We start from the raw sequence: 72,089 nt of genomic DNA, 5'->3' as shown, positions 1-72,089 counted from the left end.
CATACTAAAATGAAACCTAATCTAAGTGCTTACGGTCCATCACGACCCGTTTAGGTAGCTTATGCTACCCTAACGCGTCGTTCGCGTAGAACGCGTTCGGAACGCCTAACATTGCGACCACACGGTATAACCTCGGAAGGTTATAGCTATGGTCACCAAATGTGTTTGGTCGGGTCCTAATGACCGACCAAATGGGTCGGGTTCGAAAGTATAAGCGATGGTTTAAATCGCTTACCTTACGACCCTATATAAGCACTAAACTAAACGTGACGAGCTAAGCATGTTAGAACATGCTTAACTAAGTTTAGAAACAGGTTTGGCATCAAAACAAACGGCTTTGATGCCCACGAGTAGTTTGGTTACAAAATACGCAAGAATGCGCATTTTGGCCGAAACTACGACTCGTCACTGAGCCTAGATAACGTGGTAATCAGTAGGTATGGTCACTATGGACCATAACCATCGTGATCACGCTCACGTTATGAAGTTCCATGAACTTCACATTGACCAAAAGCTGGTCAATGCAGAAAGTCAACAAAACGTTGACTTTCGGACTCGAAAAGCGAATAAAAGAGCGAAAGAAGACTTACGGTGGGTCCCCGAGTGCTAATCAAGACCAAGTAGCTCAGGTATGAAACAATGGTTTCAACTTAGAGCTCTAAGATCTGATTTTCTGAATTTTACACTAAAGGGGGGGGGGGTATTTATAGGAAAAGTGGAACCGTTAGGATCGTTTTATCGAATATCGTGCCTTGATCTCGTGCGTACATGTGTCCAAGTGGATAAGTTCAGTGAACTTGACCCTTGGCTCTTCGTTGGGTGAAAAGGCATCGCCCCTTGATCGAACGAAAGGCCAGATTCTGCATTAAATGCAAAATCTTCTGTCAGACATGTTCACGCGGCCCGCCTAAGGATTTGGCAAATCCTTACGCGCCCCGCCTAAGGTTCCCAGACCAGAATTTTCAATTTTGGTCCCTGCACTTCAGAAACACGTATTTTGGCCCATTTTTGGCACGTTTAAGCCCCGTTAACCTCATTTCAAGGCTCTAAGATGAAGTTAAAGTGTAGGGGACTTGAAATATGCTCAAAAATATTCCGGATGTCGGTTCGTTTGGCCGTACGATCGCGATGTTCGCTTAATTACGACGGAATGCGCATAAGCGCGAAAGATGATCCAAATGACGCGACGAATGGATTTTTCTCATGCCAAACACTAAGGCATAATATTATAATGCTTACATAAATTTTCGGATGTCCGGATGTATTCAGAACGTAGGTTATGCGCGAAAGTGCAAACTTGTGCACTTTTTGACACTTTTAGCCCCTGAATGATCAAAAAGTTTGTTTTAGCATACCAAACCCCTCAAAGCCTATTTCTAAGCTATGTAAAGGATATATATGGTATGTTTAACTTATGGACATGTTCCGGAATGTTCGTTACAGTTCAAATTGGCATACTTTCGCAGTTTGTCAAGTTTAGTCCCTGTAAGCGAATTAACTTGTTTTTGCCATACCAATGCCTTCAAAACTTATTTCTAAGTTATGTAAAGGTTATTTAAGGTATGTTAAGTGTATGATGGTCTCCCGGAGTATTTGTCGCATTAAACTGAGTACGTTTATGCACCAGTTTGCGTATAATTCTCTAGAAAGCGTTGTAGAGTATGAAATTGAACAAGAATTGATATGTGCAAAGCATACACATATTTATACAAATCCCAAGTATGAAATACAATATTTCCTTGGTTTGGCATTTGTTTGATGGTTGAAGTGACACAGGTGTCACAGTCTCCCCTACTTTAGGAAATTTCGTCCCGAAATTTAATTCTAGAGGAAACTCGTGAGGACAGCTGTGAAGGTTTCGCCTTATAATAGATCCATTGAACCCTTAGGAAAAACCCTGGGCCATGTTAGGATTCTTAGCGAATTTGTTAACCCTCAGAGTGAATTCCTTGAAATAGGAAAACATGAAATTTTGAACTACTGATTGACGAACGTTTCTTATGAAGGCTTATCATAGGAAAACTTGGTGTGTGTTTGAGATCAGAATTGGGGGAGTGTGAGAATAAATGACATTGGTCGAGGTCCGAGACTTCTCCCGTATCATTATTCTTGTCACTAGGTCTTAACACATGATGAAACTTCCTGTGGTTCCTGTGCACTGAATTCCATAATTATGTAGGCCTCCATAATTACGTAATTCCTTGCACAGTCCGCACAGTCCATTTCATAATCCGTAGGAAAAATTACTTGAATAAATATGAAGCGATTTGACTAGACCACCAAAGGATCCTTTTAATTCGATCAACGAACGATCTTTTAACTAGATCAACACATGATCTTCTTAACTAGACCGTCGTACGATCTCTTTAAATAGACCGCTTAAGGGATCATTTTTATATCATCACATGATATTTCTAATCAGATTTTCAAAATCAATCTGTTTAAGCAGACCTTTCAAGAGGTCCAATTATAGAATAATACTTTATAACCCGAGGGACTTAACTACACTGTTGAAATCCATTGAGGGTTTAAGATAGTATCTTTGGATATCCCATTATGAATCTCTCGTACGAAGATATGAAAGATTCTATGAGGATTTGGATGGATCACATACAACCACAAAACATGTAAGAAAATACATAAGCACAAATTTAGTTAACTTGATTCTTTATTTTGTTATCCTTAGGTATGGATATTAAGGCATACTAGGAATCCAACCTATGGATTTCATTTGGCACTTTAACGATTTATGAAGATCTATCTATAAAGATAGAGGGATTCTCAATAAGTGTTTGACTTTGTTTAAAAGAAACGAGATTTTAAGGTTCTTGGGGAGATCACAAGTGATCATAATATGACAGAACCATACGAGTAGTTTGTCTTTGGGTTGACATCATAAAGTTGCATCAAGCATTCACACAAACGCATAAATTTTGCAGAAATAAAAACAACAATTCTTTATTTATGTAACAACGGAATTGTCTTGAAGTGTCAAAAGATAGCAACTAAGGTAATACAAAACACTAATTGTTCACTGCTGCATCATTGTTCATGTTTGCCTCATTGATGTTGAACACTCGTCCACGCGCTGGAGGTATGTTAACAAGCCTTGGGCAATTGTTCCTGTAGTGGGTAAGGTCACCACAGTTATAACATGACCCTGGAGGGAACCGTGCTTGAACAGCAGCAGGGTTTGCAGCAGCTTGATTTGCATAACGACAAACATTGATCAAATGTCCCAACCGCCCACAGTGGGTACATTTGTGACACTGCTCTTGCTCTAGATGATGACGGTTGCATTTGTTGCACAACGGTGCAGTACCAACATAGTTTTGTCTTTTACGAGGTTGTGTTGGCTGGTTTGGTGCAACTTGTTTGTCTTGAGCAGTTACAGCGTAGCTTTGAGAGGCTTTGCGCTTTTTCTTCTTGGACACCTCAGCACTTTCTTCCTTTGGTTCCACATGAGCAGTCTTGTCAGATGGTCTTAGGTCGCCCTTCCGAAACAGCTTGCGCTTCCTGATTTGGGATTCAGTCAGAGTGGCAGCCAATTCAATGGCTTGTCTGACAGTAGTAGGGTTGCTGCCAGTAACGATGTCCTGAACTACGTCAGGAAGCCCATCAATGTATTTCTCAATCGCCTTATCCAGAGGCGTAACCATAGTAGGGCATAACAAGCTCAATTCCTCATAGCGATCAGTATAGGCTCGATGTTCCCCACTGTCTTGCTTTAAATCATCAAATTCCCTTTCTAGAGCCCTAAGCTCATGACGAGGACAGAACTCCTTCATCATAAGAGCCCTAAGCTCGGCCCAAGTCTGTGCTAATGCAACCTCTGCACCGCGGTCTCTCATAACCCCGTTCCACCATGTAAGAGCCCTCTTCTGAAACACACTCGAAGAAAACTCGACCTTGCGATTTTCAGGACACTGAACGTGACGGAAAGTATTCTCAATGCTCTCGAACCATTGAAGAAGCCCAGTTGCTCCCTCAGAACCATTGAACTTGAGCGGTTTAGCTGAGTTAAAAATCTTGAAATTGCATGGAGCATTGTTGTTGTTGATGGCTTGAGTTATTTGAGCATAAAGAATTGGGAAGGCAGCAGCCATTTGTTGCGCGATGATTTCCGCCAGTTCGGCATTCGCCATCTGATTGTCGCGTCGAGGAGGCATTCTAAAAGAGGAAACATGAGAGGAAACGAGTGAGAGAATTAGACGAAAAGAATGAGATGGAACAAATCTGATGAAAGCAAGGATAGTGGCCGTCTGTCTGTTACTACAAAGCAACACACGACCTGGTGATTAATCAAAGCAAATAGGTCAAAAATAATGTATCGCGAAGACATGCTCGCCTATAAGTGGACACTCACCCCAAGAGTTCCCAGGTAAGAGTGACTGGTCCGATTATGTGGATTTGTACGAACACTCTAGCCTTAGACAGAAAACTCAGGGTACAGGCACCCACCCTTCCAGTTTGCATGTGTTCACAATATTTAGACCAACTTTGACGAGAGTTTTGAAAATTCAAAGGGGTTCAAAACCTTATAACAGAGGGTTCAAAACCTAGTAATCAATCATCCTAGAACAGATGATTAGTTTTCAAAGCGGTTTTGGAAATTTATGTTCTTGTTGCGGTCGTCGCCTAAGGATAGGTGACGGTGTTGTTTTATGACTAAACGCAAGTAAACTCGCGTTAGGGTCCTAGGAAGGTTATAGACTAGGTCAAAGCATTACTAATAACCTAATTCCCTATAACCATGAGCTCTGATACCAACTTTTCTGTCACACCCCGACCACGTAGAACATACAAAACGTGGCGGAAACGTCGGGAAGTGTTGTAACAGAATCATTGTTCCATAACACATGGAAATTTAAATATTGTTTTATTGATTAAATGAACTCGTTGTTCTATTACAATCACATAAGTACAACTATGATCTTCCAAGTTTTAAAGTTGCTAAGGCACGAGTCCATCCTAAATGTAGCATGCATCAACAATCATCTCAAGACAGCTCCTGAAACATGTGTAAAAATAGGTACGTCAGCATAAAAATGCCTGTGAGATACATAGGTTTTGTGAAAACGGAGTTCATGACTTGAGTTTGAGAAAATGTTTAGTCATGAACCTCGTATTTTTGCTTTGTCTTGTAAATCATTTGAAAAACGATAGGATCAGATGATATGTACAAATAAGAGAATAATGTATGGTTAACTGAATAACCATGTAAAATGAGTTTGTATAAGTTAAGTTTGTTTGAAAAAAAACAATATTTTAATAAAACGTTTATGGTATATATAAAATATACCTTGGTTTTAAGAAAGTTGAATAAGTAATATATTAAAATATATTTCAGTTCCAATATTGTTAACCCAAGTGTACTAAATAACGCCACGATATGTAATGCAATGAAAACACTTATATATAAGAAGTACCAGCGGATTATCTACCATGTTTTCATCACATTACACTCGTTCTGTTATCTAAACACTAACCAAAACCAAATCGTTTGATAGATAGTATATTAAATATACTTTAGTTGTTCAAAATAATAGTTTTCAGTAGTATATTATAGGTATACCTTGGATTTATAAATAACACATTAAACTATGCTTTAGTTTTGTAAGTAACATATCAGAATATGCTTTGGGTGTGATAAATAACATATTAAACTATGTCTTGGTTTGTAAATAACATATCAAAATATGCTTTGGATGATTACAAAATATATGTTGGTTCTGTACAACACCACACATGAGAGTATATCAAACTATACTTTAAAGGTGCGATTTAAGAATTCATTCAGACCTGGTGCATCAAACTACACCTTTGAGACTATAAGGATACCACAAAGGAAATCCCTATTTGGATGGAGAAACAAATTGGTTTCAGACATTCCATGACAACAGGAATGGGGTGTCTAGTCCTATAGCACTATATCATACTACCAATCGGTCTGGTGAACAAAATAAGTACTATTCCAACAATTACTTTTGTAGTCCTTGAGAAATCAGTGTTTAAACCATAGATAGTCATTTAGTTTGTCAAAAGATAAATACTAACATGTATAATCAATTACACTTTGAAATCATGAAAATAACAGATAGGTACACATGCTTCACCCCAAAACAGTTTGGAAAACAGTAAAAGAGGGGTTCAATGTACTCACCTGAGATTGCTTTGGATTCCTTATATAATAACCGGATAATGCTAAAAATCACGGAATATCAACGGCACCTAATAGGTAGCTTATGTTAATATACCGGACCAAATCGGAAGGATCGGACAGTACGCGGGTTCGTAAACCAAACGAGTATGGAGACTCGTGTAATATGGCTTAGCAAAGCCTACATACTAAAATGAAACCTAATCTAAGTGCTTACGGTCCATCACGACCCGTTTAGGTAGCTTATGCTACCCTAACGCGTCGTTCGCGTAGAACGCGTTCGGAACGCCTAACATTGCGACCACACGGTATAACCTCGGAAGGTTATAGCTATGGTCACCAAATGTGTTTGGTCGGGTCCTAATGACCGACCAAATGGGTCGGGTTCGAAAGTATAAGCGATGGTTTAAATCGCTTACCTTACGACCCTATATAAGCACTAAACTAAACGTGACGAGCTAAGCATGTTAGAACATGCTTAACTAAGTTTAGAAACAGGTTTGGCATCAAAACAAACGGCTTTGATGCCCACGAGTAGTTTGGTTACAAAATACGCAAGAATGCGCATTTTGGCCGAAACTACGACTCGTCACTGAGCCTAGATAACGTGGTAATCAGTAGGTATGGTCACTATGGACCATAACCATCGTGATCACGCTCACGTTATGAAGTTCCATGAACTTCACATTGACCAAAAGCTGGTCAATGCAGAAAGTCAACAAAACGTTGACTTTCGGACTCGAAAAGCGAATAAAAGAGCGAAAGAAGACTTACGGTGGGTCCCCGAGTGCTAATCAAGACCAAGTAGCTCAGGTATGAAACAATGGTTTCAACTTAGAGCTCTAAGATCTGATTTTCTGAATTTTACACTAAAGGGGGGGGGTATTTATAGGAAAAGTGGAACCGTTAGGATCGTTTTATCGAATATCGTGCCTTGATCTCGTGCGTACATGTGTCCAAGTGGATAAGTTCAGTGAACTTGACCCTTGGCTCTTCGTTGGGTGAAAAGGCATCGCCCCTTGATCGAACGAAAGGCCAGATTCTGCATTAAATGCAAAATCTTCTGTCAGACATGTTCACGCGGCCCGCCTAAGGATTTGGCAAATCCTTACGCGCCCCGCCTAAGGTTCCCAGACCAGAATTTTCAATTTTGGTCCCTGCACTTCAGAAACACGTATTTTGGCCCATTTTTGGCACGTTTAAGCCCCGTTAACCTCATTTCAAGGCTCTAAGATGAAGTTAAAGTGTAGGGGACTTGAAATATGCTCAAAAATATTCCGGATGTCGGTTCGTTTGGCCGTACGATCGCGATGTTCGCTTAATTACGACGGAATGCGCATAAGCGCGAAAGATGATCCAAATGACGCGACGAATGGATTTTTCTCATGCCAAACACTAAGGCATAATATTATAATGCTTACATAAATTTTCGGATGTCCGGATGTATTCAGAACGTAGGTTATGCGCGAAAGTGCAAACTTGTGCACTTTTTGACACTTTTAGCCCCTGAATGATCAAAAAGTTTGTTTTAGCATACCAAACCCCTCAAAGCCTATTTCTAAGCTATGTAAAGGATATATATGGTATGTTTAACTTATGGACATGTTCCGGAATGTTCGTTACAGTTCAAATTGGCATACTTTCGCAGTTTGTCAAGTTTAGTCCCTGTAAGCGAATTAACTTGTTTTTGCCATACCAATGCCTTCAAAACTTATTTCTAAGTTATGTAAAGGTTATTTAAGGTATGTTAAGTGTATGATGGTCTCCCGGAGTATTTGTCGCATTAAACTGAGTACGTTTATGCACCAGTTTGCGTATAATTCTCTAGAAAGCGTTGTAGAGTATGAAATTGAACAAGAATTGATATGTGCAAAGCATACACATATTTATACAAATCCCAAGTATGAAATACAATATTTCCTTGGTTTGGCATTTGTTTGATGGTTGAAGTGACACAGGTGTCACAGATAACATGTTTAGGTTGTTTGTGAAACAAGATATGTGACACCTGTGTCACTGTGACCGTCAAACAAATACCAAACCAATGAAATTTTGTGTTTCATACTTGGGATTTCTGAAAATATGTGTATCATTTGCACATATCAATTCTTGTTCGATTTCGGGCTTTAAATCGCTTTCTGGAAGGTTATACGCGATCTGATGCGTAAATATAACCAGTTTAATGCAACAAACACTCCGGAATAGTGACATAGGCTTAACATACCTTAAATAACCTTTACATAACTTAGAAATAAGTTTTGGATGGTTTGGTATGACGAAATCAAGTTTATTCGCTTACAGGGACTAAATTCGACAAACTGTGAAAGTTTGCCGATTTGTACTGTAACGAACAATCCGGAACTTGATCATAAGTTAAACACACCCTAAATATCCTTTACATAGCTTAGAAATAGGCTTTGAGGGATTCGGTGTGCTAAAATAAACTTTATGCTCATTCAGGGACTAAAAGCGTCAAAAAGTGCATAAGTTTGCATTTTCGCGCATATCTTACGTTCTGAATACATCCGGACATGCAAAAATTTATGTAAGCATTAAAATATTTTATTTTAGTGTTTGGCATGATAAAATTTCATTCGTCGCTTAATTTGGATCGTTTTTGCGTTCGTTACGACTTCCGTCGTAATTAACCGAACAACGCAACCGTACGACCAAACGAGCCGACATCCGAGATATTTTTTAGCACATTTTAAGTTCCCTATACTTTAACTTCATTTTAGAGCTTTAAATGGGTTAACGGGGCTTAAACGTGTCAAAAATATGGTACCCTGCTCGTCGTTCATTGAGAGCAAGCTCTGACTATCAGTTCTCACTCAATCAAAGAGCTAAAACAAAGCATTCATTTCATTTCTTCATTTCATTTCTTCCTGTAACGCATTTGACTTTCCATCATATCGCTTTACATGGGAAAACTACGAAGAAAGCACTTGATTCTTGTTGACCCTTCAATAGAATGGAACTGAACACTAAAAAGGTGAGGAACTGGGGAACCATGCATTTAACATCTTCAAAATTCAACTTTACATGTTAAAAATCTTTTTTTTTTAATTTTTAGCGTTTTCCTTATAAATACATGTAGAAGCATTTTTAATAAAAAAAATTTCAAAAACAAAAAATAAATTTTTTTAAAAAACAATTAAAAAAGGTATTTTATTTTACAAAAATTGTTTTTTTTATTAGAATAAGTTCTACACATTTTTATAAGAAAAAGTGATGAAAAACATTTAAAAAAAATTGATTTTTAACGTGTTAAGTTGAAATTTAAAGGTATCTTCTTTTTACAAAAAATATTTTTTTATTGGAATAGCTTCTACACATTTTTATAAGGAAAAGCGTTGGAAAACATTTAAAAAAATTGATCTTTTAACATGTTAATTTGAATTTTTAAGATGTTAAATGCATGGTTCCCCGATTCCCCACTTTTTTAGTGTTACACAGTGAATTTCACTATATATATACACACATACGTACGAGCTATTAAGTCAAACCACGAGCTGAGCACCCACGGTTTGGTTGGAGCTCGGCTCGCTTCGAAAGCAAACTAGCTTTTTTTTCGAACGAGCCTAAAGCGGTGACCTTTTTGAGTTTTTGAACACCCTGGCCCGAACAATAGTACGAGGGTCATTCTTGTTGTGCGAACATTTTTTATCGTACAAGTTCTTGTGGAACTCTAGTCTACAAAAGGATAAACAAAATCCTCTCTGGGTATTATCAAACCCTTGTTCAAAAAATCAAAAATCTCAACAGAACAGAAGAATCATCATTCAAGATTTCATGTAAAATTCATTCAAATAATGCTCAGACACATACAATTTCTGGGTTCCTGTTCAGGGTTCTTCTTCCACAGATTAAAACACCATGGAAGCCATCAAGGTCTCTCCTTTATGTCATTCTCTGCAAGAACACCCCTTTTAACAACTTCTTGTTTTCGCCAATTTCGATCTTCTTCTATTCGTTCTGAATCAAACCCAGATGTAGCATCGTCTTCTTCTTCTGCCACTTTTAGACCAACTGTAAGTTTGTTCATTTATGAGATGGGATTTTGTTTTTGTTGTTAGGTCAACCATAAGTTGTTTATTTTTTTTTCTGAAATGTGTAAAGATGGGACTTTGGAGGCTAATGATTTGTTGTTGGATAATTTGTGTGATTATTAGATTGGTATATCATAGGGTGTATTGTGCTTTCATCATCTGAATGATGGTATTTTTATGAGTGTTTATTGCTTAATGGTTATAGTTAAGAGTTAGAAATTTTGGTCTTTTTCGGGGCTGTTTGGCAACATTTGAATGGTTAAGTGTTGAACCAATAAGAGGTCTGAACCATTAAGTGCTGAACCAGTAAGAGGTCTAAACCATTAAGAGCCAGCATAATGCTTAACCCTTTATAGACAAATTTCTTACCAATTCAGATTAGAGGTCTTAACCATTCAGACTCTATCATTCAGAGGCAAATGTCTGAACCATTCAGACATCTGCTCACGAAACAAACAATCTGAACCATTAAGTGCTGAACCACTAAGAGGTCTGAACCATTAAGAGGTAAACAAACAGCAAGTCGATTTGGGTCATGTTTATCTCTACGTAATCAAATGGGTCAAACGGGTCGAAAGTCATTCTAGGTGTGTTCAAATGCATAAAACCCCCCCAAAAGGTTAGTTTGTTTTTTGTAATAGTGTTATTTACGAAGTTCATATAATGGATAAAAATGTGTTTGCGGGTTGCCCAATCCCGTCATTTTTCCAGTTGCGACTCTAATCATGGTGGGATTCGTTTTTTCTGCATAAATTTGGTATCTTGATTTCTGTTATCAGATCTTGATAACCACTACATGGTTTGGAAAGCAAACATTTTACCATTCGAGAATCTTGCTTGTTCGATAATCCTTTAGGTGGCATTTGGTTTGAAGATCATGAATCACTATGGTTATGGGTCTGATAACATGACGGAATAGGAACGAGTATGGGTTTGGTAACGTAAAAACTTGGTTTCGTTTACGCGTTGGGTTTGTAGTGTCAACAAAATATGTCACTAGAACCAAATAAAAGAATGAGAGGATTGTAATCCATATACTCTTCTGCTATGAAATTACCAAATTGTCCTCAGATAATTACAAAATTTGTCATTAGCCAACAATACATTACATAGTGCAAATTCTGTTTTGTATGTAAAACAAATTATGAAATAATCACAATTTTCAGAGGAGTTTTTTTTTTTTTTTTGAACTATCAAAGAGAAAAAGTGATAAATAAATAAATACGGCTGTTTTTGCAGAAGGGAGCACATTTTACGGGAATGATTTATCTCTAATTGGTCAAACAGATGATATAAAAATAATTAATCTGGTTATCTGAAAAGTAAATTCAGTCAAATGAGTTAAAAGTCTCCCAAACTGTAGTTTTAATGCATAAAATTGGAGTACTATTTTTGAAATAATATAAGTTTTGTTACCTGACCCGCTTTGATGCAGGAAGTGTTTTGGGTCAACCTGCCCTGTTTTAACCCATGCAAAAACATCACCTGTCAATAGCACTCGTAGCGTAGCTTATAGGTGAAGGGTCGCTATAGACCCTGTAGCGATAAATAGCGTATTTTTTTGGATGATTAGTGATAGCGTATTTTTTACATAATTGGTGTGTTCATTATAGTTTTTACTTTTATACCCCTTTATCGCTAAACATGAAATTGCAGGCGCTACTTCATCGCTATCGCTATGTAGCATATAGGTAGTCTGTCACTATGGTCCACTATTCGCTATTGACAACTATGCACTCGTCTTGATATGTCGCGCAACGCAAACCTCTTATGTGTACATGTGACCGCATGTTTTTCCATAGTCACCATTTTTTCCCGTAAATTTGTGACATGTAGCAACGTGCAGGGAACTAGCCGTAGAATTAACTTCTGTCAATTATGTGGGGGCCCTACGAAGCATGAGATTCCAGATGGTGAGGAGAAAGAAAGAGCTATTTGTACTCTTTGTGGAAAAGTTGCATACGAAAATCCAAAAATGGTATGCAAAATAAATAAATAATTATTTTTTATGGATGTTTGATGCTGATTTCATATGTTGGATATTTGATTACTATTCCGAACACTTCATAAAATTTGCATCTTTACAAGCTTTATTTATTTTTATTTTTTTACTTTGTTTAAATACCAAAAATGATGTTTTCAGGTGGTAGGTTGCTTAATTGAGCATGATAACAGTATCTTGCTATGCAAGCGGAAAATTCAACCTTCGTATGGTCTTTGGTATGTATTTTTTTATAACGAAAGTAAACATGAAATCCTCAGTTTGATAATATGAACATTCTAGAATATGCATTTGTTATTGGTGAAATACGTAGATGTGTGTCCGTGCGTGCATGCATGTGCGTATGAAACAATACTCGTCATGTATTACCCCTCGAACGAACTTTTAGTCTGTATGTATGAAAAAGCATTTCGTTAATGCATATCCAAGTATACGACTAGAGGTGGCAAAATGGGTGGGTTGGGTTAAAATATGTAGTTTCTACCTATGCAGTTAAAGCGGTCCAAAATAGAATAGCGGTCAAGGTCCGCTATATGATATATAGGTTATAGCGGTGGTATAGCGGTAATTTTTATACCATGCATAATTTATGTATTTATATATATATATATATAGAGAAAGTATAATGTACTTTAAGGCTTAACCTACATTAACATACATGACAAAAAATATAACGTGCGTTATTATCATAGAACGTGCGTGATTATAGTCCCATGCGTGATTATAGTCCCATGCGTGATTATGTGGTCCCATGCGTGATTATGTGGTCCCATGCGTGATTATACCCCTGATCCAACGGTCACCATTGTCTCCTACGTGATGTATGATAAGGCTTTTTGTATGTTAACCTTACTCTATATATATATATATATATATCTTTGAAAAATATTAATAGTAATATCAAAATTCATAGTAATATCATTCCATTATCAAAAACCTGTTGCAAATCAAATACTAATAGTAACTTTGAAGTATTTAATTTAAGAATTAACACAATCAAACACCATTACTGCTATAACCGCTATAGGCCACTGCTATTTAGACCGCTACACACCCTGAGGTCCGCTAACCGCTATAGCACCGTTATTGACTGGCTTAGGTTTCTACACGACCGTACCACTTTGGGTTGGATTGACCTAAAACACTTTTTTTCACAAGGTCTTGTTCGTGTTCGTTCGTAAGGAAATAAACGTGTTCACGAACTGGACATGAACACTTACCAAACGAGATTTTGTGTTCGGGTTCGTTCATTAAGGAAATGAAAGTGTTTGTGTTTGTTTGCGTTCGTTCGTTAAGGAAACAAACGTGTTCACAAATTGTTCATGAACACTTACCGAACGTGATTTTGTGTTAGTGTTCGTTCGTTAAGGAAATGAAAGTGTTCATATCTGTTTGTGTTCCGTCGTTAATTTAATGTAACAAACGTTCATGAACACAAACAAAAATAAACAAGTGTTCATTAACAGAAACGAACATATATAAATTTTGAAGGTACATATATATGATTAAATATTCTGTAATATACTATGTAATATACTGCTTCAATAATAGTATAATTCTAAAACAGTAACAATTATACTTTCGGCCGGTATCCTTTTAGACTCTTTTGTTAGTATTTTACCGGTTTGACCCGTTACAGAGAAAACACAATCCGTTAGACAAATGGAGTTGAGAAACTTAATTTATGAAGCTTTCGTTACAGGACACTTCCAGCCGGTTACATGGAGATTGGTGAGTCAGCTACCGAAGGGGCCATTAGGGAAACATGGGAAGAAGCAGGGGCTAAAGTGGAAATTATTTCCCCTTTTGCTCAATTAGACATCCCTCTCATAGGCCAAGTGAGACAAAACAATTCCTCACATATCAACTGATTTAACTCTTTTTACTTCTTTATAGAGTAAAGTACACAGATGGTCCCTGTGGCTTATCAATATTTTGAATTTAGTCCCTAACTTTTCAAAAGTACACGGATGGTCCCTGTGGTTTGCACTTTCTAACGCATTTAGTCCCTATCCAACAAATCTAAAGGTTTTAGCATGAAGTTACTAGTTAGGGACCAAATGTGTTAGAAAGTGCAAACCACAGGGACCATCCATATACTTCCCAAAAAGGCTTGGGACTAATGTTTTACAAAGTGCAAACCACAGGGACCATCTGTATACTTTACTCTTCTTTGTATATGGCTTTTCGTTACAAAGGGTGTGTTTGGATGCACGTTTTGAAACTCTACATATCCAAACACCCCCAAAAAGTTACATTTTTGCAGTAATGTAAAAGTTTGGCTCTTTTCTTTGTGGGCAGACTTATATAATATTCTTGGCAAAATTGATGACGCCACATTTTTCACCGGGGCCCGAATCATCAGAATGCCGGCTTTTTGCGCTCGATGATATCCCTTTTGAATCTCTTTCGTTTTCATCAATGCTCGTCACCTTAAATTTGGTATGCTTTTATTTTCGTTGCTGTTTTTCATGTTTGTTTTCATTTAGTAATTTGCATGGTTAATTTTTTTAATCTCCGTTTCTTTAGTACGTTGAGGACATCAAGGTTGGAAAACCGAAGTTTCACTACGGGATAATCAACAAGAGGTATTTTAATCTTTTTTTGTAGTAGATAACCTAATTGGATTATAATTTTTGGGCAAACCATGCGCCATAGAAATATATTATTTAAAAAAATAATATAAAATTTGTTTGGGCTCGCAAGCCTAAACGAGCTTTGTATGTAAAGTTAAGGCTTGGCTCGTTCGAAATTTTTACCGATCCGATCCCGAGTAGCTCTCGAGCCCCTCCGCCTCGTTTATCGCCTTGTTTGTAAAAATTTCTTTTTCTGTACCTACTTCACCGTGAACTCAGAAGTGACGTGATGGATTTGCCATTACTAAATGATGTATATGTTATCAATTAGGAAATTGAGTATAGTTATTTTACAAGTGATTGTTGATGTTTACAGGCCCGGAACAAGTCCTTCAGATATTCATGCGTATACTCTTGACTATCATCTGCGGAAATGACGTTTTAGACAGTTTACGTTTTCTGTTCCTCAAAATGTGAATTTGGTTTTCGATTGGTGGCAAATGCCCAAACTGCTCCTGATGTAAAGTTGTATTTTTAGGATGGTTAAGTTTTTTGAACTTGTGTTATTCATTGCCGTGTGTCAAACTGCGACGTTTTGATCAGTGTTTACACACGGGTTACAAAAGTCATAGAAAACGCTTAGAACTACCTGGAGTGTGCTTTGTTGTGAAAAAAGAATCTCTTTTTTTTCTGTCATGTATCAAAAAATATGGGGAACTGTCAAAGGTTAAAAAAGAAAACTGAAAAAATATACATTCGTAAGTGAGCGGTGGTGGTGGTTGCGGTCATAGGTGTCAATAGCGAACATCGGTAAATAGCAACAAGCTAACTATGTGCTACGTTAGCGATAGCGACGAAATAGCGCCCACTATTTCATGTTTAGCGATAAAGTAGTAGAAAATTTAAGAAATGTTCTACATTTTAACAAAAAATAGCTAAAATACGCTCTCACTAATCACTAAATACGCTTCTTTTTTTTTTCAATCGTGAAACAAAAAACCCTAATAGGCATCACTATTTATATTTATAAAAAAAACAAAAGAAAATTTATAGAAAAGTCACTATTATTACCCCACACCCTATAGTGCCATCTGGGCACATCGCCACGTAGCGTGCTATTTGTCGCTAAATACCCTATAGTAGTGGCCGACGTAGGTGTGCGTCAATAGCGACCAGTATACGTGGTCAGCAATACGGCTAGTGGTGGTGATTGGGATGACACTTGTAACACCCTAAAAAATCAGGTTTTATGTTTTTATATCTAGCCCATTTAATAAATAAGGCAATAAAGCCATGTTTAGGTTGAACTATTTAATCAAACACACCTATCAACCCATTACCTTTTACAACTTGAATATAACCCATTGATTCCAAGTTAAAGAAATGAACTAAACAGTTCATGTTGGGGGATTGTAGAGGTATGGTATTGGACCTGACCCGAGCGGTCAGACTTTCCCGTTACTTATTGCCTTTATATTAATTATTTATTATTGTGCTGACTAACCTAATCCGCGAAGCCTAGCGCGTTGTAGTTTACACTACACTAGGTTGTGGGCTTGTAGAGATAACCTGTAACTGGGCCTGGCCCATTGAGGTTAAGGGAGGCCCATATCTCCTATATAAAGAGGTGTTCACCTCATTATTAGGACACAAGATATGGAGCCGCCACACTTTTGTTACTGGAAACAGGGGATTCTTTCCCCTACCGGTCATCTCTACAAGCTCCACCTTCTTGTCTTCTCCATTGCAGATCTAGGTTCAAGAGGAAGAACAAGATGTGATTCTTCACCCTCATGGAGAAAGCGGTCCAATCATCCCGGCGGTGATTCCGTGTTTCAACATTTGGCGCCATCCGAGTTTATGTTATACACCTGTTGATCACATCTTGTTTTATCCTCAGATCTCTAGATCTGTGTTCTTAGAGTCACCATCTCGATCTTCTAAGGGAGAAACCCCACAGATCAGTGTTTTCTTTTCCCAAAACTTCTAGATCTGTGGTATTTTACTGGTTTTAGTGCTTAAAACTCTTCAGATCTACATTTGTTTCAAATGAGGTTCACAACCTCGGGTAAAAAGGAGCTCAGATCTGTTGCGATGCAAGATCTTCTCAAACAATGATGTTCAGATTCATGTTCGGTGAGGTTCTATACCTCCATTAATGAGCCCAGCTGACACTTACATCATATCAGGTAAATGCTTACCTTTCTTTTATGTGATACAAGTTTTGTCAAAATAAGGTATGACAAAGTCATGTGAAACAAAATTATTGACAAAGGTTTTTACAAAAAGCAAAACAAATTGCAAATATCTCTTACGGCACTTCAAAAGCCGGCTCATGAAAGTTATTTAATATTTTATTTTTGACACTTAAGAGTTCATCGAATATTGTGTTAAAGATATCTCTAAAACCACATTTATTTTTATTATTAAAAGCCGTTAAAAAAAAGGTTTTATTAATGAAGTATTAATAAAAAGATCCAATCACCTTTTTGATTGGGTGAAACAAAGCCAATGTTAATTTCAGCCGTCATTAAATGTTTGAATAAAAATAAAATAGAAAGAAAGCTGTCTATTTTTGATTGGGTGACACTACAATTCAAAAGCTTTAACAGCTGTACAAACTGAGTAAAGTGCGTGACATACTGCACCCTTTTGTCTTTACCCAAAAAAATAAAATAAAATAAAAATAAATAAATAAATAAAAGAAAGAGTGACGTTCTTTGTCTCCTTCTTTATATAAAACCGTTTACATAATTTGGTTAAGGAGCGGCAAGCTTAACTGGCGCACACTCCGTCACCTCGTGCTTGTCATAAGTACACTCCACCGCGCGCAGGTACGCGCGAGCTTGCCGGACAAGCACCACCTCGCGCCGGAACCACTGTCGGATGCACTCCGCCGCACAGGCACGTGCGCATCTTGCCGGTCATGTTTCACCGCGCGCCTCTTTCCGGTCATGCTTCACCGTGCGCCTCTTGCCGGTCATGCTTCACCGCGCGCCTCTTGCTTGCCGGTCATGCTTCACCGCGCGCCTCTTGCCGGTCATGCTTCACCCCGCGGCTCTTGCCAGTCACGCTTCACCGCGCGCCTCTTGCCGGTCATGCTTCACCGCGCGCCTCTTGCCGGTCATGCTTCACCGCGCGCCTCTTGCCGGTCATGCTTCACCCCGCGGCTCTTGCCAGTCACGCTTCACCGCGCGCCTCTTGCCGGTCACGCTTTACCGCGCGCCTCTTGCGGGACAAGCACCATCTCGCGCCGGCATGTTTCCTACTTCGCGCACTGCAAACATGCTCTACTGGATGATTACCTCCACTTCGCGCATCGTGAAACTGTACAACTAGGGGGATTTCATACACCGTGGTTTACAGGCGGATACCAAAAAAAAAAGAAAAAAAAACATAAAAAAAAGATACTTTGCAACCTCGCGCATGTTTAGCGGTGGAGTAATTTGATACAGCGACTGTCTTACTTTTGCAAGTTATTGTTTTCTTATTTTTCCAAATGTAGAAAAAAAAACAACAAACAAAGCTGGAAGCTGCGCTCGCTTCTAGCACTCAATTTTATACATATTTCGTTGGAAGTGTTTAACCTCGGCTTTGTTTTAGAGGTAGTAAAAATATTTTTGTGGATTACTGGTCCTGCGCGCCATATATAGGTTGAAGCCTCCACAAATGAAAGCATGAACATAAGGTTCCATTGATGTAATACTTGCACAGTTCCTTTGCATTTAAACCATCACGGGATATATACCAAAGATAAGTGATAAGGTGAAACCTCCACATCGAACTCTCTTGTGAAGAAAGCTGAAAGGCTTTCTAATCTTGAATATAGGTGGAAAGGTAAAATGCACGTGAAGGAGCTTATGTCATTTGGTTTATATCTCCACTTTTCACACTTGGTCCATATGTAACAACATTTTGCATTAATGCCCCTTACCATATCATAAACTAATGCTTTATGACACCTTCTTGCACGCTACATGAGTTAATGTATGGCTTTTTAAACTACATCATAAACTAGTATATGGACATGCATTTATATTGACTAGCACGATCGTATCGTCTATATCTTTACAGCCAGTACTTGAAATTTGATGACACAAACAAATCATTTTTGTCATTAGAAAGGGCAAACGCAAATTGTTTTCTCCAAAATGATTGAAACAATATTACTACTATCGTCATGGTGCGATACCGCCGTCCGCGAACCACATCAAGCTTTGGGTAAGATTTACTCCTTAAATAAGGACCCGGTTTCGTGAAACTCATGTGTACATGTAAGTCCTTTACAATGACTCAACTATTTGCATTGTTATTTCAATTCTACTAACATTTTTAACAGCAATAAACTGAGAGACTAGCATGGTGCAACACCATTTGGAGGGCCAAAATTGTTTTCCCATATTTCGGAATATGACATGCTTAGAACAAGCACCTCCTAAGAACAAGGTTTCGGTACAATGCTCCCATATATCAAATCCTTTGTTATAATCTATCTTGTTGACTTGTTTGCAGGAGAAACAATATACGAGCACGTAAGTAGCCTTACGCGCATGCTCATTTACATACGAGCACATAAGTCGCCACACGCGCATGCTCATTCTACATACGAGCGAGCACACATGCGTTTTGCACGCATGCTCCTCAATTTACGAGCACATAAGTCGCCACACGCGCATGCTCATTCTACATACGAGCGAGCACACATGCGTTTTGCACGCATGCTCCTCAATTTACGAGCACGTAAGTCGCCATACGCGCATGCTCATTTACATACGAGCACATAAGTCGCCATACGCGCCTGCTCCTTCTACATACGAGCGAGCACACATGCGTTTTGCACGCATGCTCCTCAATTTACGAGCACGTAAGTCGCCATACGCGCATGCTCCTTCTACATACGAGCGAGCACACATGCGTTTTGCACGCATGCTCCTCAATTTACGAGCACGTAAGTCGCCATACGCGCATGCTCCTCCTACATACGAGCGAACACACATGCGTTTTGGACGCATGCTCCTCCATTTATGAGCACGTAAGCCGCTATACGCGCATGCTCCCTTACTACGAGCACGTAAGTCGCCATACGCGTATGCTCTCTTACATACGAGCATGTAAGTCGCCACGCGCACATGCTCCTTTACTTACGAGTACATAAGTCGCCAGTCGCATGCTCCTCTACATACGAGCACGTAAGTCGCCACGCGCGCATGCTCCTTTACTCACGAGCGAGCACACATGCGCTAGCGCACATGCTCCTCTACATACGAACACGTAAGTCGCCATGCGCGCAAGCTTTTTTGCATACCAGTACGTCGGTCTCCATACGAGTCTAATGTTCTACATACGATCATCTCAGTCTCCATGCGAGCTTAACGCCCCACACATGAGCACGCCATTCTCCAGTCGAATTTGCTGCTACACATGCAAGCATGCTAATCTCCATGCGGCCCTACTGCCTTTACATACGAGTGTGTATGCCATCCCCGCGCATGCTTAGCCATATATGAAAACGCTCACAACACGTAAACCATACTACAAATGCACGCACCACTTTGGGTATACGCAAAAACACATTGGCTAAAATAAAGTTTCGTTTACACCTACAATCTTCAAGACAAGCCACATCTCCTTGCTTCACGCCACATTGTTGTTGCGGCACAGAGGAAGATTAGCGCAGGCTCGGGTTTCCACTTCATTATCTTAACGCAACTTTATGCCAATTCTCATTCGCGATAACCTGACTCAAAGTGGATTAACACGTGCAAATATTGTAGACAACAGTTTACAAAGATTTAAACACCAAGTATATGTATTCCATAAAGTTAAACATGCGCGCGCCTTGTGTTAACCAACAGAAGTCACACCCAAAGGGTGAATATTCTACAGAAGCCACACGACCGTGCGCGGACCGCTAAAGCCGGGCCACACTCAAAAATCATCCGAAGGGACGACACTCATCTAGTCCAGAATTCCACCCACTTGCCATCCGCGCGTGGGAGCAACACTGGACTAGGGGGACCTGAAGTGGTATGGTCCCAAATGCTGCATCAATCATACGCACGTTGGACCCTAACCACACTCAACCATCAAAACTCAGCCAGTTCCAAGACTCGTGCACAAGACCTAACCACGTACGCACAACCTTAACAAGCTCATGGTAATGCGCCAGTACAAACAGCAACTGACTGCAGCCAATCAGCATGCGCCAGGTTTGACCAACCAATTTCCACGATGAACAATCGTGGGATATTCACTGTTATATTATCTCTACTCGCAACGAAGGACAGACGCAATAAACATGGCCAGCAAAGCTCTCGCGCCTCGGCGACAGGTAAACATAGAATTAATAATCCTCATTTTCCTAACACTCCTAATAAGTCTAGTGCTCCTCCCAGCGCTTGCACTCGTGAGCAACACTAGACTGGGAGACTTGTAGAGGTATGGTATTGGACCCGACCCGAGCGGTCAGACTTTCCCGTTACTTATTGCCTTTATATTAATTATTTATTATTGTGCTGACTAACCTAATCCGCGAAGCCTAGCGCGTTGTAGTTTACACTACACTAGGTTGTGGGCTTGTAGAGATAACCCCTAACTGGGTCTGGCCCATTGAGGTTAGGGGAGGCCCATATCTCCTATATAAAGAGGTGTTCACCTCATTATTAGGGCACAAGATATGGAGCCGCCACACTTTTGTTACTGGAAACAGGGGATTCTTTCCCCTACCGATCATCTCTACAAGCTCCACCTTGTCTTCTCCATTGTAGATCTAGGTTCAAGAGGAAGAACAAGATGTGATTCTTCACCCTCATGGAGAAAGCGGTCCAATCATCCCGACGGTGATTCCGTGTTTCAACAGGGATTACACAATTTTAAATGTACAGTTTGAAATCTTCAATCTTCGATACGAATATATGAGTGATGTTCGGGTTCAGATTGAATGATTCTACCGAGCTCATCCGTCACGATTAACACCCCCGATGGGTTAAACAAGTCATGTTCAAATTACACAATTATATAGGCTTATTTATTTACATGCACATTATCAGTCTTAGTAAAAACATACAATCATTTATCTCATACAGAAAATAAAAAACAAGCATCAACAACAAAAGCTAGATATTAATGTCATTATGGACTTAGATCCTTATATTAGGGATCAACTATAACAGTCCATATTACAAACTTTGTTAAAGCTTGGAAGCAAAGTGGGTCCTTGATGCGATGTGAAAAACAGGCCATAGACTCGATTCAATTTTCATTCCGACTGCTTCTTGGAGAGCTGGTTGTTGAGGAAATCAAGAACCGAAAGCCGCTGCAGTTATACAAAGAGTGAGATTAGCCAATTAGGTAAATTGCCAAAATCGTCCCCGAGTTAACGAGACATTTTAACTGGGTTTGTGCTTTGGATAGAAATGGCAATAGAATTAAAACGTCAAGTGTCCAGATACAAGAAAAAAGGTTATTTTGGATGTAACAGGCAAATCAGCCCAAACCTCATGGATGATTTTGGCATTTTACTCTTTCTTAAATTAGTTAAACTAGGTTTTGCCCGCCCGCGTTGCGGGACATTAAGCCGAATATTTCTTTCTCATAGCATGTACGTCTATGTGTTAGTTACTTGTACATACTACTCATAACACGATCTCAAAAAAAATTACATTGAGTAAACAAAGTAAAAAAACAAAATACTACCATACTTTTGCTGAAAACTAAAACGATGGAAAAACTACCGCTTGGCATGACGAATAAAAATTAAATGGAGCCAACCAATTAAAAAAAACACTACCATAGTCTTCTAAAAGAATATTAAAACGAATTTTATACTGGGGGCAAAATCGTAAATAAACACATTAAAAATCATGTCGAAATGTGAATCAACTTAAGTTTATATCGACACGTAAATAAAAATAAAGACGTAAAATCGATTAAAAAGTATTTAGAAAGTTAAGGGGTTGTAAGAGTCAATGCTGAAAATTAAAGGGTAAAAATAAAAAAGAAAAAAACCACAAAAAGAAAAGAAAGAAAAAGAAAAAAAATGACAACACCACTGTAGCAAAGTGGTGTTGTCATTTGATATATATAATAATAATAATGTAGAAATACAATATATTATTAGAAAAGTCATGCTACTAGAAAAATAACATATTTATTAAGAAAGAGTGATTCAGGAGGTCGTAAGCATTGGAATACCCCTTGGATAAGTTTCGACCCGATTAACCCATTTCATTTTAGCGTAAGTTTCAAAGTTGACGGTTTTGACCACTTAAGAGACAAAGAACAACCCATCGCGACCCGTTGTTAAATAAACGGGTTGACATTCTCACCTCTTAACTTATTGTCTCCTACAACTATTATTCTAGGTGAGTGTTGATCCTAAATTTCTTACCCGCTGTTCCAGTGCATTATCTTCGGAGTTTATTTTCAAAGATTTTAACAGATTTATGGCTTCTTGAAATCCTTCAGTTGCTGCGTCCTCAGCATCAAGATTTCTGTCCACGTCAGCAACTTTTGCAAGAGATACGGCCACATCTAGAACCTAGAAACAACAAACATAACATGGTCACACATGTCATAACAAAAACGGCATTATTGTTGGATTTGTGCTTTGAAAACAGTTGGTGTGTGTTGTTGCATCATATGTTATTGATATTCAACGAGTCAAACGGGTAAAAAATTTGGCTAAAAACAAAATGGGCCTAACGGATCAAAAAATGGCCAAAGTGTACTTCTAATTAGGGGTGAATTTCTGACATGGCCCGTAAACACGACACGAACCTAACACGAAATTCGCGAGTTTCGATTTAGTCTAAACGGGTTCGGGCCAGTTTCAGGTTGAACCTGCGAACCCATTTAGCTAAAAGGGTTGGGTTCGGGTCAACCCGGTCGGGTTGGCAGGTTGACACGTTTAACCCATTTATATTATATTTTTTTTACAACATGTTTTATCTCATAAATTAAATTGGGTGTGTATTTTATGCCATAATTATAACTTAAAAAGAGAAACTGACATAAGATTTTAAAATTTAAATGTAATTGTATTACATACATCTGTGTTTTTTAGTAAGTTTTAATTTTAATATATTAATTAATTTGCGGAGAAAAACTAAAAAAAATCAGGTTGAACAGGTTGTGTTCGTGTCAACCCGCAAATATTCAAGTCGTGTTCGGGTTCATATGTATGACACGGTTTTCAGGTTCAAAACGTGTTCGGGCTCATCTAAAATTTTCAGGGTCGGGTCGGGTCGGGTTAAACCCGCCAACCTGCAAACACGACCCGTTTAGCACCCCTACTTTTAATGCATATGACCTCCTAACCATTTTCTTCACAAAATTTGATTATTACTGAAACAATGAAATACTTGCAACAAATTAGTACACTAATTATTTATAACAGAATATATATTAAAATAGGAAAAAAGTGTTTTGGGTCAAACCAACACGTTTTGACCTATCACGGACCTGAGACGGAGCTTTAGAAGAATCCTTGATAGCTTTGCGACGAACATCCAAAGCTCGAAAATAATGATCTCTTGCGGCTTTCAAGTCACCTTCATAATATTTAAAATCCCCAATTTTATTCAATGAGACTGAAAGCGTGTGTGTCACCTGCAAATATTTCAAGATAATTAAGAATGTATCGTAACCTGAATTTAACGTTCATGACAACAATATATACAAAAATAACGATTTCAAAATTTTTTTTCTAAAAAATTAAGAATGTATTCTAACCCGTAAAAAAGTTGTTTATTTATTCTTAACAAGTCATAAACAACTAATGTATTCATTAAACAAGACATTACAATGGCATCATTCCGTTTCTTTTTTAGCCAAATCTTTTAGTTTAACCTATTTGACCCGTTCGACATAAAATATAGTCCATATTGACCCATCTGGAGGTTAATCGATCAAAAATCGCCACCTTTAAAATTATAATATACTAATATTATTGTACCTCTAGATCTTCTGTTTGTACTTGTGAAAGGAAATTGACACTCTCATCAAAGTAAGCAACTGCGGAACTCCCATCTCCCATTGCACGACTACAAAACAGTATTTATGTCATTATTACAGGAAAATTATCACAAAAATAAAAAATAAAAAGAAAACATATACACACAATAGAATGATTCAGACACGTATCCAATATCAAAGACTGTTTCTCCATCTTAACAAGTCTTTATAGTTCAACTAGTCTAAAGCTCCCCCACGTTGCGGTGAGGGGGCATAAAACCATGCAGAGTAGCACTGAACGACGACCAAAAACGGGAAAAAGCGTAAAATAAAAACACAAATTTCTAACACCAAGTGACTCACGTGACGTAAAAGGTACAAACGAAGTTGAATTTATACCAACACATATTAGAAAGTCGAAGGGGTAAAAAAAACTGAGGCACCTATTGTGACCACCAAACACCGTGCTATGTAGCAACCGAACAACGACCAAATCCGAGAAAAAGCATAAAACAAAAACAAATAAAAAAACTATGCTCATTTAACTTTTGTAACAATTTTTTTTTTAAAACAGTGTTTTATTACAAAAATGGAAAACCTTAAAGTTTACAATGCAAAAAAAAAAAAAAAACCACAAAAGACAAAACCAAAAAAAAAAAAACAAAAAAGTCACTATTCCTCCCCAATGTTGTGAATTAATATATCTAAATAATGTTGTGAATCAATATATACATATATAGTGGAAGCTTAACGTACAATAGCCCCTTAACGTGCGACGGTGCGTGAGTGAATTACGCATGTTCATTTTTAAAATACGTACGTTTTTTTTTTTCACTCGCGCACAGTCTTACATTAAGAGTAAGACCCTTTTGTATTTAAAACTTCCACTACATGTATATAGATAGATAGATAGATAATTGTCTTTTAATAATTCATATATACTGGTATCTTTTAGTCATTCAAAAATCTAAGTTACACAACACATGTTTATTCAGTTTTACCAAGCATCATACCACCTAATTAAAAGTTAATTTTTATATTAACACAAAAAGCCATAAATACATACCAGCAGTCACCGAGCATACCCAATACAGCTCCTAACTGTGAGCATAACTCAGATGTGTTCCCCGCAATTTCCAGCTGTTCTCTTATGTCTTGTGCACATATACTGAGTCTTGATTTTGCACTTTCTACATTATTTGCCCGAAACGCCTACACATAATGCACAAAATTAAGTATGTTTGTCAAAGAAAAAGACTTAAATGCCATTTCCGTCCCTGTGGTTTGTCCAATTATGCCAGTTCAGGCCGAATTTCAAATTTGTACCATTTATGTCCCTGACATTCTTGAAACATGTCAGTTCCGTGCAAGTAAATATTGTTTGTTAAAACCTGCTGTTTAATGAAGGGTTAAAACGTCATTTTCCCATTTTCTTTTATTTTCCCATTTTTTAAACCCTATTAAAATCCCACCCCTTATAAGAAAAAAAATAAAAAAAAAGGAACATGGCGTTTTTACCCTTCATTTAACAAAAGAATTTAACAGATGTTAGTTTTCTGGACGGGATTGGTATGTTTCGAGAATGTCAGGGACGGAAATTGTACAAATTTGAAATTTAGCGTGGACCGGCATAATTGGACAAATCACAGAGACGAAAATGACAGTTAATTCAAGGAAAATATACAAAATAATTTTAAATTAGGGGGAAACACCCTTTAAAGAATTTATTCTTAGCCTATATTCTAAAAACATCATCTAAGATTAAAACCTATTTTTCATCCTAACAAGTTGTTTATTAAAGTAACAAACTTACTCTCATTGCTTGTTGCACAAGGAAAGCGCCCCTCTCCAAGGAGACATCTTCATATATGATTGTTTTCTTCTCACCAACTACTTGCTTTTCGTCGTCTGTATCAACTGGGCCCCGCTTAATTCTAGCATGACCATCGATAAATCGATCAACTACACTTTGAAGATTTGTATCGGCTTCTGTCTTCTCAATATCAGCACCACATAGAGGACAATCGTTGAAGCGTGATATGCATGCTCTGTATTTACACAAGAAAAAAAGGCGAACACAATCAGTTATGTGTAATGAAGAAGAATATAAAATAAGGGGGTGTATGGATGATCGTTCCGAAAGTGATTATATGATATTCAATAATTATAATCAAACCGGTTGTAGAAGATAATCAAATGTTTGAGTGTTTGGCAAAGTTAACTGTAAAAGAATGAACAACTAAAACCACAAGTAAAAAGGAGATAAGAGGATTATAAAAGTCTCAATTAAGTTAAAAATGTGTGGATTGTTAATTCTATACCCTTAACACTCACTTTAGTTTTCTAGTAGTTCGTATGAAACTAATTGTCTAAAACTAATTATTTGACCTCTTTGCAATCAGATGATCAAAGTAGTAATCAAATAATCAATTTAAAAAATCAAACCAAACACCTCATAATATATACACACATATAGGGTAGGGATCCTAAGAGAAACACACGATAATTGAGAACCGTGAAAACCATTCTAGACCACACATTTTCTCTAAGCCAAAAAAAATTACTTTTAATCGCACGTTTTTAAGAGGGTTTTTTTGGGACATATACATATGTGTATATTATCAAACATATAAACTTTAAACGCATGTTCAGAACCATAATCTTCTTTTATATACATATATGTACATACACATTTGTACATATATGTACATTACCAAACATAGATGTACAATACTTGTGTTTCATTTTTAAACACATATATACATGTATGTATAGTTAAAGATTACAATATACACGTGTATATATCCAAAAAAAAAAAACCGACAGAAAAAGCTGCGATTTTGCCAAAGAAGAAGATTGCATTTTTTGCATTTTTGTTTAGGAGAAATGTGTGGTCCAGAATTGTTTTCAAGGTTCTTAATTACCCTAGTGATTCTCAGATGATCGTAACCCTATTAGTGCACATGAATATAAAAACTATGGCTTTGTATATTTACTTGCAAAACACATGAGTACACGGAACGCATCTGCTACTTTCAAACAGTAGCGCTTGACATATCAGGCAACTAAATGGTCCCAGCTTGAAAGTTTGAGAATCATATCCAAACGGGCACTTTGCGGGAACAACATTTGACTCCTCCGAATCTTGCTTAACCTTACTCATCGGGCATCCCCCCTGCTGCTTATTTCCAATTTCCTTACTCATAGGGCAACCCCCCTGCTGCTTATTTTGAAATTCTTTGCTCATAGGGCAACCGTTCTGCTTGTTTTGAATTTCTTTACTCATAGGGCAACCCTGCTGCTTGTTTTGGGTTTCGGTTGACTTTTTTGAAGATCCGTCATCAGGTCTAGCAGCTTTCACAAAAGGGCCAACGGGTGTCATCTTGGTTTAGAACTCTGTATGGCAATAATACGAAATCGTTGCAAGTCAGAGCTTGTGGATATGAAGTATTTATAAGACTTTAGTACTTACATGCATATTAATTAGAATCATAATTTACCGCTTCGAAAAGGAAGAGAAAGATGCAACTTAAATAATAGAGTTGCAGTACTGGTTAGGGTTGCAAACGAACCAAACGTCCAGTGAACAATTTGTGAACCGTTCGGTGGGATGTTCGTATGTGTTCGTTCGTTTAATAAATGAACGACCACAAACAAGAAACTTTGTTCGTTTAGCTAAATGAACGAACATGAACAGAGGCCGCGTTCATTCATTTATGTTAATGAAAGTCTAGTAACGTATTTGTTTATGTTTGTTTGTGTCTGATAGTTCATTAGTGTTTATAATTTTATCATATTTAAATGCTTCAAAATTCCGTCAATAAAATATCTAATTAGTGGCGATGTATTTTATATTCTGTTCATGAACGCTTATTTGTTTTCGTTTGTTTTTATTTGTGTTCATGGACATTAGTTTGTGATTGTTTGTGGAACGTTCTTTTGCGTTCGTTGCCTGAAATTAACAAACGGACATGAACACGTTCATTTCCTTAACAAATGAACATGAACAGAAAATCCCGTTCGGTAAATGTTCGTGAACATATAAATTTCCTTAACAAACGAATACAAACAAGGTCTTGTTCGTGTTCATTCGGTTAGTTCGCAGCCCTAGTACTGGTGTACCAGAAAATCTCAATGCCAAGATACACATGATTTTTGCTGCTTTAAACATGACAAATTATTATTTGAAGGTTTAAAACCATTAAGTGCTGCAAAAGTCTTTTTGGGCTGTAACTAAAAACTGAGTCTGCTAAACGTGATTTATAATTTCTAAACATTTATTGAACTTATACAACAAGCCCCTTTATTTAATAGAGGATTTATGTTGAATACGAGCATCTAAGCTAATGTTTAAAGACATAAGACATTCATGATATCAAACAAAAATACGCGTCTATCATTCATTTTTCTATCTCATTCAGAAATGATGCTACTGCTACACAAAGAGTTCAAAACATCAAGTGTGTTATTTTCATATTTAGGGCTTAAAATTGTTATAGATATCACAATTTTACAAAGTACCGATGGTGGATAAATGAAACAATCCATATCTGTTTCTTAAACTAAAGTATTCGCTTGACATAATAAAACAGCTCCAAGTTAGGGGATGGATCTACACAGAACACTAGATTTTGCGAGAGCACGCATAACAAAATGAATCATTCATTTATTTCAATCTTTAAAATGTTTAACGTAAAAGAAAACAATAGAAATACAATGCTTATTCATCTCTCCTAAAACTCAAAAAACAAAAAAAAAAAATTATTTATGTAGTATAACCTAAACATAACCTACGAATGTGTAGATAAACAATTAGAAACTTAAGAAACATACGAAGAAATTATAGCTCAGTGATTTCTAATATACATAAACATACCTATTTGTATGTAAGAACCATAGTTATTAAAGGCGTGAGGCGCACTCAAGGCGATTTGTTGGGCCCGGGGCTTTATCTGCGCCTAGGCGCTCGCTTTAATAAGTATGACCTGAAGCATAGTTACTAAAGGCGCGAGGCGCACTTAGGGCGATTTGTTGGGCCCGTTGCTTTATTTGCGCCTAGGTGCGCCTGGGCATTCGCTTTAATAACTATGGTAAGAACTACAAGCTTTTAAAAATACGAACCACTGGTAAAAAAGAACTTATAGGATTTAGGTTTGTTCTTTTTGCTCTAGCAATACTTTAGTATTCTGTAATAACTAACTAGGGGGATGTTTATAATATGTTTTTATTGAACAATCATAATCAAATCATTAATGATCAAAGCAAAGAGCAATAAGCAAGTGTTAGGATAAAATCTCAAAACCAAACCCTAAATCAATTCTCTAAATATACTCACTTCTACACAAACAAATCATCAGACAAAATGAAAATGTCTAGAGAATCAAATCTGAGCTAAACTGCAAACAATTATATATTATATAATATAATATAATGATGAATAGCGAACATACTAGAAGATATGAACATTTGAAGCTAAAAGGTGAAGATTCTAACGAATTCTAAACGAAGTTCGTTTGGATTCAATCGAATTAGAGGATAAAATAGATAGATTAATCGAAAATGGAAATTAGATTGAGGTTATTATACCTGCAAAAGTGATCAAATTGTGAAAGAACAGGAGAATTTGCCCTTTTCGTCAAGGTGTCGATTTGAGCCACGAAGATGAAGTGAAGTTTGGATAGGAAGAAAGGGGAGGGATAATACGACGGCGTTTTGCGCTGGATGACTCGAGTTAAAAAAAATTAATAATATAGCCCAACTATCCAAATGATAAGGCAGTCACATTTGAACATTTCATTATTTAAGGGTATTAATAATTTAATATTAATGGTAAAATCTTGTTTTAACCACCCGTATAGAATAAAATGAATTGTTAAATTCTGTGGGCGCAGCTTTTGTCAATTTATATTATTATATACGAGCATATAACCTTATACAGGGCCTGTATACACCATGTTAAAACAATGATCGTATATAGTTATATACGGGTCGTATAATGGTATACGACCGTATAGATAGGATTTCTTTTTTTTGAGTTAATATTCACACATTAGGGTTTCGATCTAGCAGTCTATATAGTGTTCAGAACCATCAAATCGAATGGCTTCTGCTATCAAGGAAAACGAGTTTCAGTTTTCTTTTTTACTTTGAAACAAATCCCATTTAATTAAAAAGAAAGAAAACTCGGATATACGACCATTCGATCTGGCAGTCTATGTAGTTTTCTTTTTTACTTTTTGTGACACCCCAGGAAAACTAGGAAACCAACGCAACATAACTAGCTTCCTCAGTAACCACGTGCTAAATTTCGGGACGAAATTTTCTTAACAGGGGGAGAATGTGACAACCCTCGTAATTCCATGTATCCGTACAATTTATTAATGATAATTAAAGTGCTTGATGACTGTGTTGAATCATTTAACTGCTCTCTGATTTCTGTGTTATACTTACATGTGCTTGTTAACATACTAGTAGTGTACAGAAAAAGTTACTAAATAGTCCGGTATGCTTTCCTGAGTGTTGGAAATTAAAAGTGTTACAAAATATATATATAGGACACTTTACGGATTAATTAAGCACCTTAACGGAACGGTATCCAACCGAACAAACGGACATTACCCGGAACACTAAAATATTATCAGAAACATTGTTTCATTTATTCTGAGCTAGTCATGGTCCCCGAACACTTAAACACCCTACGTAATGCATGAAACACATTAAACATTAGAAATTACACTTAACCTCTAACTAATTACCTTTACCACAAAAATTTACAATTTACCCCCCCCCCTTATTGTGACCGTCCCCTAGGGACCCCACACCACAAGACTTACATGATCTTATTAATATCTTCTAAATCCATCCAAAGATCTTGATGTGATATGATCTAGATTATGTTTGTACTTCCTAAGACACTTTAACCTTTGGGTATTAGAAATTGTGGGTTATAAGAATCATGATCATCTCACCATAAACACCACACAACTTCACCTCTCTCTCCCTCCATAGAAGCTCGGCCGAACACCCCCATACATACCCACCCATTTTCGATTTCCATCCAAGTATTCCAAGCACACTACAAGGTGTAAGAAGGTGAATAACGAAGCTCGGTGTTCTCGGAACTTGAAGGACCTCATTCGTTTGCTATTAACCACCACTTTTGCATCTTGTTTCTCCCTAGCTTCAAAGCTAGTAGTAAGCTCCTTTGATCTTCATTTGTTTCATATTTAGAGTGGTTAATAGTTATTTTATGATGAGAATCCATGAACACTAAAGGATCATAAGTAAGTCTTGAATATGAAGTAACATGATGATGAAATAAGATGAAAACATGATGAAATGAAGTTGTTTGGTCATGTTGATGATTTCTTGATGTTTATTTGGTGATTACTAGTAATATGATGTTTGATCATCATATGAAGCTTGTTAAGTTATGATTGAAAACATGACTTAACAAGTTAGAGGTGATTATGTGTGCATAAAATAATCATCTTCTTGTTAGAGCATGAACTTGGGAATAAAAATTATTGTTCTTGAAAAATAATAAACCAAGTGAACTGGTGATTCTTGTAGATCTAAAACTTGTGAATGATTTTTCTAAATAAACCAAGTCTAAAAGACGGGTCTTGAAGGATCATAACTTTTCTTGCATATACATTATTTTGGAAATTTAAAAGGAGTAAAAGGATGCAAGTGAAACATGGAAATGTGGTAAATAAATATTTTTGTAAAATATGTTCACAAGTTGTGAACATCTAAAAATCACGATAATGAGATTTTAAATAAAGTAAACACACTTTGGAGGGTAACTAAGATCACTAAATACCTTACTAAGTTACTACGCGTTTTTACGAAAAACCAAGTTCATGTTATTATGTAAAGTGCGTTATTTTTTTGCACTTGGTTAGTGTAAATGTTGTTTAATAATTTGTTATTGATTGTTGAATGATTTTTGGAAAAGAAAATGATATGCTTATAAGCATGGACACCTCCATTTACAAAGGAAACTCTGGCAAAAATTTTCTAAAAATTCCAACACTTAGAAAATATTTTTTCTAAACAAGCATTACAGGTATATTTTATAACTTTTGTTTCGAATATAAACTTCGCCATATTTTTTGTAGCAAAATACAAAGTGTCGAAGGTTGGTTTTTGTAAATAAAAATGGGTAAATACATATTTAGAATATATGTCTTATATTAGAACACTTGTGTGGATACTTGCTTATTTTGTGAGATAGTTATATTATTTTAGGGTAAAATAATACAACTTAACAAAGTACCTCGACATTGAATTGTGTGATATGTGATAAAAGTAATGAGTAGATAAACCATACGTGTTGTGCATGAGAAATTGATTGTTATCTGTACCTTATTAGGACGCGCTTGATTTCCTGATTATTAGAGTAACTAATCTAACCGAGCAAACCGAGGTGAGTTCACACTTTTCTACAAAGCATGGTAAATTCCCGGTGGGAATGGGAATGGGTTCAGGAATAGGGATTCCTCGTCCTTTGGGACACGTTCAGGAATGTGAATTCCTCGTCCTTGGGACGTACTTAGACTTACTGGACTAGAACTCTATCAGCGAAGTCCCTCCCTTTTATATCGACTTAATCGCCGAGGCTATGGCGAGCGGGTCATTAGTTAATAGCGCTATTAGGTTTAACAAACCTCACACCGTGCCAGTCGGACGGGCGTGTACCAATGGACTATGGCACGTCGATGATGATAGACACCGACGCTAGGGCACAATTAATTTTCGTTAGTAGTCGATATGATAAACGAGTCTGGTAGTTTAAATAATGGGGTAGCCCCCACGGCCGGAGTGCCGGGCTGGATAGCCAGGGAAGTTGGACATGGGATGGTTAACTAATAAACTTTTTCGAACTATGGGGTAACCCCCACGACTGGATAGCTGATTAAGATTAAACTACGTTTTCGGAAACAACTCTAAAATTGACAACCAACCGTGAACTCACTCAACTTTGTTGTTGACTCGTTGTTACATGCTTTGCAGGTCGCTAGATGCTATGGGGCTTGCACATGGAGGTGGTCTTTGTGGGTAGTGAACTGTTATGACTCGTACTTAATAAAAGAACTTTATGATCTTATGAAACTTATGTTTTGGGTCTTTAAACTTATGAACTACGAACTTATGTTTTGGTTTGACGCCTTATGCTTCCGCTGTTTAAATTGAACTTGGTTAACTTCCTTTTGGTCACCAATTGTATTATGGTTGGTTTATTTACTTAAATACGTTGTTCAATATGATTGGTGGCTCGATCCTGGTCTTGTCACGCCTCCAAGCGGTGATACTCCGCATGGTGGATTTTGGGGGTGTGACACTTTTAAATAAATCTTATTTCACACATTCTTGTTCGTCAATTGGACATCAATTGATGTTGATGTCCTAGTTTGGTGGTTTGTTTGAGTTTTCTTTTGATAGTGCAAGTCATCTATCATCAATCGTGCTTGCTAAAAATACGCAATGATTATCAAGAGTCTGAGTGTTGAGCTTCATGTTCTCAAGTTCACAATGATTATCAAGAGTCTGAGTGTTCTTTCTCTTTGAATAAATGGGATTTGTTAAATGAAATATGTGAATTGTCGGCAACAGTATCTGAAACTTTCAGTAATAACATCATCCCATCATAAAAAGAAAAGGTAAGAAAAAGGCCCTTTCTATACACACACCCCTATAATCTTGTTTTAACGACCATTTGATCTAACAGTCTTTGTAGTGTTCAGAACCATCAAATCGAACGGTTTCTGCTATCAAGGAAAACATGTTTCAGTTTTCTTTTTACTTTGAAACAAAACCCATTTCATTAAAGAGAAAGAAAACTCAGATAAATGACCATTCGATCTGGCAGTCTATATAGTGTTCAGAACCATTAAATCGAACGGCTTCTGCTATCAAGGAAAACGGGTTTTAGTTTTATTTTTAATTTGAAACAAATCCCATTTCATCAAAGAGAAAGAAAACTCAGACAAACTGCTTTTAATTTTCAATTTACTTTTAAATAAAGCCCGTTTCACACGTTCGTGTTCGTTAATTAGACATCAATAGATGTTGATGTCCTAGTTTGGTGGTTTGTTTGAGTTTTCTTCTCTTTGAATCATTATCATTGTACAGTTTCAAGCTTTCTTTTGCTTCAATTTCCAAAACATTTTCCCCAAACGAACATTCTTAATATCAGAACATTTTCCTCAAACCATACGCCACAAGGTGGTGGTTTTGGAGAGAAGAGATTCACAGTTACGAGATTTTAGTTGGGTTACAAATGGGTTGTATCGGTTATTCAGATTTCTATGGATATATATAGTTCTCAAAGAATCTCGTTCCATATTCTCTCATTTTGCTAGTTCTCGAAGATGAAATAAGATCAAACTTAACGTAACGAAATAATGGTAACAACTACCAAGGGGATAATGGATATGGTAACAACTATCAAGGCGGCAATGGATATGGTAACAACTACCAAGGGGATAATGGATATGGTAACAATTACCAAGGGGACATGGATATGTTGCATAATTCATTTAGTTTCTATTTGGCACCTTCAATCTCCGTTGCTTCATTAGAATTCACTGTACATTTAATAATCTAGGAGGGAAAAACGTGTACATATAATATAAACATATAAATTTATATTTAAAAACAGCAGCCCTTTAATGCAAAACCTTTCAAAAATAAATTTTCATGGGAAAACTATAAAATTAAATTAGTTAATTACTGTTTTCGTCCCTGTGGTTTGTCGAAAATCACTATTTCAGTCCATTAGTTTAAAAATTGCTATTTCAGTCCCTGTGGTTTCACTTTCATAACCATTTCAGTCCACCTCGTAACCATTTCAGTCCCTGTACTTAACAGAATAATGGATTGAAATGGTTACGAAAGTGAAACCACTGGGACTGAAATGGTTACAAAAGTGAAACCACATGGACTGAAATCGCAATTTTTAAACTAATGGACTGAAATAGTGATTTTTGACAAACCACAGGGACGAAAAGAGTAATTAACTCTTAAATAACAAGAAACCCAAAGGACAAATTTTAAACCTTAAAAAAACAGGTTATCATAATTACGATTAACCTATTCGTTTACCATAAAGATGCATTTTAAACACTATAAAAGACTGACGATTAGTTTGATTCAAAACATCAACAATTGTATGGAATCGTCGAATGAAAACACTTGACAACCTCCTAGAAGCAGCTTTTCTTGCCACCAGACCTTTCTCCATCAAGTAGGAATCTGATGCCGTCACTAAACACATTCCTTAAATTGTAGCCATTTGTCGAGTGTTTTTTTTTTGTGTCTAATCCGCATATATATCATCATTGCCCTTGATTTTCTTGACTGTATATCTCTTAAATGTCAACATATACATCAAAAAACAAATCAAAATCAGCAACACCAACAATACTCTAGATGGCAAACAGATGCTTCTACCACTTATCAGACACCAACTATGTTAAAATGCAATTCTCTAGATGGTCGCTCGAAGAAAACATAGTTGATGAAGAACTAAACAAGACGTTTTAGTAAAATAAATACCGAAGCCCAGTAAATGTGAAGCGAGGATAGAACTGAGCGAATCAACTGAAGTCTACCTGTGGTAAAATAAGTACCGAAGCCTAGTAAATGTGAAGCGAGGATAGAACTGAGCGAATCAACTGAAGTCTACCTGCGAAAGACAAACACTTAGTTTTCCAATCAGTGATCCTAGACTCCATTCTTTCAACAAGCTGCTTGCAATCTTTGTAATGAAGCCGAGAAGATAGAAGAGGCACTCCAAGATAGCGAACTGGAAGACTCCCCTCCTCAAACGACATTATGTCAAGAATACGTTGTTTCACCTCTTCCGTAACATTACTAAAGAAGACTGTACTTTTCGCCATGCTCGGGACTAGCCCCGACATATTCTTAAACATATTCAAGGCTTCCATTATAGTTTTAGCTGATCTATTATTTCCTCTAGCAAAAAGAAATAGATCATCTGCAAAACATAGGTTAATGATTCGTTGCTTTTCACACTTACTATGGAACCTGAAATCATTAGATATCAACACCTGTTTTTGCAATATCAGAGTAAGGACCTCCATAACTAAAGTAAACAAATAAGGGGACATAGGATCACCCTGTCTCAGCCCACGTTTCCCTTTAAAGAAACCATAGAGGTTACCGTTGATAGCCAAAGAAAATGAAGTAGAAGCTACACAAGCCATAACCTACTTAACCATCTTCCCATGAAATCCGAACCCCGTCAACGTCTTCTGTAAAAAGTTCCAATCAACCGTATCATAAGCCTTCTGAATGTCAACTTTAGAGGCACACCTAGGCGGACCAACATTCCGATGATAGTTATGCATCAACTCTTGAGTCAAGAGAATATTATCAGAAGTTCTCCTCCCCGGAACAAAAGCAGACTGATTGATACTCACAATATCACCTAAACCCTCCTTAATGCGGTTTGAAATAATTTTGCTAATACATTTGTACAAAGTATTGCAGCAAGAAATAGGGCGATAATCCATAATAGACAAAGGAGTACTCACTTTCGGAATCAATGAAATAATTGTATGATCCAGTTGTGCAAGTAAGTGACCATTATGGAAAAAATCTTTAACCGCTCGACACACATCATTCCCTACAATATTCCACGAAGTTTTAAAGAACACCAAAGTGTATCCATCCGGACTCGGAGCTTAATTCCCAGCTATTGAAAACATAACACCTTTAATCTCCTCATCTGTAACATCTCGAACCATAGCATCCGCTTTCTGACTAGACAACACATTAACGAACGGATCCGGCGACGGATCAATATTGATAATACCCGCGGTCCCAAAAAATTGCGTATAATGATCAACCATCACCTGCGGAACCATCACTCCCTCATAAAGATTACCATTGGCATCCCGAATTGAAAAGATTTTGCTCCTATGATTTTTCTCTTTAACCACATTGTGGAAAAACTTTGTATTTGAGTCACCCAGCGATAACCAATCAACTTTAGATTTCTGTTGTAAGAATAAGGATTCATCCCGCACCGCCTCCATATACCTTTTAACAAAATTAGCATGCTGATTTTTCAAATACAGGCTTAGCGGATTATCATCGATAGCACGCTGGCAATCATCCAGATTTTTCCAAGCAACTTTAACCTTCTCATGCAAATTACCTTGCTGCTTAAACAGTTTCTGTAGCGGAGTCTTAAGAGCCTTAAGTTTCTGAACAACTTGGTACGTAGCAAACCCATGAACATCAGTTTCCCACACCCGTTTAACCTCCTTCGTAAATCCTTTTTTATCCGCTAATATATTAACAAACTTAAACGGTTTTGGCTTCTCCCTTGTGACACTTGGCAAAGCAAGTATACAAGGATAGTGGTCCAAGATACGATACGGATGAAATGAAGCCGCAGCCGTAGGGAAGCCGTCAATAAATGAAGTATTCCCAAGGATTCAATCGATTTTCTTTAAGACGACACCCTGTTTCTGTTTATTCATCCACGTATAATGCAAACCTGAACTATTTATGTGACAACTCGAGTTTCCAAGATTTTCATCTTTGCATTAATTGCACGTTAATTGTTTAAATTGTTTGTTTACACGACTTGTTTGTTTCACAACTGTACACGTTTGTGATACGTTAAATTGTATTGTGATTGACATGTTATACTTGATGTGCAATGCAAGTGTTGTTTTTGTGTTTATGTATGGTGTGTATTATATGTGTATAGGTTAACAATACATTTTGGTATTTATGTTATGATGGTACAACTAAAACATGGAACCTTGGGCCGATTACCCTACCCCACTCGAAAACACTCTAGCCGAAAACCCCCCACCCGAAAACACCCCATGACTGAAAACACCTCATGTGTTTTCGTCCACCATGAAGCCAACGAAACAACAAATGGGCTTTGGCCCAGTAGCAATGTATTTTAATTACTTGTTCTTCATTGTTACGTGAAAGCTTAATCGCCAAACCCTAGAGTCCTATTGTTTTTCCCTGTGCGACGGCAACTGCAAGTCTCCAAACCTCTCCTTTCGATCAATCTAGTGACCTTCCATCTCGGTTAGTTGCACTGTCGTTTGAATGATGCATGATTTCATATCTGTATGTGTATGTGATTGATTGGATGCTGATGTTATGTGATGATGTTATACCTTTCCATGAATGATCTGGTAATTGTATGATGATCTGGATGATTTAGTAATTCATATGATTCCATGAATTATTTGGATTGAATCGATTTGCATGTTAGGGATCCGTATATATTCTGATGCAAGATCGGTTGTGTGATGCTGTTGTCTGTGTTCGATTAATGTTGATGATCTTGTTATGTTAATGGTATGATAGTAAATTATTTGCAGATAATGGTTCTATGTTTAAACATATGCCGACTACTGAATGATCACAACTTGCTGATATTGAATAATGATTGCATGATGAAGGCGTTGTTACTATTAGATAGATTCTAGGATTTGGATGTCGTAACTGATGATGATGATACAACCAGACGAAAACACAACAATCAGACGAAAACACAAGGTGTTTTCGCCAAGCCTTAAGCCCGACGAAAACCCTTGGGTTTTCGTCAAATGTGAGTTTTCGACCACCAAGTGTTTTCGTCAAAAGGTATTATTGCCATCAAGGGTTTTCGCCATGCATGATTTCGGTAGTATTCTGGCATACTAACTCTGTTAAGTCTATTACTCAGTTAAGTTGATTTACTCTGTTAAAATTATGTAACTCTATTGGTATGTAACCATGTTAGTAAATTAACTCTATTAGTATTATTCCTGTTAAGTATTGACTGTGCTAAGTGTGTTAATCCTGTTAAGTATGGAAACTTCGTTAAACCCATTAACGCCGTTAAGTATATTAATGGATAATATGGATAGAATAGACTGAGAAATCAACCATGTGAAGCATGAATTATGTGAACCTGATTAACTGATTTAGTGGTGCATGATGTCAACTGCCAAGTACTTTTGGTGATATAGATTTCATGTGGAACTTTACCGACATAAACTGATTTCGCATACGTGCCTAATCATAGGACTTGACTGATTATCTGTGAGAACGTGATTTAGCATACCGAGCAAACAAAGGTGAGTTCACACTCTTACCAAGGCATGGGATTCCCGGGGTGGGAATGAGGTTAAATGATTACTTGTACTTTCATCGTTACTGGAATATGTACTACTGACCTCGTTAGGGGAAGGTCACTTATAGATACAGCTAGACTAGTAACACATGGGAAGCCCCCACTAATCTTCGCACACATGCCTGGAATGGCCGCGATACGAATACTAATCTTCGCAAACATGCTTGGAATGGCCGCGATACGAATACTAATCTTCGCAAACATGCCTGGAGGGCCGCGATACAAATACAACTAGTCTAGAATACATGGGAAACCCCCACTAATCTTTGCAAACATGCCTGGAAGGCCGCGATGCAAATAAATACGATACATGGTTTACAAACGAACATGTAAATTACGAAACGAATACTATAACTAAACAACCAACTGTGAACTCGCTCAACTTTGTTGTTGACTCATTGTTGCATGCCTTGCAGGTCGTTAGGTACTCATGGAGCTTGCACAGGGAGGAGCAGGTTTTGTGGGACATGGATCGTGGATGCCATGTTAAACATTTATGACATTTCAAACTTATTACTTATGTTGGGTTTTACATTTATGCTTTCGCTACACACTTGATTATGTTTGGTTTTTGAACACCTTTCGTATTGATGAATGACTTTTACTTATTACTTATAATGTTCAATATGATTGGTGGCTTGATCCTGGTCATGTCACGCCTCCATGCGGTGATACTCCGCGTGTGGATTTTGGGGGTGTGACAGATTGGTATCAGAGCCATTGGTTATAGCGAACTTGGTTTTAATAAGGGAAAAAGTTTTTGTTAAAACTAGACTATAACCAGTACAGTGCTCAACGGTCCACAACGACGCTTCGCTCCACGTGCAAGACTCAACACACTAGGTAATACTATTCATGTTTATATTGCCTACTTGCTAGATTACATAGAACTTTGCTCATGGTATGCTTAGATAAACGTAACAACTATTGCTTGAGAACACTTGTGTGCTTACTCTCTTCTGTCATCGCATTTTTCGCGAACCTCTCTCACTTATGTTGCCTTTGATATGAAGATCATGGCTGGACGCATTAACATGACACAAGCCCAGTTGACGGCTCTGATTAACGAACAAGTTGTTGCGGCACTTGCAGCCGCACAAGCAGGAGGAATACCCTGCAGTTGTAACTCACACTAGGATCTTTAGATCCTACACTCCTAAACCAACTCTTGTGTTTAACCTTGTCCTGTTCTTATACACAACAGGTCAACACACTCAGCCACCTGTTTGCACTTTCAAGACTTTCATGGACTGTCGTCCTAGCACATTCAGTGGCACTGAAGGAGCCGCTGGACTCCTCCATTGGTTTGAAAAGCTTGAGTCCGTATTTGAGATGTGTGAATGCCCTGAGGCTCGCAGGGTGAAATACGCCACTGGTACTCTCGAAGGCATTGCGCTGACTTGGTGGAATGCGCAAGTTCAGATGTTAGGGTTGGCAGCTGCTAACGCCACCCCTTGGCATGATTTCAAGGAACTAATCAAGCGAGAATACTGCACATGAGATGACATCCACAAGTTAGAAGTGGAGTTCTTCAATCTGAAAATGACGGGGTCAGAAATTGAGGCGTATACTAAAAGGTCAAACGAGCTGGCCATCTTGTGTCCAACTATGGTGGACCCTCCTATCAAGCGTATTGAGTTGTATCTCAAGGGGCTTCCCATGTGTTACTAGTCTAGCTGTATCTATAAGTGACCTTCCCCTAACGAGGTCAGTAGTACATATTCCAGTAACGATGAAAGTACAAGTAATCTTCGCACACATGCCTGGAATGGCCGCGATACGAATACTAATCTTCGCAAACATGCTTGGAATGGCCGCAATACGAATACTAATCTTCGCAAACATGCCTGGAGGGCCGCGATACAAATACAACTAGTCTAGAATACATGGGAAACCCCCACTAATCTTTGCAAACATGCCTGGAAGGCCGCGATGCAAATAAATACGATACATGGTTTACAAACGAACATGTAAATTACGAAACGAATACTATAACTAAACAACCAACTGTGAACTCGCTCAACTTTGTTGTTGACTCATTGTTGCATGCCTTGCAGGTCGTTAGGTACTCATGGAGCTTGCACAGGGAGGAGCAGTTTTTGTGGGACATGGATCGTGGATGCCATGTTAAACATTTATGACATTTCAAACTTATTACTTATGTTGGGTTTTACATTTATGCTTTCGCTACACACTTGATTATGTTTGGTTTTTGAACACCTTTCGTATTGATGAATGACTTTTACTTATTACTTATAATGTTCAATATGATTGGTGGCTTGATCCTGGTCATGTCACGCCTCCATGCGGTGATACTCCGCGTGTGGATTTTGGGGGTGTGACAGATTGGTATCAGAGCCATTGGTTATAGCGAACTTGGTTTTAATAAGGGAAAAAGTTTTTGTTAAAACCAGACTATAACCAGTACAGTGCTCAACGGTCCATAACGACGCTTCGCTCCACGTGCAAGACTCAACACACTAGGTAATACTATTCATGTTTATATTGCCTACTTGCTAGATTACATAGAACTTTGCTCATGGTATGCTTAGATAAACGTAACAACTATTGCTTGAGAACACTTGTGTGCTTACTCTCTTCTGTCATCGCATTTTTCGCGAACCTCTCTCACTTATGTTGCCTTTGAAATGAAGATCATGGCTGGACGCATTAACATGACACAAGCCCAGTTGACGGCTCTGATTAACGAACAAGTTGCTGCGGCACTTGCAGCCGCACAAGCAGGAGGTATACCCTGCAGTTGTAACTCACACTAGGATCTTTAGATCCTACACTCCTAAACCAACTCTTGTGTTTAACCTTGTCCTGTTCTTATACACAACAGGTCAACACACTCAGCCACCTGTTTGCACTTTCAAGACTTTCATGGACTGTCGTCCTAGCACATTCAGTGGCACTGAAGGAGCCGCTGGACTCCTCCATTGGTTTGAAAAGCTCGAGTCCGTATTTGAGATGTGTGAATGCCCTGAGGCTCGCAGGGTGAAATACGCCACTGGTACTCTCGAAGGCATTGCGCTGACTTGGTGGAATGCGCAAGTTCAGATGTTAGGGTTGGCAGCTGCTAACGCCACCCCTTGGCATGATTTCAAGGAACTAATCAAGCGAGAATACTGCACACGAGATGACATCCACAAGTTAGAAGTGGAGTTCTTCAATCTGAAAATGACGGGGTCAGAAATTGAGGCGTATACTAAAAGGTCAAACGAGCTGGCCATCTTGTGTCCAACTATGGTGGACCCTCCTATCAAGCGTATTGAGTTGTATCTCAAAGGGCTAGCACCAGAAATTCAAAGTCATGTGACATCGGCCAACCTTGCTAATATCCAGGATATTACACGTCTTGCTCATCGCCTCACAGATCAGGCAGTGGAACAGAACAAGCTGCCCAAACGTATCAGTGCTACTAATGCTACTACTTCCGCTACTCCCAATGACAACAAGCGGAAATGGGATGGGGATTCCAGTAAGGGTTCAGCTACAGCTCAGTCTCAGGCACAACAGCGAAAGACTGATAACTACCAGAGCCCGGGTCAACAATTTTCTGGTAATCAAAGACACGGTGGATATCGAGGAAACCTCCCAAGGTGCAACACATGCAACAGGCACCACAATGGCCAGTGCAACAAGGGTCGTTGTCAGCGGTGTCTCAAGATGGGTCATGAGGCTAAGGATTGTAGGAGCTCACGACCTGCGAATCAGAACCAGCAACAACAACTACCCGCTCCACGAAACCAGCAACAACAACAGCAACGAGGCAATAGGGGATGCTATCAGTGTGGTGCTGAAGGCCACTTCAAGCGAGACTGTCCCCAGTTAAACCAGAACCAGAACCAGAACAACAACAACAATAATCAGGGCAATGGGAACAACAACGGGGGAAACAATGATGGAAACAATGGTGCTAGAGGTCGAGTATTCGTGCTGGGTCAGGGTGATGCAAGGAATGATCCTAACGTAGTAATGGGTAAGTTTCTTCTCGACGACTTTTATGTTACTGTTTTGTTTGATTCGGGTGCGGATACCAGTTATATGTCTCTGAAAGTTAGTCAAATGCTCAAGCGCACACCAACACTTTTGAACACTAAGCATGTCGTAGAGTTAGCGAATGGTAAAAGTCTAGAGGCCACACACATAGTTAAGGGTTGCAATCTTATCCTCGCTGGTCAGACTTTCTCTATTGATCTCATTCCCATAGTTCTGGGTAGTTTCGACATCGTCATTGGTATGGATTGGTTATCCCAACAACAAGCAGAGATCTTATGCAAGATTGTTCGTATTCTCCGTTCTGGTAAAGAACCTCTCGAAGTTCAAGGCGACAAGAGTGGTGCCGTGGTTGGCATCATCTCCTTCCTGAAGGCCCAGAAGTGTTTGCGAAAGGGCCACACTGCCATTTTGGCACTTGTTACTGACGCATCAACGAAAGAGAAGAGAATCGTGGATATTCTAGTAGTACGCGACTTTCCTCAAGTGTTTCCTGAAGATCTACCTGGGCTACCGCCTCATCGCCAGGTCGAATTCCAAATCGAGCTAGCTCCAGGAGCAGCACCCATAGCTCGAGCACCGTATCGCTTAGCTCCAACTGAACTGGAAGAACTGTCTAAGCAATTGCAAGAACTCTTGAATAAGGGTTTCATTCGCCCTAGCTCTTCGCCTTGGGGAGTTCCAGTATTATTCGTGAAGAAGAAAGACGGTACCTTCAGGATGTGCATTGACTACCGGGAACTCAACAAGGTGATCGTAAAGAATCGCTACCCTCTACCACGTATTGATGATTTATTTGATCAGCTACAAGGGTCGAGCTACTATTCAAAGATAGATTTGAGGTCAGGCTATCATCAACTGAGAGTTCGGGACGAGGACGTCTCCAAAACAGCATTCAGAACTCGCTACGGCCACTACGAGTTTCTAGTTATGCCATTCGGGTTAACAAACGCACCTGCAGTCTTCATGGATCTTATGAACAGAGTGTGCAAGCCCTACCTGGATAAGTTTGTGATTGTATTCATCGACGACATCCTGATCTATTCTAAGAGTCAGGAGGAACACGAGCAACATTTACGACTTATTTTGGAACTCCTTCGATCAGAACAGCTGTACGCCAAGTTTTCAAAATGCGACTTCTGGCTTCGTGAAGTTCACTTTCTAGGCCATGTGGTAAAAAAGGATTGGATTCATGTTGATCCATCCAAGGTAGACTCGATCAAGAACTTGCCTGCACCACGTACACCAACGGAAATACGCCAATTCTTGGGATTGGCAGGTTATTACAGGAGGTTTATCAAAGACTTCTCAAAGATTGAACAACCGCTTACACTACTGACACAGAAAGGTGTTACTTATCGTTGGGGTAATACACAGGAAACAACTTTTCAGCACTTAAAGGATAGACTCTGCAGCGCACCTATTCTTTCATTGCCAGAGGGCACAGACGATTTTGTAGTCTACTGCGACGCATCAATTCAGGGTCTTGGTTGTGTATTGATGCAACGGGATAAAGTCATTGCTTACGCTTCGCGCCAACTTAAGATCCACAAAAGGAATTACACCACACACGACTTGGAGCTGGGAGCTGTCGTTTTCGCGCTTAAGATATGGCGACATTACCTGTACGGTACCAAGTGCACCATCTACACCGATCACAGGAGTCTCGAGCATATCTTCAAGCAGAAGGAATTGAACATGCGTCAACGTCGATGGGTCGAACTTTTGAACGATTACGAATGTGCCATCAAATACCATCCACGCAAAGCCAATGTTGTGGCTGACGCCCTCAGTCGAAAAGACACTGCGCCTAGTCGGGTACGAGCATTACAACTTACCATCCAGTCTAGTCTTCCGGCACAGATACGAGATGCTCAGGTAGAAGCATTGAAACCAGAAAATGTTAGGGCTGAAGCCCTACGCGGCTCAAGGCAACGGTTGGAACAAAAGGAAGACGGCGCCTACTACGTAACGGGATGCATCTGGGTCCCACTTATTGGCAACTTACGCGAACTTGTAATGGATGAAGCACATAAGTCTCGCTACTCGGTACATCCAGGTTCGGATAAAATGTACCACGATCTCAGAACTACGTATTGGTGGCCTAGTATAAAAGCCCACATAGCAACTTATAAGTGTTTGACTTGTGCGAGAGTCAAGACGGAATACTAGAAACCATCAGGCCTACTTCAACAACCAAAGATACCACAATGGAAATGGGAGGAAATTTCCATAGATTTTGTTACTGGCCTGCCTAGATCTCAACGTGGGAATGATACTATTTGGGTGATCGTGGATCGACTCACTAAGTCTGCACACTTCCTGGCTATTAAGGAAACGGATAAGTTCTCCACTCTAGCAGACGTATATCTCAAGGAAGTTGTTTCAAGGCACGGGGTGCCAACCTCTATTATCTCAGATCGCGATGCACGTTTTACTTCGGAACTGTGGCAAGCAATGCACAAAACTTTTGGCTCATGGTTAGACATGAGCACAGCTTATCACCCTCAGACGGATGTGCAGTCTGAGCGCACTATTCAAAACTCTGGAAGACATGTTACGTGCATGTGTAATCGACTTCGGCAACAGCTGGGAAAAACACCTCCCTTTAGTGGAGTTTTCGTACAATAACAGTTATCACACCAGCATTCAAGCCGCTCCATTCGAGGCATTATACGGGCGTAAATGCCGATCACCTCTCTGTTGGACAGAGGTGGGCGATAGTCAGATCACAGGTCCAGAACTTGTAGTTGATGCTACTGAACGAATTGCACAGATACGACAACGAATGGTGGCAGCTCGCGACCATCAGAAAAGCTACGCTGATAAGCGCCGGAAACCACTCGAGTTCCAGGTTGGGGATCGAGTGCTACTCAAAGTCTCGCCCTGGAAGGGTGTAGTTCGTTTTGGCAAACGAGGCAAGCTCAATCCGCGGTATGTCAGACCGTTCGAAATCATTGAAAGAATAGGCAAAGTGGCCTACAAACTGAACTTACCAGCAGAACTCGGTGCAGTTCACAACGTTTTCCACGTGTCGAATCTGAAGAAGTGTCTGTCAGATGAGACCCTCATAGTTCCTTTGAAGGAGCTCACTATCGACGAACAGTTGCATTTCGTCGAAGAACCAGTTGAAATCACGGACCGGGATGTTAAGGTCCTCAAGCACACCAGAATACCTCTTGTTCGAGTTCGTTGGAACTCCCGTCGTGGCCCAGAGTTTACCTGGGAACGAGAAGACCAAATGAAACTCAAGTATCCCCAGTTATTCGGAAACAGTGCAACCACTACTGAGCCTGAAGCTACTACAGAATTTCGGGACGAAATTCCAAATCAACAGGGGGATGATGTGACACCCCAGGAAAACCAGGAAGCGACTCAACACAACTAGCTTCCTCAGTAACCGCGTGCTAAATTTCGGGACGAAATTTCTTTCAAGTTGGGGATAATGTGACAACTCGAGTTTTCAAGATTTTCATCTTTGCATTAATTTCACGTTAATCGTTTAAATTGTTTGTTTACACGACTTGTTTGTTTCACAACTGCACACGTTTGTGATACGTTAAATTGTATTGTGATTGACATGTTATACTTGATGTGCAATGCAAGTGTTGTTTTTGTTTTTGTGTTTATGTATGGTGTGTATTATATGTGTATAGGTTAACAATATATTTTGGTATTTATGTTATGATGGTACAACTAAAACATGGAACCTTGGGCCGATTACCCTACCGCACTCGAAAACACTCTAGCCGAAAACCCCCCACCCGAAAACACCCCATGACCGAAAACACCTCATGTGTTTCCGTCCACCATGAAGCCAACGAAAACAACAAATGGGCTTTGGCCCAGTAGCAATGTATTTTAATTACTTGTTCTTCATTGTTACGTGAAAGCTTAATCGCCAAACCCTAGAGTCCTATTGTTTTTCCCTGTGCGACGGCAACTGCAAGTCTCCAAACCTCTCCTTTCGATCAATCTAGTGACCTTCCATCTCGGTTAGTTGCATTGCCGTTTGAATGATGCATGATTTCATATCTGTATGTGTATGTGATTGATTGGATGCTGATGTTATGTGATGATGTTATACCTTTCCATGAATGATCTGGTAATTGTATGATGATCTGGACGATTTAGTAATTCATATGATTCCATGAATTGTTTGGATTGAATGGATTTGCATGTTAGGGATCCGTATATATTTTGATGCAAGATCGGCTGTGTGATGCTATTGTCTGTGTTCGATTAATGTTGATAATCTTGTTATGTTAATGGTATGATAGTAAATTATTTGCAGATAATGGTTCTATGTTTAAACATATGCCGACTACTGAATGATCACAACTTGCTGATATTGAATAATGATTGCATGATGAAGGCGTTGTTACTGTTAGATAGATTCTAAGATTTGGATGTCGTAACTGATGATGACGATACAACCAGACGAAAACACAACAATCAGACGAAAACACAAGGTGTTTTCGCCAAGCCTTAAGCCCGGCAAAAACCCTTGGGTTTTCGTCAAATGTGAGTTTTCGACCACCAAGTGTTTTCGTCAAAAGGTATTATTGCCATCAAGGGTTTTCGCCATGCATGATTTCGGTAGTATTCTGGCATACTAACTCTGTTAAGTCTATTACTCAGTTAAGTTGATTTACTCTGTTAAAATTATGTAACTCTATTGGTATGTAACCCTGTTAGTAAATTAACTCTATTAGTATTATTCCTGTTAAGTATTGACTGTGCTAAGTGTGTTAATCCTGTTAAGTATGGAAACTTCGTTAAACCCATTAACGCCGTTAAGTATATTAATGGATAATATGGATAGAATAGACTGAGAAATCAACCATGTGAAGCATGAATTATGTGAACCTGATTAACTGATTTAGTGGTGCATGATGTCAACTGCCAAGTACTTTTGGTGATATAGATTTCATGTGAAACTTTACTGACATAAAATTGATTTCGCATACGTGCCTAATCATAGGACTTGACTGATTATTTGTGAGAACGTGATTTAGCATACCGAGCAAACCAAGGTGAGTTCACACTCTTACCAAGGCATGGGATTCCCGGGGTGGGAATGAGGTTAAATGATTACTTGTACTTTCATCGTTACTGGAATATGTACTACTGACCTCGTTAGGGGAAGGTCACTTATAGATACAGCTAGACTAGTAACACATGGGAAGCCCCCACTAATCTTCGCACACATGCCTGGAATGGCCGCGATACGAATACTAATCTTCGCTAACATGCCTAGAATGGCCGCGGTACGAATACTAATCTTCGCAAACATGCCTAGAGGGCCGCGATACAAATACAACTAGTCTAGAATACATGGGAAACCCCCATTAATCTTCGCAAACATGCCTGGATGGCCGCGATGCAAATAAATACGATACATGGTTTACAAACGAACATGTGAATTACGAAACGAATACTATACCTAAAAAAGCAACTGTGAACTCGCTCAACTTTGTTGTTGACTCGTTGTTGCATGCCTTGCAGGTCGTTAGGTACTCATGGAGCTTGCACAGGAGGAGCAGTCGTTGTGGGACATGGATCGTGGATGCCATGTTAAACATTTATGACATTTCAAACTTATTACTTATGTTGGGTTTTACATTTATGCTTCCGCTACATACTTGATTATGTTTGGTTTTTGAACACCTTTTGTGATGAATGACTTTTACTTATTACTTATAATGTTCAATATGATTGGTGGCTTGATCCTGGTCATGTCACGCCTCCATGCGGTGATACTCCACGTGTGGATTTTGGGGGTGTGGCAATTTATATCAAACACTTCTATATTGTTCACACACTCCTTGAACTCCCTCATCCCTATACTACTTGAAGATGTGCTCGTGAGAGAATCTTCAAGAAATAACAAATAACGATGAGTTAAAATCGCCCATAATAGCCCAAGGATTATCCTTCATAAATGAGTGATGAGTACACAAGTTGTTCCACATTTGTCATCTATTCTTGTAATGGTTATCGGCATAAACAAAAGAGCAAAACAACGTTTTTTGATCAAGTTTAAAAACAATCTGGGTATGCATAACCTAATCAGATTGAGATAATACCATAACATCCACCACATCAGCATCCCATCCCACCATTATACGCGTTCCCTTGTTACAGCAAACAACGTTTGAGGCCCAACTCCATGAACGACACACCTTTTTACAGACATCCGGAACATTAGACGCATCCACATGAGTCTCCATAATAGCACAAACATGAATATCATTATCCTTCACTACCTAGCGAACCTCTTTTTGTTTTAGGGGCCAGTTCAAACCCCGAATATTCCAAGCAGCAATACTACCCATTAAAACCTGTAATTCCGGGTGTGCTTGCACCCTCAGACCCAGATTGTTCCTTTTTTTATCTAAGAAATTCGGAATTTCCACTAGCAAGTCATCCACTTCCACCCCATCATCAATAGTCTCCTCATTCTGATCGGACCCTCCTTTAGAATTTGGTTTCGAATGTTTTCTTGTATCATCAGATGGTTCTCCATTCTGAGTTTGCACATCCTCCCGAGGAGCATCATCCTCCCGAGGAGCATCATCCTCCCGAAGAGCATCAAAAAGATTTGACACTGGGAGCTGAGATGACGAGGCTACCTCCCCATCAGACTTGTTCTTAACAACTAGGCTATATATCATCTTTTGTTTCTGAATTTTAACGGGTAACCCCTTCTGCCCCCTTCTTGTTCTTGCATTTTACTTCCTGAAAGTTATCATTTTTCTTATTAACATCATCATTAGCCAATGATTTCGGTTTCTTCGGACAAGCATTATCATCATGTCCAAAGACACAACACATAGCACATCTTAGCGGCTCCCAGTCATACTCAATTTTCACCTCAGCTTTAGAGTATCCATTACCTTCAATAGACGGGATTGCAACCATGACACTGCGCTTTAAATCTGTATCAGCATGAACTTCAATAAGGGCCCGCGCGAAACTGCTTCTTCCCCAAGATTCTGAGCACATCGATGCCGTGTATGAATCTACCATCTTTGGCACACCTATTTTTGACGCAAGTAAACTCAACACATCTTCAGTAAACGCCGGTAACGGCACATTATGCATCTTAACCCATACATGGATTTCAGAAATTTCCTCTTTCAATACCTTAGCCGACGAAGACCATTTTTTTAGAATAACAGGAACGTTCCTGATCATCCATGGCCCATCCGCCAACAATTGTTCCATCCCCTGCTTCGTTTTAAATTTAAAGAAGAAGAAACCCTTAGCGTTCATCATCATTCTAGCCAACCCGTATCTAGCCCAGTTATGCTTCACAAAATAATCAACCACTGGATATGCTAACCTCTTCCCCAAGAAGTATCCATATAATGTATTAGTAAATCTATCATGCACTTCTTTAACTCAACTCGTTATATCACCAGAGATCTTATCTACCGTCGTTGCCACTAGATCTGTAAGATTAGTGGCTAATACACATGAACCCCGCTGCATAATTGAACCTCTGGTCGATAATCACCATTTAAATCCCTTAGCCGCCACTTCTTGTTGCCTATCGCCGGCCAGGGGACCATGAAAAACACGCCCATGCCACTGCTAAATCAGTTTAACCACCACAAATATAATGGTCATCTTCTCTTCTCTGGTAAAACCGTAGTTGTCACCACTAGTGGAAGTCATTGTTCTTACCACAATCTGACCCGTCATCGTCGCTTCCGGCAACCGACTATCAACTGACTTCCAGAGCTTCCATGACTCTCTCTCTCTCTCTTGGAAGGAATTAAAAGTGGTCTTTTTCTTAAAGAAATATTAATGTTTTTACCACATATGTATTCCGCGTACTCAAAAAACTAACAGGGTTAATTTATAGTTATTATGTGATCGCTGGATGCAAATACGCTTAAGGTTGGGATTGTCTGTAAACATCACTCGGGTTGGCGAAAATGTCAAAGTTAAGATTATTAACAATCAATTTCCCTTTTTTATATACATAACATGCACATTTTTATGTAAAAATGATAAAAAAAAATTAAAACATATGAATCAATAACTAAAAAAAGTGAAAAAAAATTAGGTTTATATTTTTGTTTTCACAATAATTTAAGTGTTTTTACACGAAAGATTCTTTTTTTTACTCTTTCTTTATTTTTATATCTCTTATTCCTAACAGGTCTTTCTCCTGTGGGTCTTTTTGGAAAACTCTATTTATTATGTTGTGGATGACACACAAGCCTATATTTTTTTGGTTTTAATAGGAATCATTACAAGTTACAAACGTTGTTTCTATATGCTATTACCTGTAAAAAAATATAACGAATTTATTATTTGAACAAGATTACAATAAACAAAGACCCCGATTATAAGTGGATGTAATAAGACTAGTTGAGTTTTAACAATACAACTCACATAAATACTTAAAGAAGCAACAGAGTTCTAAAATAGAAGAATGATCGACTTATTGATGATGATCTTATCAAAGCAAAAGACAATACAACTCACATAAATACTCAAAGAAGCAACAACAAGCAAGGCAAGAAATCAATTAGCCATTGGAGAAGATCATGCGGCTTGACTTTCTTGATTAGCAAAAATCAACATCCATAAGAAAGGGAATGAGGATATCTAGTTAAGCCAGAGCAGGCCTTCGAAGGCCCAAACCAAGTAAGCCCAATATGAACTCCAGCCCAAACATGTAATCCAGAAGACATGAGCCCACAAAACAAAGAACACAATTATTAGAGAATTAAAATATAAATTTTGGATTGTAAAATTGGCATATAACTTTTAACACCCCCTCAATTTGACAATCCCAATATTAATGCCTAGATAATTTATCAACTAGATAATCATGTTGAGTGTCCAACAAACCTTTTGTAAAGGCATCTTGTTAAAATCCACAACCACTGGTTTAACCAGACTAACATAAATATTTTCATGAAGGAAGAAAAAAATCCAACTCAAATTGTTTCGTTCTATCATGAAACACACTGGTTTTGATGAAGCCATACATGTAGCCTGATACTCAGCATCATCCGAAGAATCTAACTCAGCGGAAACAAGATATTGAACTAAGTGAACCAAGTTGAATGATGACTCCTTTTGTCCAAGCTTTGAGTTATAATACATCTTTTGAAAGCCTAGGTTTGCTTCTGACATGAAGTCAATTTGTATTTACATAAAACTGTCACTACTACTCCTTTGTAAAAAAACTCATGAAGTGAACAATCACTCCTGGAATCTTGAGGTTGGACACTAATTTTAGTTTGAACCATTTTAAATATGCTAACCTGTTTTTAAATGAACTCTACTCACTTAGAAAGAATAAGACCGCATGTCACAAGACATATAACTTTCCGTAACAACAGCAAGAACCCTAAACAAAACTTACAATTTGATTAGACGGTGAATCACACAATTCAATTCCATATCAAAAATATATCTTATGAAACCAAGACAAATCACAAGATTCTATAAGACTAGATAAAGGTGACATAACATTTAGAAGATTTTATAAGACAAAAGCCATGCAACGTTTTTTAAATTTTTATAAGACAAAAGTCACAAGACTTTTAAAGATTTTATCAAAAGACTTTTAGAAGAGTTTATAAGACAAAAGTCACAAGATTTTTAAAATATTTTATGGACAAAAGTCACGTGACTTTTAGGAAAGTTTATAATACAAAAGTTAAATGACTTTCAGAGAAGACGAATCACAATATTCTATAAGTCCGTCAGAAACATATCTTTCTGATAAGAAAAAAAGTCACACAACTTGTAGAATGTTATATAAAATAAAAGTCACACGAGTTTTTGAAGGTTTTATTAGATAAATGTCACACAAATTTTAGAAAAAAATACAAGACAAAAGTCACCCGACCTTTAGAAAAATACTATAAGACAAAAGTCACATGACGTTTACAAAAATTTATAAGACAAAGGTCACATGACTTTTAAAATGAACGAGTCACAAGATTATTAAACAAGTCCGATGGAATTGAGAATCACATGATTCTACATCATAATACTAACAACCAAAAACAACTTATGTTGGATAAAAAAAAATCATATGGTTTCACAACTAGGAAAACATCTCTCACAAAAGAGACAACTACAAGGTTACCAAAATTTAAGAATAATATTTATAGACAACGGGTTAAAAATACAGTAAAACAGATGATTTTGGTTAAAAGCTTTTAAGAGTGAAAAACAATAGTATGTGGTAACACACATGCACACCATGAGAATTATTTTAACTTTGATGAAAGCAAAACAATGCGCGTTTAAATTCCCAACGGACAAATACCAGTTTGATATCTTAACAAAGAATTGAACAAGACTAATGATCAAAAATTGATGATGACATTACCGATACCCCTACAATTATGATTAGGGTAGACTAAATGTTACGAAGGAAAACAAATCAGGAATAAAAATACACAAGTTTATAGCTAACAAAAGAAGTATTCAATTATACCAAAGTCAGACTTCTAAAACAATTTTCATATCTCATACTCTCAGTACATCCTCCACAACTTTCTTGATTGAGATAAAAAAAAGATCAATCAAACAATTTTCAAAAAGACTTTCTTAATTGAGATCAATAAAAATACACTTTCTAGAAATATAAACGTAAAAACGCATATATTGCATGAGCAAGTACAAACTAAAATGTGATGAAGAAAAACTAATAAAAACCACAATGCTGCAATTTTTTTCAAGAGGTTATCTAATCAATCAAATATTGATTGTGATACAATGGACATTGAATTAAAATATAGGCTAATCATTTGGTTACAAAGAAAATGGCAAGAACTTGAATAGTTTTCTTTTTCTTTTAACAGCCAAGTTCTAAAACAATTTTCAAGAGGGCTATAACATAACTAAAATATAATAAAAACAAAGATACCATATGATATTGGAATACCATAAAGACATAATTGAAAAGGGATGACTAGCTACTAAATAAGCAACAAATCATTCAAGAACCCAGTAAAGTTAAGAACAAAACATATACAATCAAAGCCTACAATAAGACACATAAAGAAGCAATTAAAACAATGCATTGCAACAACTAGCACATTTCAGGCTAAATTTCCCCAGATCAGCAGATACCTACCCTATGAGATCATGCTATCGTGATATAAAATTTAAAAATTAAGACAAAAGAGACTTACCAAAGCCTACAATAAGAGTTATAAAAAAGAAGATTTACAATGATTAAAGAGGTGAGACAAAAAAAAAACTAGAGAACTACAAGTTTTAGCCTTTATGTTTGTCCCAAATTTCAGGCGCTGTCCTTTACCTTTAAAATTGATGACTTTTACTTAATGTTTTAAAATGTTGCATGTTATGTCCTTTAGGGTAAATCCAGTTATAATTTTCAGTTAAGTTATGTTATGTGCACTGCACATGAGGGTAGAACGGTCATTTCACCTCCCCACTTGTCTTCCCCCCTTTTAATACCCTAATTTACTTCATCTTCAATCTTCAACCTTCATACTCATCTGAACCATCATCCCCTTCATATTCAGTTTGGATTAATCACTCAAAAACAGGAATCATAATCTGAACCATCATCCCCTTCGTCTCAGTTGCACTGATCTAAATGATTGCACTGATATACATTGTTGCAGCAAAAGCGCCATCGTTGTGAAGCAAGAAACCACCGCCGGATCTGCCATAAGAAAACCCACCGCCGGATTCATGTTGTAGCCTGTTCTTTTGCACTAGACACTGGCATCTGCTTTTTTAGTAGACCGTTGGTCAACCGTACCAGGGGGTGTAAAATTTTATCAACAATTTCAAATCGGGAAAATCTTTGAGAATCCTATCAATCACCAAGTTCATTTGATTGTAAACTGTATGAACTCAGAAGTTTAACCATTGTGCCCCCGGCCTATTCATCTTTATTCTCGATAAAACCACTATGGTGACCTGATTCACAAAATGGAAACTGATACTTCTTGATGGCAATTAAATGTTTCAAAAGAGCAGGCTACAACATGAATCGTGAAGGGTCCTTGAGCAAATAAATTCAGGTGAGTAATCAACACATCATTGATTTGAAGTTGTTTTGCGTATTGGTCATCGTTGTTGGTAATTGCAACAATGTGGCTTTGAACCAAGGTAAAAGCAGGTTTCAAGGGTTTTTTAACAATCTTGGATGGTTAGTGAGGGATACGTAGGTTGGAGATTGTGGCATTGGGGAGGATGGCAAAGATTGTTTGCGGTGTTGACAGGAAGATGAACAAGTTGAAGTAAATTAGGGTATTAAAAAGGGGAAAGACAAGTGGGGATGGGAAATGACTGTTCTACCCTCATGTGCAATTCACATGACATAATTTAACTGAAAATTATAACTGGGTTTGCCCTAAAGGACATAACTTGCAACATTTTCAAACATTAAGTACAAAAGTCATCAATTTTATGGGTAAAGGACAACACCTGAAATTTGTGACAAACATAAAGGATAAAACTTGTAATTTATTCAAAAAACTAAGATGGGGAACCTCTGGATATTGTGAAATGGTTAGACTCACCTACGAATCAACTTGTAACCTTCGTTTCAAATCTCCAAATAAACCTAATACTTAATCTACGACAACTAAGGCTTCATCAATCCACTAACAAATCGAAACACGCAGCTGAAGCACACAATTAAGCAATCGCTTAACAAACGACCCACCGAGATCAAAAAATAAAATAGGGTTATAAAAAAAAACGAAACAACGGAAGACGAACACTCTAGGAATGCAACAGTCTTCAAGAACACGAAGATACCAAAAACTAATATGAATGAAAAACCAAGTTCTAAAAATCACTCAACACAATCAAGAACAAGACATGAGACACACAATTAAATATATTTTGAATTGTTAGACAAGAAATTAATTTTGTGCAAGAAATTTTATGTAATCTCGAGAGAATGCAACAAAAAATATAGGCCCGGAGTAAAGGAAAAAAAACTCACAGGGTACTTGTAACGTTGAAATATATGAGACCAATGTATCAAATATAATTGGTGGGCTGTGAGTTACGATTTGGGTTATTGGATTAGTTTGTATTATGATTGGGCCATGTGGGTTAGCCTGTCCATGGGGAGCCCATAAGAGGGTGGCTAACTATTGGGTATTAAAACAAGTTTCCATCTCATTTTTAATTAGCCATTCTAGATAAAGTTGGCCATCTAGAAGGAGTTAGAACATCTGGAGAGTTTTCATCATTGTAATTGTGAGTTCGTTGATCAAATACAAAATATTACTTCGATAGAAACTTTGATTATCATTATTCTTGAATCACCACATAGTTTAGATTATGTGTTTTGTGTTTGATATCGTGTTGAAGATCCATAGAGATTTGTGGGGACTTACAATTGGTATCAGAGCCAAAGCCAATTGTCACACCCCAACTGATGACAAAAACATCAGAGTGAGATAAAAACAAGATTGCAAGAGACTTCATAATACTAATTGTGACAATATTTAATTAATCCAAATTTCATAAATTCTAAAATGAAAATACATTGTCTTGAAAAGTAAAATGTAACAAATTTCAAACATGAAACAAATACATAAGTTTATCTTTAGGTGTGTATCTAATCCACCCTAAATAAGTTTCTTCATCAACATCAAAGCGACCTACAACATGTATTAAAATAATGATCAACAAAAGCTGGCGAGTATACAAGTTTGATAACAGAACATACTAACAAGTGTAAACTATATGTCAAACCAGAGTTTAACGCAATCGTGATTACCAATGTCGTCGAAACGACAATGGTTTAAAATAGATTACTTAACAATACCACAAGTATACGGGTGTGCGTTACTCCTATAGCGCTATAATTGCTAAGGTAGGCTAGCAAAGTTAATGAGCATATAGACACAAGTATACATAGCATGTGAGATAACAAGAATAATTCAAGTCTCATGTTTAAAGTGGATAGAGTGTGATTTTAACAAGTTTAATTGTGATTGTGTGATTTGTATAAAGTGTACATGTTGCACCCGAAGTGTATAAAGCGTAAAATGGGATCGAGTATACTCACTGTTTGCAAGTGGTTTCCACAAACGTGCGATGATCGTCTTGAGAGGTTGAAGCACCAAATTATCCTAACAAGGATGAACAAGGTGTGTAAGTACAAGGATTTAGAAGTTGGAATATAAATGGGATTTGAATAATAATAATAATAATAATAATAATTGTGACAACTCGAGTTTCCAAGATTCCATCTTCGCATTAATTGCACGTTAATTGTTTGGTTGTTTGCTTACACGACTTGTTTGCCTTGTAATTGTACACGTTGGATTATATGTTGAAATGTTTGTTTGATATGTTACCTATTTAATGTGATTAAAGTGTTTGGTTACATGAACTTGTAAACTGTTAGAGATTAGGAACTATATCCGACGAAACAATTACAGTTTTGCCATAAACCACACGACGAAACAGAAGAGTGTTTTGCCGTCCTCACCTCGACGAAACAGGCGTTTCGTCGGCCCAGTCTTTTGCCGAAGCCCATTAAGGGCCCAGTACGCTGTTATGCGTACATATTATGTGGAACTGTTACATTCTTCTCATTATCAATCGATTGAAAACCCTAACACCCTTTTCCTCTCCTGTGCACCCGACGGCAGCCATCAACCCACTTGAAGTCCTTTTGGTTTCATCTCGATCCTTACGGTTAGTACACAAATATAGATTGATTGATTGTATTATTGCCTACGGTGTGATAGATATGTATGTATGTTAGCAATGATGTATTTGTTAGGATTGACATGATGGTTAAATGACTTGCTGATGGTAAAGCTTTCCTGAGATAACGAATGATTAGGGTTTCATGTTGATGGTTGAAATTACTGTGTTATTGTTTTGAATAGGAGGTTGTAGACTGTTAATTGATGATTTAGGTTGTTAATATTGATGAATCTGATGGTTTTGATTCTATGTAATGACTACCATATGTGTTGAATTGCTTTGATGGATGATTGGGTTACGTTTGGGAACGGATTGTTTTGATGGCAGTTAGGGTTTCTTGGTAATCATCAATTAAACGACATAACGGACCTATTGGACGAATCGCCGATGTCGACGAAACTCGGGGCGACGAAACTAGGGAGTTTCGTCGATAGAGAATCACGACGAAACGGGGTGAGTTTCGTCAAAAGGACGCACGACGAAACCAAGGGGGTTTCGCCGAAGGGGTTCTCGACGAAACAAGTATGTTTCGCCAACTGTTAATCAAACACAGTAACTTAGTTAACTATGTTAGTAATTAACTAGGTTAGTGTAGACTATGTTAACTGATAAGGATAGTACAAATATCTAGTAAATTGTAAAACATGATTGCATGAGCTTGTATAACTGGTAAATGCTATGTGTTAGTTGTTACTCGCATGTACGTGATGATCTTGACTGTTAGTCGAAACTTGTGAATGTCAACTGATTGTGTGTACGTGCAAACCATAGGCTTTGACTGATTAATTGGAATCAAGTAAATAATCAACCGAGCAAACCGAGGTGAGTTCACACTTTCTACAAGGCATGGGATTCCCAAGGGTTGGGAATGGGTTAATAAACTAAAACGGAATCAACATATCCTCCTTGGGTAGGATATGTACGGCCATCCTCCTTGGGTAGGATGCCACTATAACTCCTGCGTATTCTCCTTGGGTAGAACTGCGTACGTTCATCCTCCTTGGGTAGGACAACAACCTTAACTTACTAGACAAAACTCTATCATGAAGTCCCTCCTCTTTATATCGACTTAATCGCCGAGGCCGATGGCGAGCGGGTCATTAGTTAATAGCGCTATTAGGTTTAACAAACCTCACACCGTGTCGTTCGAACGGGCGTGTACTAATGGGCTATGTCAAACTGTCAGTGATGATAGACACTGACGCAGGGCACAACTTATATTTCGTTAGTAGTCGATATGGTATGGTCTAGTGGTTCACAGGGGAAGCCCCCCACTACTTATGGTTATGGTTTGGGAAACAAAAGGTTACTCGTTAACTCGTGGTTTACGAAACAACATATGATTTCAAAACGAACTGGTAAAACTAAACAACCAACTGTGAACTCAGTCAACTTTGTTGTTGACTCGTTGTTACATGCCTTGCAGGTCAATAGGTACTTTTGGAACTTGCACGGGGAGGCGTGGACGTTGTGGGATTATGGACTGTTATGTTCCATACTTAAACATTTGAACTTTAAACTATGTGTTGGTTATTTAAACATTACTATGCTTCCGCTAATTTCTTAGACATGTTTGGTTTGTTTTGGATTACCAATTATATTGCATTTGGTTTTGAATATTTAATTGTATTGTTCAATATGATTGGTGGCTTGATCCTGGTCAGTCACGCCTCCAAGCGGTGATACTCCGCATGTGGATTTTGGGGGTGTGACAGATTGGTATCACAGCCATTGGTTATAGTGAACTTGGTTTTAATAAGGGGAAAAAGTTTTTGCTAAAACCAGACTATAACCTGTACAGTGCTCAACGATCCACAACGACGCTTCACTCCACATGCAAGACTCAACATTCTAGGTAATATGGTTTATGTTTGTATTGCCTACTTGCTAGTTACATAGAACTTTGCTCTCGGTATGCTTAGATGAATGTAATAACTGTTGTTTGAAAACACATGTGTGCTTACTCTCTTCTGTCATTGCACTTTCGCGAACATCTCTCACTCATGTTTCCTTTGGTATGAAGATCATGAGTGGACGCGTTAACCTAACTCAAGCCCAGCTAACGACTCTAATCAATGAACAAGTTACTGCAGCACTAGCAGCCGCTCAGGCAGGAGGTATAATCTGCCATTGCAACTTACTCTAGGATCTTTAGATCCTACTCGTTTAAACCAACACTTGTGTTTAACCTTGACTCTTCTTACACACAACAGGCCAACATGCTCAGCCTCCTGCATGTACATTCAAAACTTTTATGGACTGTCGACCCACTACTTTTAGTGGCACTGAAGGAGCGGTAGGCCTCCTCCATTGGTTCGAGAAGCTCGAATATGTTTTCGAGATGTGTGAATGACCTGAGGCTCGTAGGGTGATGTATGCTACTGGTACTCTGGAAGGTATAGCGCTCACGTGGTGGAACGCTCAGGTTCAAATGTTGGGGATTGTTGCTGCTAACGCCACCCCATGGAATGATTTCAAGGAACTGATCAAGGAAGAGTATTGTAGTCGCGACGACATCCACAAGCTAGAGGTGGAGTTTTTCAACTTAAAGATGACGGGGTCAGAAATCGAAGCGTATACGAAAGATCCAACGAGCTGGCAATCATGTGTCCCACTATGATAGATCCTCCTATCAAGCGCATTGAACGGTATCTCAAGGGTCTCATGCCAGAAATTCAGAGTCATGTGACCGCGGCAAATCTTGGCACCATCCAGCAAGTCACTCGACTTGCTCATCGTCTCACTGATCAGGCGGTGGAACAGAACAAATTGCCCAAGCGTATTGGTACTACTGCTACAGCCACTACTACTTCTGATGCCTCCAGCGACAACAAGCGCAAATGGGATGGAGTCTCCAGCAAGGGTTCAACATCGGCTCAGTCTCAGTCCCAGCAGTGAAAAACTAATGACTACCAGAGTCCTGGTCAGCAATCTTCTGGTAGTCAAAGGCAGGGTGGATACAAGGGGAACCACCCCAAGTGCAACCGATGCAACATGCATCACAGTGGGCAGTGCAACAAGGGCCGTTGTCTGAGGTGTAACAAGTTTGGTTATGAAGCCAAGGATTGTAGGAGCGCGCGACCTGCAAATCAGAATCGTCAACAGCAATAGCAAACGCCACAGAATCAGCCGCAGCAGCAGCAGGGTGACAGGGGATGCTTTCAGTGTGGTGCTGAAGGTCACTTCAAGAGAAATTGTCCTCAGTTGAATCAGAACCAGAATAACAACAACAATCAGGGGAACGGGAACAACAATGGGAATAACAACGGGGGAAACAATAGAAACAATGGCGCTCGGGGCCGCGCGTTCGTGATTGGTCAGGGTGATGCTAGGAATGATCCCAACGTCGTGATGGGTTAGTTTCTACTGGATGACTTTTATGTTAATGTTTTATTTGATTCGGGTGCCGATACCAATTATGTGTCTCTAAAAGTTAGTCAAATGTTAAAGCGTGTCCCAACATTTTTGAACACCAAGCACATGGTAGAGCTAGCAAATGGTAAAGGTTTAGAGGCCACACACGTAGTTAAGGGTTGTAATCTCATCTTAGCTGGTCAGACCTTCTCTATCGATCTCATTCCTATCGTTTTGGGTAGTTTCGACATTGTTATTGGTATGGATTGGTTATCGCAACATCGAGCAGAGATTCTCTGTCAGGAGAAGATCGTCCGCATTCCTCGTTCAAATGGAGAACCTTTAGTGATTCATGGCCACAAGAGTGGTGCCGTGGTGGGCATCATTTCTTTTCTTAAGGCCCAGAAGTGTTTGCAAAAGGGCCACACTGCTATCTTAGCACTCGTTTCAGACGCCTCAAAGAAAGAGAAGAAGATAGAAGATTTTCCGATTGTACGTGACTTTCCTGAGGTATTTCCTGAGGAATTACCTGGTCTTCCGCCTCATCGTCAAGTTGAGTTTCAGATCGAGCTAGCTCCTGGAGCAGCACCCATAGCTCGAGCACCTTATCGTTTAGCTCCATCAGAACTAGAAGAATTGTCCATGCAACTACAAAAGCTCTTGGATAAGGGCTTTATTCGTCCTAGCTCTTCGCCTTGGGGAGCTCCAGTATTATTTGTGAAGAAGAAGGATTGTACCTTCAGAATGTGTATCGACTACCGCGAACTCAACAAGGTGACTGTGAAGAACCGTTATCCACTCCCACGCATTGATGACTTGTTCGATCAGCTGCAAGGGTCGAGTGACTATTAGAAGATTGACCTGAGGTCAGGTTACCATCAACTGAGAGTCCGTGACGAGGATATCTCTAAGACAGCGTTCAGGACTCGTTATGGGCATTACGAGTTCCTGGTGATGCCTTTTGGATTGACAAACGCGCCTGCAGTCTTCATGGATCTTATGAATAGAGTGTGCAAGCCTTACCTAGACAAGTTTGTTATTGTTTTTTATCGACGACATCCTGATCTATTCTAAGAGCCAGGAGGAACACGAGCACCATCTACGGCTTATTTTGGAACTCCTCCGAACAGAACACTTGTACGCCAAGTTTTCGAAATGCGACTTTTGGCTTCGTGAAGTCCGCTTTCTAGGCCACGTGGTAAACAAGGATGGGATTCATGTTGATCCATCTAAGGTAGACTCAATCAAGACCTGGCCTGCACCTCGCACACCAACGGAAATTCGCCAATTCTTGGGTTTGGCAGGTTACTACAGAAGGTTCATCAAGGATTTCTCCAAGATTGCGCAACCTCTCACTGCACTAACACAGAAAGGCGTCGTCGTTGGAGTAATGCACAGGAATCAACATTTCAGCACCTAGAGGATAGACTTTGTAGCGCACCTATTCTCTCATTGCCAGAGGGCAGAGACGATTTCGTGGTTTATTGTGACGCGTCAATTCAGGGTCTTGGCTACGTGTTGATGCAACGGGATAAAGTCATTGCGTACGCCTCACGCCAACTTAAAGTTCACGAAAGGAACTACACTACACACGATCTGGAGCTGGGAGCTATTGTTTTTGCACATAAGATATGGAGACATTACCTGTACGGTACCAAGTGCACCATTTACACCGATCACAGGAGTCTCGAGCATATCTTCAAACAGAAAGAATTAAACATGCGTCAAGGTCGATGGGTCGAGCTCTTGAATGACTACGAATGCGCAATCAAGAACCATCCGAAGAAAGCTAACGTTGTGGCCGACGCCTTCAGTCGAAAGGATACTATGCCTAAACGCGTGCGAGCATTACAACTTACCATCCAGTCTAGTCTTCCTTCCCAGATACGAGATGCTTAGGTAGAAGCATTGAAACCAGAAAACGTCAGGGCTGAGGCCCTACGCGGATCAAGGAAATGGTTAGAACAAAAGGAAGACGGCGCCTACTATGTAACGGGGCGTATTTGGGTCCCGCTCTATGGAAAATTATGTGAGCTTGTGATGGATGAAGCACACAAGTCTCGTTATTCAGTACATCCTGGTTCGGATAAGATGTACCACGACTTGAAGACCACTTACTGGTGGCCTAGCATGAAAGCTCACATAGCAACTTACGTCAGCAAATGTTTAACTTGTGCGAGAGTCAAGACTGAATATCAGAAACCATCGGGCCTACTTCAACAACCAAAGATACCACAATGGAAATGGGAGTAAATTTCCATGGATTTTCGTTACTGGCCTGCCTAGATCTCAACGGGGAAATGACACTATTTGGGTTATAGTGGATCGACTGACTAAGTCTGCACACTTCTTGGCTATCAAAGAAACAGACAAGTTCTCTACTCTAGCAGACGTTTATTTAAAGGAAGTGTTTTCGAGGCACAGGGTGCCAACCTCCATTATATCTGATCGTGATGCGCGTTTTACTTCTGAACTGTGGCAAGCAATGCACAAGTCCTTTGGCTCACGTTTAGACATGAGCACCGCTTATCATCCACAGACGGATGGGCAGTCTAAGCGCACAATTCAAACCCTTGAAGACATGCTTAGAGCATGTGTGATTGATTTTGGCAACAACTGGGAAAAACATCTCCCATTGGTTGGAGTTTTCGTATAATAACAGTTACCACACCAGCATTCAGGCCGCTCCATTTGAGGCATTGTACGGGCGTAAATGCCAATCACCTCTTTGTTGGGCATAGGTGGGTGATAGTCAGATCACGGGTCCAGAACTGGTAGTAGACACAACGGAAAGGATTGCATAGATACGACAATGAATGGCGGCAGCTCGTGACCGTCAGAAAAGCTACGCTGATAAGCGCAGGAAACCACTCGAGTTCCAAGTTGGAGATCGAGTGCTACTCAAAGTCTCACCTTGGAAAGGTGTAGTTCGTTTTGGTAAACAAGGCAAGCTCAATCCGCGATACGTTGGACCTTTTGAAATCATCGAGAAAATAGGCAAAGTGGCCTACAAACTGAACCTACCAGCAGAACTCAGTGGAGTTCACAACGTATTTCACGTGTCAAATCTGAAGAAGTGTCTGTCAGATGAGACCCTTATAGTTCTTTTGAAGGAGCTCACTATCGACGATCAGTTGCGATTCGTCGAGGAACCAGTTGAAATCACAGACCGAGACGTTAAGGTTCTCAAGCACACCAGAATACCTCTTGTTCGAGTTCGTTGGAACTCCTGTCGTGGCCCAGAGTTCACCTGGGAACGAGAAGACCAAATGAAACTCAAGTGTCCCCAGTTGTTCGGCAACAATGCAACCACTACTGAGGCTGAAGCTACTACGGAATTTCGGGACGAAATTCCAAATCAACGGGGGGATGATGTGACACCCCAGGAAAACCAGTAAACCACGCAACTTAACTAGCTTCCTCAGTAACCGCATGCTAAATTTCGGGACGAAATTTCTTTCAAGTTGGGGATAATGTGACAACTCGAGTTTCCAAGATTCCATCTTCGCATTAATTGCACGTTAATTGTTTTGTTGTTTGCTTACACGACTTGTTTGCCTTGTAATTGTACACGTTGGATTATATGTTGAAATGTTTGTTTGATATGTTACCTATTTAATGTGATTAAAGTGTTTGGTTACATGAACTTGTAAACTGTTAGAGATTAGGAACTATATCCGACGAAACAATTACAGTTTTGCCATAACCCACACGACGAAACAGAAGAGTGTTTCGCCGTCCTCACCTCGACGAAACAGGCGTTTCGCCGGCCCAGTCTTTCGCCGAAGCCCATTAAGGGCCCAGTACGCTCTTATGCGTACATATTACGCGGAACTGTTACATTCTTCTCCATATCAATCGATTGAAAACCCTAACACCCTTTTCCACTCCTGTGCACCCGACGGCAGCCATCAACCCACTTGAAATCCTTTTGGTTTCATCTCGATCCTTACGGTTAGTACACAAATATAGATTGATTGATCGCATTATTGCCTACGGTGTGATAGATATGTATGTATGTTAGCAATGATGTATTTGTTAGGATTGACATGATGATTAACTGACTCGCTGATGGTAAAGCTTTCCTGAGATAACAAATGATTAGGGTTTCATGTTGATGGTTGAAATTGCTGTGTTATTGTTTTGAATAGGAGGTTGTAGACTGTTAATTGATGATTTAGGTTGTTAATATTGATGAATCTGATGGTTTTGATTCTATGTAATGACTACCATATGTGTTGAATTGCTTTGATGGATGATTGGGTTACGTTTGGGAACAGATTATTTTGACGGCAGTTAGGGTTTCTGGGTAATCATCAATTAAACGACGTAACGGACCTATTGGACGAATCGCCGATGTCGACGAAACTCGGGGCGACGAATCTAGGGAGTTTCGTCGATAGAGAATCACGACGAAACAGGGTGAGTTTCGTCGAAAGGATACACGACGAAACCAAGGGGGTTTCGCTGAAGGGGTTCTCGACGAAACAAGTATGTTTCGCCAACTGTTAATCAAACACTGTAACTTAGTTAACTCTGTTAGTAATTAACTAGGTTAGTGTAGACTATGTTAACCGATAAGGATAGTACAAATATCTAGTAAATTGTAACACATGATTGCATGAGCTTGTATAACTGGTAAATGCTATGTGTTAGTTGTTACTCGCATGTACGTGATGATCTTGACTATTAGTCGAAACTTGTGAATGTCAACTGATTGTGCATACGTGCAAACCATAGGCTTTGACTGATTAATTTGAATCAAGTAAATAATCAACCGAGCAAACCGAGGTGAGTTCACACTTTCTATGTCACACCCCGAAATTATCAGAGCTGGTGTGACTGGACTGGTATCTTCATTGCACAGCGGAAGCAAAATAAGCTAAGACTTCTAAAATTTGAACGCCTGCTAAGTACTCGAACTTCCAATGATTCTCCTATTCCAACCGTGCCATAATTTCTGGAAAATAACCTGAGAAAGAAACATGCAAAAAATCAACATAAAGTTGAGCGAGTTCATAGTTTGTTTGTAAAAGACTTAAAATAAATCTTTTGAATAACCGGTTTGTGAAATAATATTGAGAAAACGAATTTAGAAATCATTTTCTTGCCAAGTTATATGGAAACTTTGTATTTGTACAACTTTAATTTCGTAAAACCATGTATTTGTAAACTCTTGTATTTGTAATGTTCGTATAACCGTCAATGCCCACCCTGACTTTAACTCCATGCCCGCATAATCCTATGCTTTGAATTTATATGAAATATGATATGTAATTTGTAAAAAATCAGGTATTTTTGTAAGTGTGTATGATAAAAATCCCTGGTATATAGCAATAAGGAAAAAGAGATCACCAATGGGTTGCAAAGCCACTGGTATGTGTGAAGTGATGCAGGAAAACTCAAACCTAGCAAATTTGTACCGGGCCTCGGCTGTAAGACATAGTCACCTCTATGGGTCACCCCGACCTCACGGGTGTGGGCTCGCTACACCCAAATAGATCTATCACTCTTGTGTCCCTCGGTCCTAACAACGATGATTAATGGCTTTAAGTGTTGTACCCACCACTCATATGATCTTAACGTCCCAACCCTCCTTAAGCTAACCATACCATGTATAAAAATGTCCTAAATAATTGTAACATGTATTTCACCCCAGCCATCAAGGCTGAACCTCACATTTCGATAATACGTATTTGTTTTGTAAAAACCGGTATATTTAGTATAAACCTTTCATAAATCACTTGAGTTCCTCGAAATCCATTCGTAATATGATTTAAAAATACGAGTTTTGCGTTTGTTCAAAACTTTGTATGTTCTTGCAAAACGTGCCTTGTCTAAAAATATACAGTCTTTGTTTATCGAAAACTTTGTATGTTTTTGAAAATCATGCATGTCTTTCCACCCCGAAAACATTTAGAAAATGTAAAACCGTAAAAAGGGGGGGGGGTTATGAACTCACCTGAATTGTCTTGTGCAAAGCTAGCTAATTACGACTTTGTGATGTCGTTTCCAAGACGTGGATTGCTAGCGTGCATTCTACAATATTCCTAACACGGAATATCTACTAAGTTTCTAAATAAACGCAGTAACTAAACTACGTGTCACCGAGCTCTACCGAGTCCTTAACTGAACGATTTGACAGTAAATTATCAACTTAATGAAAATGATTAAGTTATATTTATTTAGCTCGCTTATCATTGGTAGTAAATAAATCTTGGAAAGGCATAGTTCTCGAGAGATTTGAAAGTAAGTAAATATTTATATATAAAAATATATAAATATATCGTTGTAATTGAGTTAGTCGTCTCGAGTAGTCGTACATGTATAAAAAGTATATTTATATGAAGATATCATATAACAACCTCGCACCGTATATTACGTCTCGTATGATATTTATCAAGGTATATGTATATGCCGTTTCGATGTTTATAAAAAGTTATATTTATTTTATAAAATTTGTCATCGAGTTGTTGTGTTTGTAAATAAATATATAACTATATTTATTTTTATACAAGAATCCGTGTTGAAATTTAAAAAAGATATAAACTATATTTATTCTATAAAACGTATCCGAGTTCATTTGATGTTTGAAATAAATATATAAATTATATTTATTTTTATAAAGGAAGTCGTGTTGTTCGGTAACGGAAACAAATATATAATTATATTGATTATTATCAAACGAATCCGTATTTTGATATTTGAAATACATAACTTATATTTATAAAAGAATTGACGAGTTTTCAAAGTTTTAGAATAAATATAAAAACTATATTTATTGTCGCAAAAATTGTTCCGAATAGTCATTTTTCGAAAGTTGTAAAGTGTCGTTGGAAGTTATTACGTATTTGTTATCGGCTTTCATAAAAGTTGTTTGTTACTGTTCGTTGTTGTTTTTCAATAAAACGCGTTTTATAATACGGTATTTTTATGGATTTTCTCGAAAAACGGGCAGAGTTTCCTCTATTTTTGGACGCCCCTGACAACGAGTTGTCGTTATTTTTCAAAATCAATCAATAATTTTCAACAACAATTCAATCATATACTCAGTATATATATAATTTTTATGAGACGACAAAGTATAAACTAAACAATACTTTAAATCGGTTCGAGCTCGTTCACGTTAATAGTATAAAAATTATTAAAATAATGAAATATTTATTCGCGTCACTAATAATCTTTACCAAGTCTTTCGCGTCGCTTTCGTCTGGATGAGCTGATCGGGTCAACTGAGTTGACCGGCAGAGATGACCGAGTCGACTCGCTGAGTTGACCAGGTTTGACCGAGTTAACTCGGTTTGACTGAGTCAAACGAATCGAGTTAATCCAAACCAAAAACTGTTGTTGACCGGCTGACCCGTTCTAACTGTGTGTTGACTGAGTTAAACTCGAATGCTGAGTTGACTCGGTGACTGAGTCAACTGAACCGCCTGGCCCAACCGAACCCGAACGAAACCCAAAACTTGTCCAGGACTAAACTGGAGCCTGAACTAACTAATACTTGAACCGAGTGTCATCATATCACCACCACCGCCTCTGTGGCCGACCGGCTCCACCGCCGCCGCGGCGGTTTTTGTTCCGCCACCAAGCTGACCCGTTTAGTCAACATGAAACAACCCACCTGAACGTTGTTTGATGTTAAACGAGTTGGATCACTCCGAAAACAAAAGAAAACAGTAGGAATAGGTCGGAAAAGCTCACCGGAAAGTCGCCGGAAAAACAAAACTCTTGAAAACGAGCAGAAATGCTCCTAGTGTCCCGATCTAAGCATGCACGGAAGAAAAAGTTCAAAACGTGATCACCGGAATCTTGACCAGAACTTCGCCGGAGTTGATGTACAGCCCAAATGGCTTGGTTTCTTCGAAAATGGACACCACCACCGTGTCGGGAGTGTTTGGTTTAGTGGGGGTAGGGTGTCGGATCGGAAAAAGCTCACCGGAAAAGTCACCGCAGACGCCGCATGCGGCGGCGCAGCTGCCGTTCCGCCGCCGCCGGTCGCCGGCATCGTCGCCGGTCGCCGGTTCCTCCGTCGGGTCTGATCTGCCGAGAGACAGTGGTGAGCATGTGTGTGTGTTGTTGGTTACAAATGAGAGCCAGTAAGGGGTAAACCCCCTTTTATACTAAGGGTTGATAGGATGGGCTTGGGCTTGGGCCCAAGGCCCACAAGCCCAATTCCCTAGTTTAAGTGGCCCGAATACCTCTACGAACCCGTCTTCGAAACCCGAAGTCACCGTAAAAAAGAAAAATAGAATTTTTAGATTTAAAAACGTGTAAAATAGTGTCGGTTGTCGCGTCTGATGGGTACGTTCGCCGCTTTAATTAAAAATCGCGAAAAATGCGAAGTTGGTTGTTTTTAATCCATGTTTCGATCCGGTTTCGACTACGATTATTAAAATTTAATTACGGAGCTAAATATAACGTAAAATTTTCGTATTTGTCGGCGTTGTCAGTATTTCGTACGGTTTCGTTTCGTTATCGCTTAACGTTTAGCTTGCTTCTCCGCAAATCACCGTTCGCGCATTGTAAAGTCGGATAGACGTTCCTAGGCACTCCAAAAACCTAGTTTAGTCAATCTTCGCCTTAATCACTATTTATTATCGCGTTAATCGTCTGTTAATCACGTAATTAAGAGCCGTAAATCACCAGTTGTCACATTCTCCCCCTGTTACAGAAATTTCATCCTCAAAATTTAGACTACGTTAACTCCTTAGAGTTACGTTATGTGTAGGTAAATACGAATAGTATCAAAGTGGATGACCACGAAATCAAATCAAGACTTATTCGAGTTATGTGAATTCAAGGACGTATCTCAACAATAAGAACCCAACGGTTAAAAGGAATGTTTTTCAAAAGTTAATGTCAAAGGAAACAAGATGTATAGATACAGTCACTAGTGCGACTAAGTTAACAGGAGTCCAACAAAGAACAGGAACTTCGACCAATCGGATTCCATATGAATGTTCACAATAAGTAAATGAGTTCTAGAAGCAATAACATCCACTGGATGGACTTAGAATAAACAATCTCAAATGTATTAGTTTGCATGAAACGCTTGATCGTGATCAGCACAAGCTGCAAGTTATACCGATGCCACAAGGTGTCGCAATGAATGAAACAATTCAAGAATAGGGGTGATCGAAAAAGTATCACCTGTGTTTTGCAGTTAATTGAAAGCGCGATTAAGAAAATATGAAAATCTGTTTCAAACAACGTCATAGGATTTTTAATTGAAAATGGAACATCAAAGAAATAATGTTTTCGATCGAAGACGAAGAAGCAATGAATTTCGCAAAACATTCGATCGATAAATGAATGAACCGTTAGTAGGTACACTGGAATTTAAAATGAATTGGTGTACCATTGTCTTAACACACGATTGTGTTAAGACTGCTGTAATATGATAAATCAAAGCAGATTTAAGGCAAATTAATAAATAAATATTTAAATCCGTGCAAGAGATATTTAAACGAGTTTAGCGCAAGCTTCAAATAAGTGAAAACACCACCACAAGGTGTCGAAGTCAACAAACAATTTAATGGAATCAAATACCAAACAAGTTTACCACGACTCGGAACAAATGGAGCGCTCACTAAAATTGATTTGAATATGATGCTCCCAATACATCATATGGTGTCTTGAATCGAATATCTGTAGTGAACAAGTTCAAACAAACGAACTTGGTTTTGACGCAATCCGACAATAAATACATGTATCGACAAGAAAGACTTTCGGCATGGTCACAACGAAAAACCATGTATGTAACTTGGAAAGAAAAGAAATTTCAAGAAAATGTGTTGACATGATAACAAGGAGCCAACAATTACAATAATGCGAGTCATTCGAATCACCAATTAATAATTAGGTTTAGCGAAACAATACTTGAACTTTGATGAAATGCTTATTCGAAACGAAACCACATGCGTAACAAACGATGCATGCGTAACACAATAATTTTGAAGAAATAAAGAAATGAGAGTTCGCTATAATGAAAGAAATGATCGCGATACAATGACCATTAGGAGGAGTAGAGATACAGTAGGATCGTTTTCGGACCTGAATGAGTCGATCAGAAGATTTCTTATCCAAAACAAGAGGCGGAAACTAA

At 38.5% G+C, this 72,089-nt stretch overlaps 2 protein-coding genes across 3 annotated transcripts; one reads left to right on the top strand and one right to left on the bottom strand.

Annotated features, from left to right (window-relative positions):
- The first annotated feature begins 9,791 nt into the window (after window positions 1-9,791).
- On the top strand, window positions 9,792-15,478 carry LOC110897573 (nudix hydrolase 23, chloroplastic). Its single transcript, XM_022144340.2, has 7 exons — window positions 9,792-10,191; window positions 12,056-12,187; window positions 12,353-12,429; window positions 13,914-14,049; window positions 14,513-14,653; window positions 14,741-14,799; window positions 15,164-15,478. Exons 1-7 carry the CDS (start codon window positions 9,973-9,975, stop codon window positions 15,222-15,224), a joined length of 825 nt encoding a protein of 274 aa, XP_022000032.1. The 5' UTR covers window positions 9,792-9,972; the 3' UTR covers window positions 15,225-15,478.
- A 6,306-nt stretch (window positions 15,479-21,784) lies between these two features.
- On the bottom strand, window positions 21,785-30,492 carry LOC110897572 (protein NCA1). Of its 2 annotated transcripts, none has more exons than XM_022144338.2 (8): window positions 30,328-30,492; window positions 27,738-28,137; window positions 26,555-26,789; window positions 25,808-25,953; window positions 24,743-24,830; window positions 24,250-24,396; window positions 23,177-23,326; window positions 21,785-22,102 (listed from the first exon to the last, which is right to left on the bottom strand). In XM_022144338.2, the coding sequence occupies exons 2-8, from the start codon at window positions 28,121-28,123 to the stop codon at window positions 22,046-22,048; spliced, it is 1,209 nt and encodes a 402-aa protein (XP_022000030.1). In that variant the 5' UTR covers window positions 28,124-28,137; window positions 30,328-30,492; the 3' UTR covers window positions 21,785-22,045. The 2 variants fall into 2 exon arrangements, with proteins under 2 accessions (XP_022000030.1, XP_022000031.1); XM_022144339.2 differs by lacking the exon at window positions 30,328-30,492 and adding an exon at window positions 30,192-30,308.
- Between the last annotated feature and the right edge of the window lie 41,597 nt (window positions 30,493-72,089).

This window comes from Helianthus annuus, chromosome 13 (genome assembly GCF_002127325.2).
Source record: "Helianthus annuus cultivar XRQ/B chromosome 13, HanXRQr2.0-SUNRISE, whole genome shotgun sequence".
Lineage (NCBI taxonomy): Eukaryota > Viridiplantae > Streptophyta > Magnoliopsida > Asterales > Asteraceae > Helianthus > Helianthus annuus.
This window is presented reverse-complemented; position numbering and strand designations above follow the sequence as displayed.

What these genes read in the sequence shown, in the direction of transcription:
- LOC110897573 (XM_022144340.2), top strand. Translation starts at nt 9,973, where the DNA reads ATGCTCAGACACATACAATTTCTGGGTTCCTGTTCAGGGTTCTTCTTC. An exon ending in CTGCCACTTTTAGACCAACT is followed by an intron (nt 10,192 to 12,055) that starts GTAAGTTTGTTC and finishes AGCAACGTGCAG; the next exon opens with GGAACTAGCCGTAGAATTAA. An exon ending in CAACCTTCGTATGGTCTTTG is followed by an intron (nt 12,430 to 13,913) that starts GTATGTATTTTT and finishes CTTTCGTTACAG; the next exon opens with GACACTTCCAGCCGGTTACA.
- LOC110897572 (XM_022144338.2), bottom strand. Translation starts at nt 28,123, where the DNA reads ATGACACCCGTTGGCCCTTTTGTGAAAGCTGCTAGACCTGATGACGGA. An exon ending in TGTACTCATGTGTTTTGCAA is followed by an intron (nt 26,790 to 27,737) that starts GTAAATATACAA and finishes GTGTAAATACAG; the next exon opens with AGCATGCATATCACGCTTCA. An exon ending in ATAATGCACTGGAACAGCGG is followed by an intron (nt 22,103 to 23,176) that starts GTAAGAAATTTA and finishes GTATAACTGCAG; the next exon opens with CGGCTTTCGGTTCTTGATTT.